This window comes from Crocuta crocuta, unplaced genomic scaffold, assembly GCF_008692635.1.
Source record: "Crocuta crocuta isolate KB4526 unplaced genomic scaffold, BGI_CrCroc_1.0 scaffold124, whole genome shotgun sequence".
In the NCBI taxonomy this organism is placed as follows: Eukaryota; Metazoa; Chordata; class Mammalia; order Carnivora; family Hyaenidae; genus Crocuta; species Crocuta crocuta.
In genome coordinates, this window is record NW_027551573.1 from 6189620 (window position 1) to 6261708 (window position 72089).

Consider the following 72089-nt stretch of genomic DNA (forward strand, 5'->3'; position numbering starts at 1 on the left):
TTAATATTGTAGGAAAAGGTGGGGGGAATATGTCTGTGGATGTGGGCGGGGGGGTATGGACCATTTTTTAACTTTAAAACTATTTGAAAAGCACTTTATTGAGGTATGCTGGACCTACAGGTGACGCCTATTTGATGTATGCACCATGATGGGTTGGGACATAAGTATATGTTGGCGAAACTGCCCCCACACGGGTTTGGTACCCCATGCCTTCGAAACACTAGATAAAGGTCTCCTTTGATTGCTAACAGGTACATCTTTCAGAAATCCTTAGAAAGATGTTTATCCAGAGCAATCTGTGGGCCCATTGTGTGAGTGTGTCTTTAGGAGTCATTTTACAGGGTGGGATTTTGCTTCCGGAGACCACAGCCCCACTCTGGAACCATTCGAACCTTCCGCGTGAATCCGCTTAGTGCTTGGATCCTGGTATGATAGATAAAGTGTAGCGTGTCAGTCCAGCGTCTGTGCACGAACCCAACAAGTTCAGAGCCAGGGGCCCAGAGCGCCCTGGAAGTAAGTGTTGGCGGGTTTACTATGAAGAGGATTCTGTGGATCTTCCATATCCATGTGTGTCTATTTATTTTCTACATGCATCTCTCTGTATTTCTCTTCTCTCTCTCTCTCTCTCTCTCTCCTTGGGGAAGTTATGCCTTTTACTTTATTTTTCTAAAAATTTTTAAAGTTTATTTATTCTGAGAGAGAGCAGGGAAGGAGCAGAGAGAAGGAAACCCAGAATCCTAAGCGGGCTCTGCACTGTCAACACAGAGTCCGACGCGGGGCTCGAACTCCCAAACCATGAGATCATGCCCTGAGCTGAGATCAGGAGTCGGGACGCATATCCGATGGAGCCACCCAGGCGTGCCCCGCCTTTTAGTTTAAATAATTAAGTAGCTCTATTTATATGAGAGAATGGATGTCTACATTTCACCCTTTGGATCCCAAGCCTGTGTGTTATTTTGATGCACTAAAAGGAAGAGACAATACACTGTACAAAAAGACGGGCGTTCTTTTACCACTTCATAAAATTGTGAAAATAATGTAGCTCCAGATAATTAGGCTCACAGAGCCTTTCCATATTGCCAGACTGATAACAGAATGTTTAAAGCAACAAAACATGCCTCCTTATACCATCTGAACCTGAAAATACGTTCTTGGCAAAATCCGAGTTTTACATTTTGATAACAGGTCTCCAGCAGTAAAGAGCTTACGCCTGAAATGCTGATACAGTCTTATTTGCGATGGTATGAATGGGCTATTGTGTTAGGGAATTAAATAAAAATTGCTGTGTTCATAGGATTCCGCTTATTTTTCAAACCTCTTTGCACTTAATGTTACATCGGGAGATTAAATATCACTGTTTTCAACAGCTCTGATGGATACAGATACCGTTTTCAACTCTGTTTGGAGATTTGAAAAATATCCTTTAGTCTTATTATTTATTTATATCCATGCCACACCCCATTCGCTAGAAAATAGAATTCGAGGCCTGGGAATTGGATTCTATTCCCTTTAATTCACATTTTAACCTACTCACACTTGTGACATCTGTTCTTGAAAAGTAAGCTATGAAATCTCAACATGCTGTAAAAAATGTGTCAAGGTGATTTTCTTGGAAACTTTTCCTTCTCCTCTCTCACAAATGCCAGTGCAGTTAAACAACACCCACTAGTGACCGGGACCGGGGGGGGTGGGGGGCGGTGGGGAGCAAAGGTCCGCAGTTGCCTCCCTTCGCTGTTCGTCTTGATGAGAAACAACCCCGTTTTCCAGAATTATCAAGTTAGCTCGGCTCTGTGCTTTATTTTCCGAGGGAAGCAGCCGACTCCATGTCGCACAAAACCCGTCACAGTTCACATTCGGTCCGAGTGAAACTACCCTTTTAATTCATGACCCCAGCATTCCGTACAAATCCCATCCGAGTTTTCAGCAAACCAGCCGGGATTCTTGGTCTGTCTGCATATTAACGTAAAACAATCTCTTTTCTTTCAGTTTGGGAACAATAACTACATGACCATGGCTGAGGCCAACAGTGCTTTCTTTGCAGCCAGTGAGGTAGGCATCTGTCTTCATGTGTCTGTTCATGTTTCGTGTGTTATTTAGATCATTTAAAAGGCTGGAAGGGAAAAAGCAAAGTATCGAATTTATCTCTCTTACGTGGCGCAAGGTAACGACTTCGGAGGAGAAAAACCTTTTGGAAAAGAAAATGACCTGACAAGTCTGTCACTTATCCGGAGGCTGTTACGAACGTTAGTAATTCACACGCATCTCTCGATGAAAAGAAATGTATATGCCAACAAAACTAATGTGTAAGACAGCACATAAAATCTATCTATCCAAATTGGCATCGAAGCAACTAAGTGGTTATTTTGGAAACTAGGGGGTGGAAGGGACTTTTAATAGAAAGTATTTCCACTCCGCAAAGCTCCGGGGATAATTTCATTAAGTTGCCATGGTTTGGGGAATGATGAGGGAGAAGAGTATTATGGTTTCTTTGGTCTTCAGTGGAAGTGATGTGAAGTGAGTGTTTTGTTTCCTTGTTAGATCCCCATAGACTTTTACAGTACCTGGCACATAGTAGGTGTTCAGTAAATATGTAGAGACTGAATGAATGAAAGGGCATGCTCCAGGGCTTGGTCATAGCAGGGCAAACTGGAGGATGGCTCTGGGTTTGTCTACAGTTTTCTGGTACAAATGGAAAAGAAAAAAACAAAACAAAACATCTTCTTGTTGCTGTTTTACTGCATTCCCTCCTCACTGACTTAGGGCTGCTGCCCGAGCTCATTGGCCGCCCTCCCAGAAAAACCTTGCCCTTGATTAGATCAAGAAAATGGTTTCCTCACACATGGCAAACTGGGAGACTTAAGATTCTAGAACAAGAACAAACAGGTGAAATTGGTCCAAGTGGAACATTTCCTATTGCGGTCCCCATAATAAAAAGTCTTCATTTTCCAAATACATTCACATATAGGCAACCGGACTCGCTCGGCCCCAGAGGATGGAAACCGTCATGGCTTTGTAAATGATCTTGGAACAGGGAGGCAAGTGGCATGAAAGAAATGCGGTTGGCAAAATTATTAGGAAAAACAGAGAAGCGAGAATCAAGGATATTCATAGATTAATCATCTCCGCAATGGTCATCGTCTCTCTAACCAGAAAGACCGCCTACACCAGGGATATTGTCTGGCGCTCGCTGCCGTGTTGTCTGTGATAATGAACACAGACCCCCATCTGTAAGGACAACATGATGCGTCATTCTGTAGGATTTTTTCCCTACATTTGAATCAAACATTGATGAAAGCTCTACTGCCAGCAGCTGTTTGGAGACAATTTAATTCCAGCTGTGATAATTCACCGTGTCAGACGCTGGCTGTTATATGTTGATACAACAGTTCTCCAGATTTGCATTTTTATCAAAAGGAACAAATGTTTTGAACATTTCAGTACAGATGGTATTTAACCATGTACATGCTATTTTACCATGTTCAAGGTAAACACTGAAAAGTCAGTATCTGTAAAAAGTAATCATCGGAGGCTCTAAACGATTAACCTGATATCAGTCAGACGGCAGAGTCACAAAAGCCAGTGTCTTTTTTGTTGGTACTGGTGCGGCGCGTGGTTATTTTTATAATCTCAGATTTATCCAGGGTTTGGGGTTACTCTTTTCTCTAAGGAATGCTTAACTATATATGTGCACATATACACACACATACATATACATACAGATATATAATGATCTCTCTTTTAAAAGGAGTTTATTGCATTTTCTTGGTGATTTATTATAATGTCATTTTATTAGGTTATGCTCCAGCAATATACTCAATTCTAACTTAAAATGGAATTTGTTTTTGACTTTTTAAAAGATGTTTTATTTATTTTTGAGAGAGAGGAGAGACAGCGTGAGCAGGGGAGGGTCAGAGAGAGAGGGAAATATAGAATCCGAAGACAGGCTCTAGGCTCTGAGCTGGCTGTCAGCATAGAGCCCAATGCAGGGCCCGAACCCACATACTGTGAGATCATGCCCTGAGCTGAAGTCAGATGCTTAACCGACTGAGCCACCCAGGTGCCCCGAATTTGTTTTTGAAAAAATTATACCGTAGGGACACATTATTCATAAGACAATGTTCCTGAACAAAATATAAAAGTGAAAGCCCCCTTAATTTTGACCGCCTAGCATAAGACATGCTTTACATTAGAGTTTAAGAGCTAATCTTTCGCAGTGATTTCACTGTATGTCTTTTTTCGAACACAAAAATAAAGCCCAAGTAAATGTTAATGCACCACATTACAGCGTGTGCCTAATTTCCCAGTCATTGCGTTAAAAGTAAATTTATTTGGTTTTTTAACATTTTAATGAGTGCAAACTACTTCAGGAAGACTTTAGGTTTGAATGCTGTGAAGTCGAAATCGTGCCTGAAACCAATTCCCTTCCCATAGATATTGCCCCGTAGATAACGCCACAGGGACTGGAAGATTCGGAGTTGGAAATTCACACATTTGCTTTATGTTTTCTGTCTGTGTCCTGATTACCCTGACCATTTTTAAAGTACTTTAAATATTTATTGAAATAATATTTCAAGTGTTAATTACAGTGGTAATGAAAACAGCCAAATGCCACATATCAAGAATGAGTGTTTATCCGTATTGTTAATGTGATATGTTAGATTTCATTAAGCAGTAATGGGGTAGCAAATGAGTCACAAATTACAGTTGCATCTGTTACTAGACCACATTAGTGCCAAAATAACGGCAAATGCAGCCATAGGGTTACATTCATTAGCCAACCACGTTTGTGGCCAACCCGTCCCTTTGTGTTTGAGCGCTTGGGGTACCACGGTAAGAAATTGACGTCTTTGGGGCGTCGGTATTAGAATCAATACGTCAGAGAACCTAATGCTTCATTCTAGGTTTCAGATATGTTTTTATACTATAATGTTTTTGCATATATTGAGTCTGCCAAGAACTTCAAGATGTTCACCTTGTCCGCCATAGATTCCCATAACATGTGACCTCTTTATTTCTGGCGAGATGCCGTTAACAATGGACAGGTTCTATTTGCACAGATTTTTTTTTCCTTTTTTTTTCCTTCAGTTTCTTTTTTTATTTTTTCTGAAGTGATTATTATGTTCTATATCATCATCGATAGTTTGAAGAATGATGGTTTTCCATTCTTAATTAGTTCTCTTAACCAATTACAGCAGATTCAAACGATCTTGCACCAGTTAATTCTTCAAAAAAATACTACGAATAATGAACTAGAACTTTGATCCTCTGAGCTAGAAAAAAGAATATCTAACTCCTTCACCCTACCAAAAAGAGTATCCTAGACCTTGACCGCGCCACCCCCATGAAATCTGAGTTCTATTTTAAGAAAGGTGGTTAGTTTGGTAGACAATGGCAGCCCTAATTTACATCAAAAGGCCTCATTTTAAAACACTGTCTTTAAGGATCTAAGTCGCTCTGACAAAAGTAGTGCATTATTTACTTAGGTCTTGAGAAATAGCACTTGCTTAAGTAAGTGAGCAACAGCAATAGCGTTCCTACGTGTATATCAGTGTATCTCTGTGCTCATTCTGTAGATCATCTTTCGAAGTTGAAGACCCCTAGAAATGTTCCGATAAAAACGTATTAAAGTCATCGTAAAAGAGAATCCCTCTCCTTACAGTTTAGATAAAAGCACCAGGACCTTTTAATATATGCTCTGATAAGCCTTATATAAAATTTTACATTAGGAACCTTAACAATTTCCATAGAAGCGTTCTCTGCGCCTGGGAATATACCAGTAAGGAAAGTAAAACGGCAAAATATTAGGCGTTTGATATGTTGCGGCAGAAAGTAAACATGTGTACTGTTCACTCCTGGATTAATGTTGTGTGTGCGCACCACAAAATCGTCAGCACTTTATGCAGCACGTGGATAATGTAAGCGGTTTGAGCCGCTTCGCTAACATATCAATAAAGTGGCAATTTGTTATATAGCCAAATCTAATGTCGCTGGTGCGCCAAGTAAGAACGAAGACAGATGTTGCTAATTAAGTACGCATTAAAAAACTGTTAATACTGATACTCCATTAAAACCATATGATAATGAGACTTAAATCTTTAATCAGAATGATCAGCAAAACTTTATATATGGAAATCTGTGTTTAAGATGTTTTCATTTGAGAAATAAATGTTTGGCCTAGCTATGCAGTGTTTTCACGCAAAACCTTCCTTTTTCCCCTCCGAGAGAAATAAGAGACTGGAACAGAACGTGAAGACGTCTCTGTTTTGTTTCCTTTTAGCAGACGTTCCATACGCCAAGCCTCGGGGATGAGGAGTTTGAAATCCCGCCTATCACGCCTCCTCCGGAGTCCGACCCTGCCCTGGGCATGCCCGATGTTCTTCTGCCCTTTCAAGGCCTCAGCGATCCGTTGCCTTCCCAGGGAACTGAATTCACCCCCCAGTTTCCCCCTCAAAGCCTGGATCTTCCTTCCATCACCATCTCAAGAAATCTCACGGAACAAGATGGCGTGCTTCATAGCAGCGGGTTGCACATGGTAGGCACTACATTTATTGCTTGAAAGTGTTTTTTGTTTCAGTCGTTTGCACTTCTCACGGTAAAGACCGAGAGTCTATGTTCTGAAACGTGCTTCTTCTGCCCATCTACTGATGGACGTGAGGTTTGTTCTTCCTAATGCCATTTTAGTGCAGGGACCAGAGAGTTATGGGTTGGTTGATGATCACCTAAAGGAGGAGGAGACCCAGCAAGAGCCTTCTTGATTTGAAACGGTTTTCAATGAGTCTGATTCATTGGTTTGGAATTAGCCGATCTCCCCGTGGCTGTGGTTGACCACAGAGATGTCCTTGAGTTAAAAGTTTGCCCAGGAGAGATTTTAGAAACGGAGGCCCTTCTATGCCTTTGTTGGATTATGACATGATGTTTATGATGGTACATGTTCTGCCCCTATGTCAAATGAAATCTCAGACTGTGATACAGAGAAAGGGAAGGCGAATAATTGCTTATACCCAGCAGAGGAAAATAGAGAGTGGGTTAGTGTGTGAAATATACCTAATTGTGTTATTTATTGTCATAAACATGGAAGAAAGCACTCCAGAGAGGCAAGATCACTAATGTAATCATTTCGATTCCATTTTTCTTAGTGTGCAATTATCGTCAGCAATCACCGGAGTAAATCTGCTTAAGTATTTTAAACTATTCTGCTGGGATTGTTGGGTTTTTTTGTTTTTTTTTGTTTTTGTTTTCATTTTTGTTTTTGTCTTCCCATCATAGTTTATAATACGTTTGTGTTGATCTAGGTGAGGTACTAAGCAGACATTTTAAAACAAGATTAATAGTTTAGAGGACTTTTTTTTTTTTTAGCCCTGATAAAATGAAACAGATGTGTTGGTATAACAAAAAGCAAATCCTACTGCTTGTTTACATATTTCTCTGCACATTAGGACCATGCCAGTGATGTTTTTTGGTTTCATTGTGAATTCCCCAGATAGCAACAGTATGTACTGGATTAGCGGTGTAAAGATTCAGCGTGCTCTCTGAAATATAAGATTACTTTCCCAAATAGGATTGACGTGGCATCATTTTCTTTTGCTTGTGATCTCTTGTGTTGGAGCTGAACATCGGGGTGTTTAGGTTTCCTTTTTTGTCAGAAAAGAATGCAGGGGACAGTCGGGAAGTGGTCATTAAGTATTCATAAATGTGCCTCGCCATCACAAATAATTGTTTCCTGTGGACTTCCTTACATTTTTTTTTTTTTTTTGTCCCTTTGACACTGGAAATGGAGGGTTCTGTCCTCTGTTCCTCTACAGCCAGGCTTGCCGTGCTGTTTCTGGAAAGCCATAAAAATAAAAAGGGTGTTTAGTCACCAAGGGAGTTTAGCAGGGCTCACCATTATTCACAGACGCTCAGCGAGGCCGATTTAAGTTGCAAAAATAGTTAAAAGGCCATATAATGCATGCTAAAATGTGTATTTTATTAAATTGGTAAATATTTATTAATAATATAAGAATCTGCCTTTAAATTAAACATCTGATGAATTACCTTGCCTTAAAGCTATAAAACTGTTATTGCTGCTATAAAAAAGTGTAAAGGAGGCATTTTGACTATGAAATTTCATTTCATGGTCAATTGAATTTACTATATTGGAAAGAACTAAAGATGGGATCATAAAATAATTATGATATTCACATACACTTAAAGAACAATGCTTTCACGGACTGGCCTTGGGAGAGAGGACTCAATTTTTAATGCTTCTTTTGTAATGTATTGCTAATCACTAAAGCAGTTGAATTATTTCATTGATTTTTAAAAGTATAAGTACTTTAGCTAAGTGCAGGCTGTTGTCATGGTATTTACATGGACCTCATCACATTTACTGGTGCCTTTCTGAAGTTTTGCTGAACCTGAGTGATATTTATTTTGGCTCGAAACACACTAATCTTGTTGAAAATTCTAGTAGAATTTCACCTTGAAGAAATGTCATGGGATCTTAAATCACAAATGTTGGAAAAAATAAAATGTACTTGGACAGAATTATGATGAATACAATGTGTCGTTGCCTTTGTTCTATGTACTACCTGACATGTTCACCTATAAACTTGAATTCAGAATCGCCAGAGGCATGGTTAAAAATAGGCGATGTCAAGGTTCTTCTATATCTCCCTCCGGGTACCGAGTTGGCTGTCTACATCATAATACTCCACAGCAGCTCCTCAGAGATTTCCCTTTGGAAGGTCACCAGCAAAATAATAAATAATAGTTTCTGCATCACGCATTCGGCTTTTCAGCGTGCGTCGGTTCTTCCACACCTTATGCAAGTAAGAAAGTTTTATTATCCAAATGAATATGGCTGTCTGCTAAGGTTTGCTGTGGTGAATTAAGACTCATAGAAGAAGAAAAGCCAGCTTGTTTATGTTGTATCGAACCAGCTTTTCTTCAGAGCTTCATTGCTTTTCCTTTAGAAAAGACTGACAGTTTTGTCACGTTACTGATTAGCCGCATTTTTGTTGGCAACAAGCACGATGTGTTTATCTTCCTTAAATTTATGCCATTATACTCAAAAAACAGAAAGCAGGAACAAAAAGGAGGGATTAAAAGGAGTCCGATGATTAGCATTCACATTTCCAAATATGCAAATAATGCCCTCATAGTAGGAAGCAAATAGTTGAAAAATTGAACGTCGACGCATTTGTGAGTTCAAAGCACAACCTTGATTTGCTTGTGGCGGATGCGTCTATTTTCCAACAGGATGTGGTCGGCAAGTCAAAACCGACAGCATTATTTCGGTTAAAAAATCTTTACCTCTAAGCGTTATTGTCAGTTCAGATGATCATCTGGAAATTATTTTAATCTACAAAAGATTGCGATTCAAAAAAATCTACAACCTGCGCTCCAAAGGGTTGGTATTTTTTTTTTTTTTTAACACCTCTCTATAATCTGCCCAGCCTGCTGAGTAGCATTGACATCAGTAGTACATCAATTTCAGAAAGTGGATTATTTTTACTCGACAGCTATTGTGACATATTGGGTCAGTCATAAATGAAAGATATTCATGCAAGCATGCAATACTTGTAATGAAGTCTCACTCTGACCTTCTGTATGATTGATTCTGTAATTTAGTTTTCTCAGGCAGTGCCTGAAATGAAATGAAATCATGTTGAACAAGTTTTGAATACCCACAGTGCACTAGGAGAAGAAAAATCTGCAGCCCCAGAGGCTTGAGAGAGAGCAGCTGAACGATTTATCTCTGTGCTATTATAGCCTTTGCCAGCGTTCAACATTTCTTCTTCTTTTTTTTTTTTTTTCTTATTTGGCTTAAGTACTTAATTCTGCAGGTAGCTGTAAATGGGAAAATAAAATGCTGTTCAGATTTAAAATGACAGGACAGGAGTATGTGCAAGGGACTGATAAAATATCTTGAATAGAACTGACCTTTCATGTAGCTGAAAGTTACTGGGGGATTCATCCTCATAATTACCATATAGATTATTTTTATTTCTTTCCTGCAATGAAACATTTCAGAGAGCAGTAGTGCTGATTGAATGAAAATTGAACTTGTTAACATTCTTTTCAGCTTAGCCTGTTGTACATAACAGAAGGTTAGCTTTGATGAATTTCAAAATTCTCTTTGATATCCAAGAAACAGACAGTAAAATAATTGTCTCTAGTCTGATAGTTTGTATGCCCCCCAAAAGAGAATTTATAAAACACACTGATAATTCACATACTTTTTCTTCATACATTATATTTCATGTTTAGAGGACTGACATTTTCTGTTTGATACTGCTTTGGATTTAATTGTGATACTACCTATTTATAGAAAATGCTACTCTGCTTGCTCTGGTAGTATCGAACATAGTGTGATGGAACTAAAAAGGATAGAAGAAAGGGAGGTATATTTGAGCATGACAGTCTCCATACCTGGTAAGGAAAAAGAAAGAGAGGAAAGCCCTACGGAAGAAACGCATGCCGAGGAGAAAATTAAAGCTTTTAAAATATTCATAAGACTCTGAGGTCACACTCTAGACAGATCTCATTTTTGACCAGAGAAATGGGAATGTATCAAAAAACAACACATCCGAAATTACCAAGCTTATTTGCAAAGTTTTGCTTCTGCACGCCATCGTTCGTTGTGGCTCTCATTTCGAAGTTGAATTATTTTTGTTTTTACGAAATGACGTTCATGCCATTTGTATACTTTAAAAAACCTTACATTTCGAGAAATAGCAGACTTTCAATTAATGCATTGTTTTAGCAACGTTGCCTAATGTGTTACAGATAAAACAGTTATTTCATGGGTCATTAATGTGTTTAATGCGTGGAACGTTCTATTAAAACAAGCCCTTATTATTGTTATGAACATGTTCATTGCCATTGTCAATAGAGTCACAGAGCTGTAGTCCACAGGATGGCCTTGCAGTCGCTGGAGGGACCTACAGTCTCATACACATTGAATGATGACTTCATTTAAATTTATTTTTGGTCAAGCGATGGTCCAAAAGGATTCTTATTCTAAGTTAACTTAGAAGAGGCACAACTTACCTACGCCAAACACTCACTTTGAGTGGAACTATTTAAGTCCAGATTGTAAAACTGAAACGGTGTGAACCTCTAACAGACAGTTGCTGAGACCCACTGAGTGCCCTACGTTGTTCTTAACCGTTAGAGATTGATGACACTGTTTATAAAGTTGTTTTCTTGACCACCAGTGTCTCTTCCATGTAATATGAGAACCAGAGTCTGATGACTGTTTTACAGATGTTTATTGCCCAAAGTCACTTTAAAAAATTTTTTAATGTTTTTAATTATTTTTGAGAGAGGGGGAGAGGGAGAGAGAGAGAGCACAAGCCGGGAAAGGGTGGAGAGAGAGGGAGACGCAGAATCCGAAGCAGGCTTTAGCCACCAGCTGTCAGCAGAGAGCCCGATGCGGGGCTCGAACCCACGAACTGTGAGATCATGAGCTGAGCTGAAGTCAGTGCTTAACCGAATAGGCCACGCAGGCGCCCCCAAAGTCACTTTTAATTTAGCTGTTACTGCACCTTGACAGTTGTCTGCCAAAAATGCACAGAGCGCACACGGTTTCATGGGCTGCCTTTCTCTGTCGAGCAAATAGCCTTGTACCATACACAGCTTAAAATAAATACTCTTTCTTCTTGGCCTGTACTTACCGACCCTGAACATGCGAGTGCCGTCTTTAAGGTCTAGTTAACTTTAGGCTCATCTGTTGAAAGAGGGTCATGTCCCAAACTTTCCCGCCAAACCCGCTTAGCTTGTGTGAAATATGACACATGACCACTTGTTTGATTTATAACATTCAAGGAAACGTGGTGTTAGAAAGTTATACTGTCATTTATTTCCCCGCATCTGGGGTTTCGCAGATCTAATCTATGGCCACCTACTATCCTGCGGTATTGCCAGTACCTGCCAGTGGGTCGGCGACAGTAAAGACACCACTTTCCATCCCTCAGATTCCCGAATAAAACTGGCTTGATGGCTCAAACGTTTCTTTCAGAGGGATGAGTTTTAGTCTTGCTGCCGTCCTTTGACTTGTGACACCTGTCGCCCTTTGAAATAGCCTCATTTGCTCGTTCACATCCTGTCCCCTCTTGTGTGTGCAATGTGGGCTGCTGTCAGGCTCGGACCCGGGACAGGGTCTGGGCTGGAATATACTAGGTTCTCAATAAATCTGTTATTTGTTGGCTATATGCGTGAATGAGAGAACAGTGAAAGAATATTCGCTCTTAAGGGCGTACCTTGACCACTAAATAAAAAGTGGAAGAGAGGGAGTTTGAAGTCATAAACAGCCGTAAACAAGGAATTCCTCTTTAAACTTTTCATGTAGACCTGAATAAAATAAGCAGGGAGCCGACTCCTTGGTAAAACAAAGGAGTCGCAGGGTGTATCGCTGAAATACCATTAAGTGTTTTATGGTAAACTCTTGGAAATTTTGTTTTGCTAAGAAACCATTCATTAGCTCTTGGGAAGGCTGTTTTTCACAAAACATTCATGGGTAGGTATGTTTGATTATAACCCTGAGAGTAGCTATTAAGGAAAAATTATCTATTTTGGCGAAGTTCAAGTTTGTGGTGTGAAGGTCTGTAATTAGCATTGGTATGCATTTGTCATACCTGTGTTTGTTTCAGGGTTTGCTGGGGTTAGGAATACACGAGCTCTGCGTGGCAATTGCTCTCTGTTCACTTAGAAACAAAGTTTTAACATCACAAAGGACGTAACTTACGTAATTGAGCATAAAATTACCGGACCTGAATTTCATATTTGTAGTTCTCTGATCTTTAATAATACGAAGCAATTTTTTAGCAAATCTCTTTAAAAAAATTTTTTTTTAATGTTTATGTATTTTTGAGAGAGAGAGACAGAGCATGAGCGGGTAGGAGGCAGAGAGAGAGGGAGACACAGAATCTAATCCGAAGCAGGCTTCAGGCTCTGAGCTGTCAGCACAGAGCCCAGCGCGGGCTTGAACCCATGAACCATGAGATCATGATGTGAGCCGAAGTTGATCGCTCAACCGACTGAGCCACCCAGGCACCCCTACGAAGCAATTTTTATTACTGATAATTGTTTAATTGCTCCATTTCTCAAGAAATACTGACTTAAAAAAACCCACCACGGTGAAAATGCATTTAGTCACACTCACTAATATATTTGGGTTATTTGCTCCCTAATTAGATGCTATCCTCTATTATGAAAACTTGACATTGGATCATTACAGAGAGTATTTATTTGCATGGAAGGTGCTTATCAGATGTTTGGAAGCCCTTTATGATGGAAACCAACTGGACAATAAACTATTTAAAAAAAAAAATCAATCCAGACAGAAATCAGCACCACTGGCATGCGTAAAAAGAAATAAAACAGAGTAATAACATGTGATTTTTAAAACAAGGTATCAGTTTGAAAGCATCGATCTTGCATTTGCACAAGACCCCCAAACCCAATGCTAGAGGATGTGTAGGCATGTACTGTTGAGTGAGCAGCACAGAGATAAGATAATAAATACCAGGCATGGGAGGAAGAAGAGTCCCTATTGATGCACCAAGAAGATGCCATAGAGGGTCCGGTCGGACCCTTGCTACAGGCCTGATAGAATGAGTCAAGACAGATTTTAATATGTAGAGCGGGGAGAGTTTTGTTGGCTGAGCAAGTCTGAGCAAACTGCCTGTTCCCACCTCCACCCCCACCCAGAATCCCCACATATCTTTACATGAAGTATGACAGGGGTAATATCCCATCGTGATAGGGCATTTTTCACTTTGCCAAGCTCCTTCAATCTTGATTAAGTCTTGGTTTGGGGCTTATAAGTCTTTCACACCTCTTTTATCGTTTCTAAGCGAGAGAAAAGCAAGGCTCAGCCTTAGGCATGCCCCATACTTTGACTGTAAAGGTGAGGTTTGCTTTTCTTGCTATTTAGTTGGCAGTCCATTGATCCGGGTGTCCCCAGTTTTTAATTTACGCTAGGGAATCCAGAGTTTCCTTTTGAACCTATATTATTCAGACTATAACGGGTCACTCAAACGGTTAATGTTCAGCAATAGACTGGAGTTCAGGCAATTTAAGAAATTTGGGGACCCCTACCAGAAATCTCCATTCCTTTGTTTCCTGTATAAAAAAAAAAAAAAAAAAAAAAAAAAAAAAAAACAAGAGGCTCTTTTATCAGGTGGAGGGAGGAGCGAGTCTTCGCTGAGCACTCTGGGTACCAAGGCCTACGCAGGCCACGAAGCCTTTGTTGAATTGTACTTCCGGGCAAATAGAAGACAGTGCGCCTCCTATTATTTTGTGACGTCCTTGGCCTGCCCATTCAGAAAGAATCGGGTACGCTTCCAAACGTAGGTTAAAGTGTGAGGATATATATTTCTATTTATGTTGTTTATATTACAGTCAAATTGCCCCCCACCAGTTTCGATGGGTTGCCCATGAGGTGCGATCAGTTACCGTCTGTTGGAATAAATAATCCCCCCAGAAAGATACAATGCGTTTAAATTTATCACGACATCCTTCTACACTGCGAATAAAATCCCAACTTCCTAGCATAGACTATGGGACTTGTCACGTTGTGGCCCTTCCTTGCCTCTCCAGCTTCAATGCCAATCTTGCTTTTCCTGGCCTGGTAACACCGGCCTCTCCTTTCCTTCCTCCGGCGCCAGGCCTTTGCACACGTTCTGCTCTGCCTTGGGTGCTCTTCCCTCTTTTCTAGCTTAGAAGCTTCTCTTCTCCCATTACACCTCAGCCCTGGTGGGTCACCTCCTCAGGAAGCCTTCCCTGATTACCTCTCCTCCCCGCACCATCTGGCTCCTTCCCACCTCCCCAGTCCACCGAATGTCATCTTCATCCTGTCTACGCTGCTCCCATCTGCACTGGCGTCCTTTCCATTTCTCAAGCGGGGGAAGCTCTCTCCCACCCCAGACATCGCACATGCTGTTCCCTCTGCCTGGAACATGATTCCCTCCCCCTCCTTTCCTGGCTCGCCCCTCCTCAGGCTCCAAGTATCCGCTCACATGACCTCACCAAGAGGCCTTTCATTACCGACCCAATCAAACGCAGACCTTATTCTTGTGACAACTTATTTTCTTTAGCCTATTTATTTTCCTCACAGTATTTATCACGATTTCTGTCTTGTTTATGCAAACGTTTTCTATTCTTACAGGCAAGACATAGGCTGCGGACACTCCCTCCATAACCAGGAAGATGGTTCCCATTATATTTGTCTAATGAAGTAGTTCTCCAGTGAGGGGGGTTTTGCCCACCAGGGGACATTCACCAGTGTCTCGAGACATTTTGGCTGTCACAGCCCGACTGGGGAGTGGAGGCTCCTGATATCTAGTGTGCAGGAGCCAGAGATTTATTTCTAAGCCGTCTACAATACACTGGGGCCCCCTCCCCCGACAAAGAATTATCCAGACCACAGTGTCTGGCAGTCCTGCTGAGGTTGGGAAACTCTTATCTCATAACATCAGAGGACAGAGTGAGACCAGGAAGAGAGAATGAGTTTTTCCCAAAAGATGAACTGTTTTAGGAAATGATACAAGTGAATCCTGGGTATAAAGTGTAATTGTGAAAGCTACGAGCCTTCAGCTCGTATATAATCGTGGCAATCTCTAATAACCTATTAGTTTCTTGGCTTTCAGTGATCATTGGTAAGACTTTTAAGACTTAGTTTTAGAGGTACCTGGGCAGCTCAGTCGGTTAGGCGTTAGACTCTTGATTTAGGCTCAGGTCATGATCTCACAGTCCATGAATTCAAGCCCCACCTTGAGCTCTGCACTGACAGTGTGGAGTCTGCTTGGGATTCTCTCTCCGTCCCTCTGCCTCTCTCTTGCTCCCCCTCTCTCTCACTCTCAAAGTAAATTAAAATATTTTTTAAAAATTTAAAGAGACTAATTTTAGTAAGTGAGAGGTAATGATTTTCAAAAAAGCATTAAATTTCTTAGGGCTGTATCTGTGGTTATACATTTCCTTTTTGTGTCGTGACTACCAGGAGAAATAGCAAGCTATTTTTGAGGAGTATATATGAATTATTCTTGCCTACACTTTGTCAGAGTACATTTATTAATCCATTCTAAATCTTGTTTAATTTGGGTAATGCTTAAAAGAATCGCATGCTAGTTTTCTAATTTTTAAGGATCTGAGCATTGGTATATTGTTTTCTCTGGCCTGGCACATAGCAGGTGCTTAATAAATACCTTCAGAGTGAGCTGACATCTTTCTTTTTTTAAGTGGGAATCCTAAGATCAAAGGAAGTATCTTTCAAAGGGTACCTTTTTTTTTTTTTTTTTTTTTTTAAGGAAAATGATGGGAGCTGTTAAGAATCAACAAGTTCTCCAAGGCAGTTGGTAATAATTGGTGGCCCTCAAGGAACTTGAATTTCTAGAGACACTTTCCCCACTAATCTTCTTGTTCCATAGTCCTCATACATAGGAATTTGTTACGGCATAATTGTGGACCATGGCAAATGCTAGCACATTTTGATGCATCAGTTATGTGGTTTGGGGGTTACTTGAAAATGTTTTAGAGGCCCTTGGTGCATTGTGCTGTGGGAGATAAGAAAGATGGCAGGCACCTACATGTTTGGGGATCTGAAGGCTGTGTGGATGGCTCTAAGTTTTGGCAAGGCTTGGTCCCTACCACCAGTGTGTTTCAGGAGTAGTCTTCTCTCTGTCCCCATTGCAGAAAACCCCTGTTCTCTCTCTTTCTCTCTCAAGTGAAATGTTATGAGCACTCTCAATTTATAAAATAAATGAATATATAATGCTTTCATTAAAAGGGGGGTGATGGCTAGTAGCGAGCCTGGGGCCCCACCCCATTCATTTCTTTCTGTCACCGTTTTCCCATCCAGCTTGCTCTGTGACACTGCAGGTAAAATTTAGAAAGAGCCGACGAAGCCAAGAAAACTTAACTTCTTGGCCTTCTGTTTGACCAGGAGATCCAGTTGAAATGCCGTGGATGTGGGATAAGTCAATCAATATCTGTATGTGCTGAATTTCATAGGCATTGGAGCAAAGCAACTTCTCTGTTCATGAGAAAGTTGCGTAAATTAGAGAGCATCATATTTCATGGTCATGCCAGTTAGCTAATTTGTTATTTTACAGTCAGTATTAAGATACTTAATTCAAATGTAATCTGGAAGTTCCTTGTAAATACTTAAAACATCTAGATTTAAATAAGTCTGAAAGGACTTTTAAAATGCTTTCTGAAGGACACATATGGAGAGTGGAATTAAGAATAAGATCGCTTGGGCGCCTGGGTGGCTCAGTTGGTTAAGCGTCCAACTCTTGATTTCTGCTCAGGTCGTGATCAAGATCTAAGTTGGGCTCTTTGCTAACAGTAGGGAGCCTGCTTGGGCTTCTCTCTCTCCTTCTCTCTGCCTCTACCCTGCGCACACTCTCTGTCTCTAAAAATAAAGAAAGAAACATTAAAAAAAAAAAAAAGAATAAGATAACCCAATCGTCAGTAGTTGGTGGGTAGAAGCGACATAAACAAGCAATGGCGGAACCTTAGAAGAGCATGGAAGAGCAGGTAGGCGGCTTGAATTTTTTAGGAGGAATGGCTAAGTGAGTGGTGGAATGCTAATCCAAAGAAAAGAATTAGGACACACTGATACTGTAAAATCCACTTTTGTGATACAGGTCTGCAGAGGGACACCTGCCAGTAGATAGAATGTAATATTTTAGAATATTGTCAGCGAGACCAAGAGGTGTGAGATTGTTCTGGTAAATGTGACACATTTGTCCAGGATTCCACAGCAGTTCAGGAACTCAGGAATTATTAAGAAATGGGATGATTCTACATTTAAGATAAAATCCTAGCACTTGGCCCACTGTTTAAACCACTGTTTAAACCACTCAGACCTTTTTAGCTTTTCCTCACTAGTATGTTTGTTCTGTTTTTTTTCATTCATTTTGTTTTGTGGTTTTATAGATAGAAACGTTTAAGATGCTCTTCTCTTCCCCTTCCAGTTCTTTCTCTTATAATGCAACCATCGTTAAAAGTTTAGATGATACTTTAAAAAGGGGAGGGGGACTATACTCTGTAATTATTTTACAACTTGCTTTTTCAATTTCTGTATCTTGGATATCCCTCTAGGCCAGTGGTTCTCAGGTAGGAGAAATTTTGTCCCTCAAGAGACAATGTCTGGAGATATTTTTGCTGGTCATGACTGGAGGGGAGAATGAGAAGTTGCTTCTGGAATCTAGCAGAGGCTGGTGTTGCTATAAACGTCCTATAATGCAAAGGACAGCCTTACAACAAAGAATTATCTGCTCCAAAATGTCAATAGAGCCAAGATTGGAAACCCTGTCCTAAGTCAATGCACATAAACCTCACTCATTATTTTAAAAAGCTTCATAATACCTGTAGGATGCTAGATCATCATTCATTCAGCTAGTTTCCTATTGATAGTAATGCCTTCTTATTTAGTGATATTTATATATTTAACATTAAGAAACCAAATGCTCCAGTTGGGATATTTACAACTCATTTGTTTCTTTAAAGAGCAAAAGTCAGTCTTCTCAGAAAGACTCAAAAGAGGAGCAGTTAAGAATTTATAAGCTCTTGGGGCGCCTGAGTGGCTCAGTCCGTTGAGCGTCAGACTTCAGCTCAGGTCATGATCTCACGGTTTGTGGGTTCGAGCCTTGCGTCGGGCTCTGTGCTGACAGCTCAGAGCCTGGAGCCTGCTTCTGAATCTGTGTCTCCCTCTCTCTCTGGCCCTCCCCTGCTCTCTCTCTCTCTCTGTCTCTCTCAGAAATAAATAAAACATTAAAAAAAAAAAAAGAATTCAGAGGCTCCTGTATAAAATTAGATTCTGGGTCACTGTGAGTCGAGAGAATTTGGTGTCAGTAAAAATCACAGACTCAGACTAAATGACAAGTCTTAAAGAAGTTGTTTAAAAGCATGTCTTCATTTTTTTTGATTCTTCAGAATTAAGAAAAGCAGCAGCACCAACTAACTCTAAAGCCTTTGAGATGACTGCTCACAGCAGAAGGCTACTTTAGACGTGACTGCAGTAACTTTCAGAGCAGCTGCTTCTGATGAGCTTTACTTCCTCCTTACATATATTTTTAAAAATCCATTAGTATCTTAAATCACGGCGGAGTGAGCAAAAGAAAACAAAGCAGGTTTAAGATGAAGAAAGTGATATCCAGTCCTAAAGGCACTGAATGACTTCCAGATGCCATTGACAATGTAATTCAGAATTGGAATGACCCTCTGGTTAACCACAGAGGGTTTTATAGAAAGGGTGCCCTGAAGCAAGCAGATGTTGGCTCTGTGCCTCCCTAACCCCCGCCCCCCTACTTGTCAAATGCGTTCCCGGAAGGATAAAGTGAAGACCGGATTCTCCTGCCCTTGCAGACCTGGGTCTGGGGGAATGGTACCAGTAGTGTGTGTGTGTGAGAAGGACAGAGACCCAACGGATAAGCTGGAAGAAAGGACTAAACCTCCGCTTCAACCTTTTCTTCCTTGTCCGTTTCCTCAGTAAGAAGCAGAAGTTGGAAGTTTATCCTTCTTTGCCAATAGGCTTTTATTATTATTTTTTAAAGCCATTTGGTGATAGTCCTAGAGTGAAATAGACGAGGCTGGATAAATTGGGCTTTGTGCTTTTGACCCTTCAGCTTTGGGGCAAGAGTCCTTCTAGTGGATGAACGACTGGGGGCTGTCATCCTGGATCAGGTCACACCTGCCTAAGGAACTGCTGACATTCTTGGGGTGTTGGTATGTGAGAGCACTAAGAGCTCCCTTCCTTGTTGTCTGTTGCCTGTTTAGGACCAGAGCCACACGCAAGTGCCCCAGTACCGTCAGGATCACGCCTTGATCATGAGGTCCATCGTCCACATGACTGATGCTGCTCGCTCTGGGATCATGCCTCCCGCTCAGCTCACCACCATCAACCAGTCTCAGCTCAGTGCCCAGTTGGGGTTAAATTTGGGAGGCGCCGGTATGCCTCACACGTCTCCTTCACCTCCAGCGAGCAAATCGGCAACGCCCTCCCCTTCCAGCTCCATCAATGAGGAGGATGCTGATGAATCTAACAGAGTAAGTCTGCCTTAGTGCGTCACCTACCCAGGAATTTACAGGCACCTCATGCTGTGTCTTTGAATTTCATTCATGGTAGTACCTTCCTTCTCTTCGCGGGTTTTGGCTAGCATTTCAATTTATGATGGTTTGATGCCCCCCTGCCCCCCCCGCTTTTACTTACTCATTTTTTGTGAAAAGCGTATTCCACTGGAAATTGGGAGATCTGACTTCTCCTACTGATTATAAAGCGTCAAACATGTCACTTAACTCACGTGGGCATGATTTTCCCAGCCGGCAAAGGGAAGGCTTACAGTAGCTTCCCCAGAAATTTTAAAGTGCTCTGGTTCTAAGTTAACGTCCATGTGGATAAGTTTCACCCGGTTAGTTGGCGAGCGACCATCACATTGGACAGCCTTACTCCGTCGATGATGCTTACCACTTAGTAAGTTCTAATTGTTCCACATTTCTGCTTTTGTCATGGAGAGCGATACTCAAATACGCATGGTTTGAAATAAAAACTTAGTTGCAGGTGGGACTTTTCTGAATGCTTAGAAAGGTATTCTGTTTCATTCAAGTTACTTACCCTAGATACACAGTTACTCCTATTCACTCCTATTCAGTATGTGTTGTGTCCCTACTCTGTGCTTTGCATTTCGCTTGGTTCTGGTGACATAAAGATTTATAAGAGAATTACTACCTCTGGGACTCCCCACTGGGGATGAAAAGCAATGTTTAATACTAGCTCCAGGTGTGATTAGTAGTATAATTGATGTATCTGGTGGGCTAAGATTGTAATCGATTCTGCTTGGGAGAGTGATTTGAGGAAGACTTTATTGAGAAGGTGATGTTTGAATTAGGTCTAAGAGGATACATAAAAGTTTGTGAGGCAGAAGAGAGGGGCCGGCATTCTGGCCGTGGGAGCAGAGGAAGTACATGCCAATTTATGAGTATCATGAACAGTTTGATATGGGGAGGAAAGAACTAGGAATTGAAGAAAGTAGGAGCTGAAATGTGGAAGCAGGTAGTTGAGAGCTGATTAATGATTTGCATAGCGGAATGGCATACGCAACTTTATGCTTTCAAAAGATGGCTTTGGCTGTATACGGAATGCGTTACAAAGGGAGGGACTGGAGGAAAGAAAACGGATCAGAAGATCCTTTTGTTACAAAGTGTTTCCTTTGAGCAAAGGAAGGAACTGACAGGAGGTACCAGCTTAGTGAGACATATAAGAGAGAGGGTCATAAATTTTGGTAATCCACTGGGGTTTGAAGGAATCAAAGATAAATGGGGTTTTAGTATGAGAGTAAGCATGGATATCAGCAAATGAGAGAAACGGCCCAGAGAGAGAAGAGTGTTACTTTTTCTCCCATGGAGAAGATGAGAGTTTGGCACAGTACGGGTTGAATATGAAGCATCCACGTTTGAGCTACAACTCAGTTCACTGGAGGTACAACAGCAGATTTGGGGACCATCAGCACGTAAATATGGAGACATGGAAGTAATCAGGACTTCTCAGAGTGTGTGAGGAGCCCTGAGCATCATTAATTTTTAAGTAGCAAATGGAAGAAGAAGAAGAGCTAGAGAAGGTTGAGAGTGATGACGGAAGAGGGAAGGGAGGTTAGAATATATTGCAGGGATTTAAAGAAGGAGGGTTTGATCTGTCCTGACGTGTTAGCACCTCACTGGACATGTTAGCACTCCACTGGACACAGATTGGGTAAATGGATTACCAGTCTCTGCTCGCACTTAAAAGGACCTCTGTAAGGTGAAGTGAGAAACAATGATTATAAAGAAACTCCAGGGATGGGAATAAGGCACAGCTAAGTTACAACTGGCCATGACACCATTCAAATGGATTCCTTTCATTTCACTCACGTTTCCACTGATCTGATACTCACTTTTGTACCACACTGAAATTGTCATGGCTGAGGAGAACCTTATCTGTGACTCCTAGCTTACTCCATTTTCAGCAAGAGTCTAGGTTTTGTGTAAAGGCAAGGAATCCAATTTGTTCTCCTTTAAGCAACTGAGCCGAGAAAGAAAGATTAAAATTATCATTGATTGTGTCTCTTTTGGGGAAAACCATTTCTCCACCTTTCCCAGCCTTCTTCAGTCAATCACATACAGGTTTCGGTAGGAGAATTAATTCTGGGATTTTTATTTAAACTGTGAGATTCTTCATTTCAAGTTTATTCTTAAAAGGTAACAATGATCAGGGCACATCATGATTATCCAAGGAAGATATCAAAGGCTGTCAACATTTGAATGCTATTTTACAGGAAGTGAGATTGAGCTCTTCTCTGGGAAGAGCTGCCCTGGAAATCGCTTTCACCTTGCCTTTGGTCAGGGCATTGTTGCTGCAAACAGTGCCAAAGTTTCTTCCAGGAAAGGTGTATAGTTATTGGACTCAATTAGAAAAATCTGTGTTATATGCAGATATTTTTTTCCTTGGGGCCAAAGCAGTATTTTTTCACTGAAGGAAAACTTGGCGCCCATTGAAGCTCTAACCGAAAGGCATCTGACTGCCTTACAAGTTCAGATTCATTAACTAGAATTAAGCAAGTCGCAATGATTCTGAGAATTTAGGGGGAAAAAAGATGATTGAAAATTAATGAATTAATTGTGTGAGTCATGAAAGCTGGCATTTTGGAGAAGAGGTGAGATGTGGCTCACCAGCATCTGAAGTGTGTACACTACTTGTATGAAGTACAGATGTTGTTATCACTCAAATAGTGCGTGTGATAGGCCCACCGAAAAGTGGACTTGTGATTCCCCAACACAGCAAGGGTCCAGAGCACTCAGAAACAAGTTACTTACCATTTTTCTCCCTACAAATTTTAGTAATTGGATTAAGTTCCAAATGACTGTCATTCAGAAAATAATGATACTTTTGGAAAATTTGAATTTAGGATTCAAGACTCAAGGCCATTAAAAACCAATCTGTCAGGAACTTGAGCCTATCTCTGCTGATCTTCCCCATGGCTGGCTTTTAAAACCGATTTTGTCAAACATTTCAGCATTCCTGAAGTTAACTGCAAAATGGTCTTCAGTACAGTCATATTATAATGTAGGGGGTTAAAACAGGGGTGATGCATCTCTTCTCCTGCTTCTCTGAGAAGGACATTATATGATTAGATGATGGTAGCAGCAGGTGAGTCTGGAGCTCATTGCTATATAAATATAGGGAGCTATACCCATGGCATGTCTGTGGCTTTGATCTCAGAGGGCTCATATGGTAAGTATGTGTAAAGGACTTACTGTCTCTATGACAATATTCTTCTGGACAGAGTCACTCACTATATGTCATAACTCTTTTCTTATCAGTCTTCTTTATAGCCTAGGTGATTTTAACCATCAGTTATTGCTCTCATACAGGTTTGTTTTCATTTTAGTGAAGAATATCAGTTTCCCCCCAGTTAAGGGAGTTTTGACATTTTTTTAACGTTTCTTGTTACCCTATTCTTCAGAAAGTTTTAATTGCATAAAGAAATAAAGATGACCTTTCTTTTACTATGTGAGCTTAGGGATTGTAGCTAATTTCCACCGGCATTTCTGGTGGAACATTCTGGTAAGATAAAACATTAGCAAAGGAACATTCTGGTAAGATAAAACTTGACGCTTCAAAAAATCGATTCAGACTGATCATATATGGCAGAGGACTCTGGCAAGGGACCTCAGTTTAAAATATCTGAATATGATCTGCATCCTGAATTATTATTTAAAATCCTTCTAAGACCTCTGAAAATGTAAAATATTTTATGTGTACGCATGTAATGCACACACACACACACATATGCACATACTTCATTCATTGCCTGGTATCGTGTTCTGTTTTTCATTACTCATAATTGCTATTTAGAGCATATGTTATGAATGTATTGAAGATACTTCTGGGTCTCATTAATCAATGTTCTAAATGCTAATCTTTGCTGTCCAGTTAACTCTAAGAAAACTTACCCCTCCCCTGCTTTTGCCGGTGATTCATCTGTTGATGAATCTGCTTAACAAAACCTTCAAAGAACTGCGGATCTGGTTCGGTCTTGCCGCCTTCGCTGTGAGGACATTCGAGGCAGTGAATTTTCTTCCTGCTTTGCAGGCCATTGGAGAGAAAAGAGCTGCTCCAGATTCTGGCAAGAAGCCCAAGACTCCAAAGAAAAAGAAAAAGAAAGATCCCAATGAGCCCCAGAAGCCAGTGTCAGCATATGCCCTGTTTTTCAGAGACACACAGGCTGCAATTAAAGGTCAAAACCCCAATGCAACCTTTGGAGAGGTCTCAAAAATCGTTGCATCTATGTGGGACAGCCTTGGAGAGGAGCAGAAGCAGGTGAGGCAACGATCCACCGCGACCATACTCTTAAAAAAGTTAGCAGAGTATTTCTCCCATCTTCTCCGAGTGAATGTTCACCTAATGCGACTGTTTCTCAGGAAGGCCTTTTCTGAGCTGTGGGATTTAGAAACGCAGTTGTGTAAATCTAAGCCACTCTCCCCAGTTACACGGATTCCTCAGGCCCCCTTAAGGGTTTGTGTTCGGAACCCATTCCGTGGAGCAGTGGGGGAAATTCAGGCAATCTCCTGTAAGCGTACACTTTTGATGATCATCTTTTCGCTTTAGATAATGCGGAACTTGCCCCCTTGGCTCAGAAAGGGCACTCCAGAGAGATTAGGACCCTCCCGCTTGCCTTTCCTCTGATCCTGTCTCCGAACCCTTGTGCTGTCCTGTCCTGGTGGGTTTCCAAACTTTGAGGCCGCCTCTGTGAGTCTCATTACTGTCACGGGGCGCTTGAAATTTTCTTCCAAGTTCATTCGAAAGCTTGGCCATTGCATCGGCCAAGAAGTATTGAGAGATGAGCCAAGCCGGTGGGAGATACTTCCTTAGGGCCTCACCCCCAGAGTTTCCCCTTGAGGCTCCTCCCGCACAAATGGAGGGAAGAATGGCTTCCGTACACCTTGTGTGAAACTCCAATGACCATCAATGAGATTTAACTTTACGTGCACTCAGAAGACTTGACCTCTCTTAGTAATAATACAGAATAGCCATTTCAGGAATGAAGAGTGCAAACCCTCTTGTTTTCTTTTACGAATCGTGACCTCATTCCTCCTCGCTGCTTACTCGGGGATGGTGCGGCTATAGATTTTTGCCCGTTTGCGGTGAGCTTATTGTTGTATGCGGTGCACTGATTCTCTGTCCCAGAAATGTAATCCTCAGGGACTGGCAAACCGCTGCATCTTTTAACTCTGGAGAGAAAGGCAGTTGCGCTTTGGTCTCACACACAGCCGTCAGACACTGTTAAGAAAAGGAAGAGCAAATCACGTTTTGTATAGTGGGATTTATTTATGTAACTCGTTGGCCTCACTAATGGAAATTTCCCATCTTTTAACTATTTCTGAGGGTTTTTTTCCTTCAGAAGAAAACTAAGGTAGTTTCATCTTTTCTCTTGTGCCTTCCCACACCGTACCTGTCATTGGTGATGTTTTAATCCCCTTATTTGGTGCAGGTTAGAAATGGGGGAGGGGAGGGAGGAAGACACTGATGGAGAAACTCGTTATTTTCTGTAATTTGAACCATTTGGAGCAAATTTTACTCTTCTTGCTACCCCATCCAGCCCTCCGCTGGTTCTCCTGAAATCTTTTTTTTTTTTTTCATTTGTAATCGTCAAATGAAAATCGTATAATCAAAATTGTGCTCCAGTGAGGACAGGAGGGTTTTGTTTTAATGTGTGTGGGTGTGCGGGTGGGTGTGTGTTCACATTTAAAAACCAAAGCCGCCGAAACCAGCCTTCCATGCGAGTTACAAGTCTTGACCTAATTTGTGCGGCCTGTCTTCTTATGGCTGAGAATGTGTATACTAAAGGCGATGCTAACTGTGTCTTTTAATAGGTTTATAAGAGGAAAACGGAAGCTGCCAAAAAGGAATACTTGAAGGCCCTGGCCGCTTACAGGGCCAGCCTCGTTTCTAAGGTAAACCCGCGCGGGAACGGCCAGCCTCAGAGTTAGCCAGGTTGACACCAGCCCAGAGCGCAGAAAGCCTACAGGCAGCTCCTCTTAGAGTGGGCCAAAAAAAAAAAAAAAAAAAAAGGCATCTTGAACAACTCATCAGCTTATTTGTTTCCATTGGAGATGACCTCAATGATAGCATGAAAAATAGGAGTTCACTTATTTATTTTATTTTTTAATGTTTATTTATTTTTGAGAGGGAGAGAGACAGTGCAAGCGGGGGAGGGGCAGAGAACAAGAGGGAAACACAGGATCCGAAGCTGGCTCCAGGCTCCAAGCCGTCAGCACAGAGCCCTACGTGGGACTTGAGCTCACGAACCACAAGATCATGACCTGAGGCCGAAGTCAAAGGCTTAACTGCCAGAGCCACTCAGGCACGTGCCTCCCCCCACCAACAGTTCATTTAAACTGCTGCATCGAAATTGTTTCCAGAAGATTCACTGACCTCTCTTTATGTATGTTGAGACTATTTAACAAAACACAAATATTCAAGACAAATCTTGAATAGCCTCTCGCTTTTGCTTTTCATCAGGGACTGAGATCCTTGTCAATGTCCATCCCTTGAAACTGGGCGGTATTTTGGTCAGGTGGTTTGGGACATCCTATCACAAATTCTCCAGTGCTTCTATTATTGTCGTAGGAGATGTTGCATTTTTGACCAGACTGTTCCACATCATATAAATAAATAAGCCTCATGACTTTTTAAAATAAAATTATACTCCAAGTACTTAAAAAAAAAAAAGGACGTGTATATGTATTATACATAGAGTAGAAAATGGGCCCTGATGTATTATAAAATGCACCAGCATCCCAAAGCAAATGTCACTCTGGATTATTATTACCTTGATACAAAAGGAGCATGAGCTATTACGTTGCATTTTAACATTTAATTAATTTTGTCTTTAGCCTCTCTAGAATTTTGAGAGGCTTAGGGGAGAATCATTTGAACTGATGTTTTTGCTATTGATGTATTTCGCCTGGTGATCAGGGATTCATTTCCATTGTCGTGCTTGTTGCCAGAAGTACCACACAAGGCTGCAGGGCATGGTGGGTGTTGCTGGCAAAGCCGTTTAAAAAGGATCTAATTCCGGGGTGCCTGAGTGGCCCAGTCAGTTAAGCGCCCAGCTCTTGGGTTTGGCTCAAGTGATGATCTTGAGGTTCGTGAGTTCGAGGGCCATGTCAGGCTGTAGAGCCTGTTTGGGATTCCTCCGTCTGTGCCCCTCCCCTGCATGCTCGCTTTTTCTCTCTCAAAATAAATAAACTTAAAAGAAAAGTTAAGAAGGGCTTAATTCCTTTTTTCTTGTCTTCACCTCAATTGCTGCTTCTTTATATTAAGCTCTACGATGGGCAGCCACTCAAATCAGATCAAGAGGGGTCCCTTGTTTTGCTGTCTGCTGTTAGGACACCTTCCATGTTGTTGGAAGGAGAACACAGACATTCATCAGGTCAATAGTGAAACCTTCATCCGAGACCCTGGAAGACACACATTAAAGGATGTACCAGTTCTGGACTCAGATCGGCATATTGGTAGAACACAGCCAAACGTGTAGGCTACCGATGTTAAGAATGGAGGGATGGTTGGCTAATGAGATAGAGTGGTCCAGCTAGAGGAGCGGTGTACGTGCACTTCCTAAGTGGATCATTTATTCATTCATTTACCCAGAAGCAGGCATAGGTGATCTTTGTGCATTAGAGCATGAATAAGCAACCACACGTGGATTTCAGCCAAGAGGCAGTCTCTCAAAAGGCGTTCAGGAAACAGTAACCACAATTGGGCTCATCGAGTCTATGACTGATGTAGAAGAGACACCGTAAAAGTTATACATTGGGGGACTTGCATCAGGATTCAGAAGTATGTCTGAATAAAATTTAGTAGATTCCCAAAAACCAATAGGATGGAATTTTAAAAGAATAAATCTAAAGTAGTGTGTGTTTGGGGTGTTTGGGTTTTATTTTATTTTTTTGTTTTGTTTTGTTTTGTTTTTCATTAAGTTAGGACAGGCTGAGAGCATCCTTCATTTATATTCAGAGTCCTGGCAGGTAACTAAAATAGTCCGTGAAGTAGAAGTTCAGAATAATTTCAGTCCAAACCCAAAGCTATTAAAATAGCTTCTAATGTGATGATGATTAGACCACATCTGAAGAATTGGTTCCATTTTGGAGCCCACATTTCAAAGGGGCACGGTAACCAATCAACCAACAAAAATTAATAGGAACTTACTATTAAAATATAAGGGAGTAAACCTGGCAGGCCAGCAAGAACTCTTTCCACTCATCCACCCGTTTCTCTTCACCACTAGTGGAGTCTTAAAGGCACATTGGTGTGATTGGCCAGGTGTCTAAATACAGACTTCCCTTGTAGTTTCATCATTAAGACTAGCTGGGTGATTTTTAAATATTAGGGTATATACAAATTGTTTCCCTGTTCATATGTAGAATACTGGGCGTATTCTACCTTATGGGAGATTTCATGGTTTTTTAAAGATGATTAATGAGTCTTTGCAGGCTTCTTCTTACCCTAAGACTTTAGAACATGAACCTCCAGGAGGCACGAAAGCCCACCTAGCTTCTGTAAAAAACCAGAGAGCTGTCCACCGATAGACGGTGTTTCACCCTGATGATGTGTTCAAACACAAGCCATCCACAATGGCTTCTCCTCCACTGAATGACTGTCAACATAAGATCATCACTTATAAGATCCTTCTACTAGTAGATTTTAGAAGTGGGAGTCATAAAAATCTGGAAGTAAACATTCAGTATCATCGAAGAGAGTGGATGCCAGCGTGATGCCTCCAACGTGCTACCACTACCCTCCTCTCTAATTTGGTGAAGAACAAGAGAAGAAAATAGCCAGTAAGAGCAATCAGTTCGATCACGGTTACGTCAGTAAAAGAATTTACTTTGATAGAGACGATTACGTATTTTTAGTGCAAAATATAATAGCAGCGTCTCTCCATGCGGAGCCTCAAATCAGATCAAGTGTTTATCTTACAACAGACAGGTTATGCAGCCACCCAAGTGCTGCATGTTCTCCCCCGATCTAGGACTCCTGCGATAAATTCTGGAAATCTTTGAAAATATCGGGTAAACTCAAACATTTCTTAAGCCATGAAATACTTCCATTGAGTATCTCTAAGGAATTCCGTCACATTACTCCTGTTTTCAAGTGGGCCCTGTCATACACTGTCGGAAAATGCAGGGCTTTGACATTTTCTGGTAGTAGTTTTCTGGAAATAGTAATTGTTAATTAATAAAAAAATAACTAACATTTACTAAATGCATCCCCTGGGCCAAGCGCCATTCTAAACGCTTCACAAACATGAAGTAATTTAATTCTCAGAACCTCTGTGAAGATAAATACCATTAACACCCCATTTTATAGGTAAGGAAACTGAGGAACAGGTGGGTGAATTAACTTGCCCAGGGTCACAGAGCTGCCAAGTAGCAGAGCACCATTTGAACCCTCGGGCAGTCTGTACTCTCTTGTCTTTCAGTATGATTTACAGGGATGAGGGTTAGCTCAGGCTTAACTGCTGGAGACGTGGTGTTCTTGAACGCGTGTATCCGTTATCTTTTGCTACATCGTGCTGTGTAACGCCCAGCCACAAAGCCCAGTGACCTGAAAAGACAAGCATTTATCTCAGAGGGCGGCAGTGAACTGGCTAGTTCTTCCATCTAGGCCAGACTCGTCAGGATCCACCGGTCCTGCTCATTGGTCCGCAGTCCGGGTGGCGGTTGGAGGCAGCTGGGCCTCGGTCACGGACAAGGCGATTGGCCGGCTGGCTTTGGAGTGGAGACTGGGCCATGTGCCCCTTATCACCCACGTGGTGATAGCAGATGCCTAGACAGGGTACAAGGCTAGCCCAATTCAAGGGGGAAGGAATTTGACCCTACTTCTGGGGTAGGGGAGCTAAAAACTCTTAAGACAGGAAAATTGAGTCCAGGGAAGAATGAATAGTGGTGGTCATTTTTTCTTACTCTTAAAAAACAGAGTAGTATTTTAACTACTTGGGGATTTTAGTATCTGGGGGTTTTCTCGCCCCAAATGCAGGCTGCTGCCGAGTCAGCAGAAGCCCAGACCATTCGCTCCGTTCAGCAGACCCTGGCGTCCACCAATCTGACTTCCTCGCTCCTTCTCAACCCCCCGCTGTCGCAGCACGGGACCGTACCGGCCTCACCCCAGACTCTGCACCAGTCGCTCCCCAGGTCCATCGCCCCCAAGCCCGTACCCATGAGACTCCCCATGAACCAGATCGTCACGTCGGTCACCATCGCCGCCAACATGCCCTCGAACATTGGGGCCCCGCTGATCAGTTCCATGGGGACGACCCTGGTGGGCTCGGCGCCCCCCGCCCAGGTGAGCCCTTCCGTGCAAACCCAGCAGCAGCACATGCAGAGGCAGCAGCAGCAGCTGCAGCAGCAGCACCAAATGCAGCAGCAGCTCCAGCAGCAGATGCAGCAGCAGCATTTCCAGCACCACCTGCAGCAGCACCTGCAGCAGCAGCAACACCTGCAGCAGCAGCTGCAGCAGCAGCTGCAGCAGCAGCTCCAGCTGCAGCAGCTGCAGCAGCACATGCAGCACCCGCCTCAGCCCTCTCCTCGGCAGCCCTCCCCAGTCACCTCCCAGATGACGTCCCCCATCCCCGCCATCGGGAGCCCGCAGCCGGCCTCTCAGCAGCACCAGTCACAGATACAGTCCCAGCCACAGACTCCGGTATTGTCACAGGTCAGTATCTTCTGAAGGCGCCCGCGGCAGGTGCACCTGGAGCGGCGCGCGTGCGCGGTGGCGAGTGGCAGAGGAGGGTCAACGGAACGCGGCCCGAAGCTTGTAAGTTGCTGTCGGTTATGCCGAAATGTGTCACAGATCACATGGTCCTCTCAAGTGTCTATTAGATAGGCAATAAGAACACAGTGTAGCCGAGTATCACCTTCTAGCTGACTGTAAATCACTTTGTTTTTAAACAAGAAAAGCTGTGCTCTTTTATGTGATGCCTTTTTTATTTATTCAGGCTATACCTACAATATGTGAATCAAACCGTTTAATGAATCCTGGGACGTACTGAGGACTATAAACTGGCCTCTCTGAGTCACAGAAAACGGCCTTATTTCTCCAGAAGTGAATAAACCGCACTTCCAGGCTATTTGAACTCCCGGAGCCCTAAAAATAAAAAAGCACAGTGGTAATTACCTGACCTAGGAAGATCCAGTTTCATACAAACATTTGTATGACGTGAATAGTTGATGGCATTTTTTTGTCATGAAAAAAAAAATAATAATGTAAATCACAGACTTTTGCCAAAGCTCTTATTTTTTTTCCCTAAATCTCTCCAGAAAAAAAATACAAGTGATTAGATTCAATTATTGACTTATTTCCACTTTTTTAACCCATGGCTTCTCCAACTCAAACCACAGTATACGTTGTAACAATATCTATGGCCACTTGTAGCCCATTACGTTCATTCCAATTAGAAGAAAAGAATGTGAATATTATATTCTGTGTTTTGAGTGACAAGTTTCGAAAAATAAAAACACTGTATTTTTAAAAGGGAAATGCACTTAAATGAAAACAGTTATTACAAAAGTTAAGATTTAAAAAAAATGCAAGAGTTTTTATTATGATGTAATACCGGTAGAATATTTAAAAGGCGCACCACATCTGAATAATCAATGTAAATATTTTCTTTCCAAGTTGTAAGTTTTCATATCATGTGTTGTAAAGTTTTCATAAACGAGGCTTTAACGTAAACACTGGTGTCATAAACCATTCATTGCTACGTTGCTTATTGTGTTTTTATGCTGTTTTATACTTTTTTATGAGTTATGATAGCAGCGATTAAGTTGTTTGTATTTTGCTTAACTAAAACAAAAATGCTTTTATCTTGCTATAGAATAAACACCTTTCAGTAAAAACCGTGGACTGTATTTTGATGCAACGACCAGGAAAATGTTCACTTTTCAAATAAAATGATATGTCAAATGGCACTTCCGGTTCCTTGAATACATGTATGATGGGAAAATACGCCACATACCGACTTGTCTTGAGCCAAAGCATCATATTCTGTTTCCAGTTGGAAATAGGATAGTCACCGCAAAGAATTCGGGTTGCGGGGCCCACCCCCGGGGACCTCTTAAAAAACAGAAAATCTTTTTTTAAGGATCGTTTTGTTACGATGCAAGTGGCAGGTAAGTACGCAGGAGAAAGCAGTGGTCTTCTCTCTGGGCCAGAACTTGCCGGCAGTGTGTTGTTACTGCTGTTAAAAAGGATGGCGGATGGGGCCCCTGGGTGGCTTAGTCGGTTGAGCGTCCGACTTTCACTTGGGTCACGATCTCGCGGTTCGTGGGTTCGNATTTCTTCCCCCCTTTCCTTGCTCTGTAGTGGCTCCTCTTTGAGAACAGTGTGACCGGTATCCCCAGTTGCCTTGCGTGATTAATTACAGCATCTGTCCTGTCAGAAGCTATAATGAAGAGGTCTTGATAAAAATTGCAAATTACCACTGGCAACAGTCTTAAACTGTTTATGATAAAATGAAAATTAAAAACAGCAAGTGTCAACCCTGACCAGAATCCCAATCTGGAAAACACGAGGGTGTGCGTTTGGGTGTCCGTAGCTCCCGTGCGCAAGCCACTCAGACATAACGGACTGTGGGGTCCTCAAAGTTGTTGTATTTTCAAAGAATTATTTACTGTATGTTGTGTGTGGGCTATGAATAATGAATTCAGCTTTCAATATTTCATAGTCCTCTCGTACTCTGTATTATGTACAAATATTGAACAGCAAGAGATTCTAATTATAAATTTATAGATTTCTTGCTGTAGAAAAATTTATGTCTAAATTGAAGCTTTTCATAAGATGTATTAGTTGACAGGTATCAGCGTTCAAACAGCCTTAGAATGATGCCTAATCGCATCTACAAGGAGGCAATTGTGTTCCACAAAGAAATGATCGGCTTGCCTCAGACCCATCAGAAGCAGAGCTGATGGTAAGAGATTTTCTGTGAATTGAAACTAACATTACATAACAATAAGAGCCATTTTATATTCTGTTGTGAAACCTTTAGACAAATGTCTTCAAAATTAATTGCTAAACTACATGTGACAGTAATTGTGTATTAGTTCTGTCATTGTCATTTTGAAAACCCATGAAGTATTGCTTGGAAAAAAATGTCACTAGTGATAAGACTTAATTGCAAGCGAAGTCTGTTTTCAACTGTTTGCGGTTAGAAGCAGGTGTTGTAACATCTATTAAATGATTTTGTAAATCTTGGGTTTTATCACATTTGATTAAATGCTGCTGAGCCACTGACGGTCAATTTCAAGGCAAAAAAAATAGCTTAATTACGACAGTTAAAGAAAATTAATCATCAGGCAAAACTGTATGTTTAAAATGTCAAAAGGCTTGAATCATGAAAACAATTCTCCAGCCTTGTCACCAGATTATTCTCAGGATTCACTAAGGCATATTATGAATCAACTTGTATTTCAATGTATACATGTGACTGGCTCCTATTCCCGAGATGTCAGTAAGGACTTGCTATACTTTGTTTTGTTACAGGGCAGAAATAAATCAGGGTCATGAGAAATAGACACGGGAAATGTGGTATCTGATTAGTGGGATTTCTAAAATGGTCTGTGTTCCCTCTTACGTAGTCTCAAGATGTTAAGGAGGCCCCTCCGCACCCCTGCTCCACCTCTATCACGCACACCTTTTCACTCCCCCTGCCCGGTGCGCGTTGTTTCATTACTGTGGCTGAATGAGTTCCCTTTTTTGCATTAACCTGTACTGCCGTACGATGGAGGAACATAAGGAGTTTTCATTTTTAGCTGACATGGGGTCATCAGTTCCCAACTCGAAGAACAAAAGCTTAAATGCCTTCGTTGCGGCATAATTTCTGCCATTTATTACCACCTGACGGAGGTCCGAAGGCGTTCTAGACAGATGGATTAATATCTCAGGCTTAAGTAGAAGTCCTCTGCTGTGTCCATTCAGACATCTGAATGGTTTCTTTCCCGTAACTCACTTCATGGAGCATTTTTCAGCACTGGACTTCAATCTAACCTTTCCTTCCTCCCCCCCCCTCCCCACCCCCTTTGTTTGGCTTTTGTTTTGCAACAGCTGTTATTATCGTTTTTGGTCAGCTGTGATTGCTGGAGGCAAAATAGGACCAGATGGTGTTTTGCTATGCATGAATGGCGAGTTAGAGGCGTTGAGATTGAATAGGCCAAGTTTGAATGGTGTCTGTACACCACCTGCCTGCCTGGGCTGTGGCACACACATCACAGTAGCACGATCCGCCACCGATCTCCCAGAATCGGATGGGAAAGTGGGGCGCTGGGGTGGATTGTCCCCATATTTATTGATCTTCCATGCAGTCACAGAATAATGCAGTGTACAGTCAATTTGAGTTAATTGGATATGACACAGCATGGGAATGTAATCTATCACTCCAGAATTCTGGTTTGCTTTAAGGATTTCATTGCTCACACAGACACACACATACACACACACACAGTAAGAGCAGAAATTAATGGGCTAAGTAGACATAAGTTTTAAAAAAAACAAGTCTGTCTAAAATTATTGACTTAGAAGTCTGAGGTTGAGGCTTTGAAAGGAGAAGACCTCTCATGATTTGTGTTAGCTAATCATGCAAGGGAGAGGAAAGCCATGATTCTGGTATGTTTGCAGAGCCCTCCTGTTTGTCAGCTATCCATCAAATATTGCAGATTTATAAGAAATGTGCCTTGGGAGGAAAACCACACAGATTCACAACCAGATTAGAATTCTTTTGGAAAATCCTCCTCGATAGGATGGTCTCTCCCCCCCAAATATAGTTAGTTTTGCTGACCATCTGAAGTAAATTTAAGGAGAAACAGTATCCCTGAATTTTACAGTCGGTGAACGGCTCAACCCATGTTGATTAGGATCCTACAGGTGTGAAGGTTATATGTGTGCCAGCGCGTTGGAGGAAAAGCTTAACCACCCACAAAACATGGAGTTAGATATGCAGACAGGCAGCCTCATTTGCCTGCGGCCCTAATTACTTAAATTTACCTCTGCTACGTGCAGAACACTGTGATAGGTCCCAACGGAGATGCGAAAAATAAACAAAGCCTTCTGTTTACTTTGTATATGTTTGAAATCTTCCCTAGTAAAGGTTTAAAAAAATAAACAAATAATAAGCCATCTTCAACATCAGGAGCTTTTTTTTTTTCCTCTCTAATTGTGGTGGAGAAATGTACCCACCAGACAGAATGATGAACAGAGCAAATTAAGCAAATTGTTCTGGGTGATTGTGTTTTGTTTTTGTTTTTTGGGTTTTTTTGGGGGGGTAATCTAAGAAATTGAAAATTTCTTCAGAAAGGGAAGAGATTGTAATTGGTTAGGGGTATTAGGGAAGGCTGCGTGGAATCATTGGTGTTTGAGATGCGCCTTGAAGTTTGGGTGGGATTTCAGTGGGCCGAGGTGGAAGTCCTCCCCTGGTAGAAGAAAGCGATGACTCTAGACAATGGGAAGCAATCTCAAGCTCCATCAACACAGCCACAGGCAACGTAGCAGACTGGATACACCAGGCTTCCGGGGAGGGGAGCAGGAGAAAGTTCTAGAAAGGAATTTAGAAGTTGGATTTGTAGAAGGTCTTGCAAGCCTGGTGAGGGACTTAAGAAGCACTGAAGTTGTCCAAGTGAGGAAGGTATGATGAAGATTGATTAAACGCATGCAGGACTGTATCAACTGACTTTTGAAAAGGGGGCATCCAGTTGGCTATAAAGCAGAATGAGAAAACGGAACAAGATTCCCACGTGAAAATATATCTCAAAATTTTAAATTGTTCGTATACCTAAATAAAGCTATCACTTCATGCTTTCTCACCTCACCCCTCTCCTATCTCCCTGGTGTAAGAATACACCAGTGACAGAGCCAAAGGAAGGCATTTTTGGCGACAACTGTAGACTAAGCCTTATCCCTACATTAGCATCAAGAGGGAGATCATTTTTCTATGCTTCTGCTGTGAAAAGAAAGCTATTTTCACCACTGGTAAAAAGTACCTCTCGGTGCTTGAACTCCAATGTGATGCATGATGAAAAGAAGCCCTTGCTTTGTGGCCGAGTAAAACCTCAGGCAGGAGGCAGCAGGAGGGTGTTGCTTATGGTCTCAATTTAATTTCAAAGAGGAACCTTCACAGATAGAATATGTGAATGCGGCTGTACACTTCTTAGCAGAGGAATAATGCTCTTTTGTAAAACATCTCATTATCCTGAGCATCTGTACAGTGCTCTGCACTTTTCAAAGCCGTTCCCTCACTAGATGGGGCAGGTGTTAACCTTCTGTAACAAATTAGGAAACTGAGGCACAGAGGGACTTGTCACATGTTCTAATCTCTCTGCTTACAAGAGGCACGGTCAGAACTGGAATGGAAATATTCTCATGGTATGTCTGTTATTTCATCTTTTTCTAATGCTTATTTATTTTGAGAGAGAGAGAGAGTGCGCGGGTACACGCATCAGTGGGGGAGGGGCAGAAAGAGACGGAGAGAGAATCCCAAACTGGCTCCACACTCAGTGCAGAGCCCGACGCAGGGCTCACTCCCACAAACCCTGAGACCGTGACCTGAGACGAAATCAAGTTGAGAGCTTAACCAGCTAAGGCACCCAGGTGCCCCCCTTTTTTAATGTTTATTTATTTTGTCGTCTTATAATATTTGTATATGAATGCCATATCTAGGGCATATATTTGTATATGTTATATATCTGTATATATACTACGTAAGTAAATATGTGTGTGAATAGATAGTAGATGTAGATAGAAATCAGATGATAGATAGATAGATAGATGATAGATGACAGAAATCCATCAATACAAAAAAGCATAATTAACCCCTGTTTTCCTCATGGTTGGACAGTCTGTAAACCAGGGTGAATGCCACCTAGCCTGTGTTCTCCATGGAGCGTAATGCCACATGGCAGTGTTTTCAGTGTGAATTCTTTCCAGTCTAATTGTTTCCTCTACCAAGGTATCCCTGGAACTATTTTGTATTTGGCAAACAGCTTTGACTAGTGGTGTTCGAGTGTTAGGGCCGGAGGTACCACAAACGTGCCAAAGCAGACTATCACACTGCATGTGTAAAAAGAGAAAAAAATCAGGTTTTAGGGAAGATGGAGATGGATGAACATCAGGTAGATGTGGATTGTTATGCATTATTTAAGGCATCCAGTGAATCAATATTGAGCATGGGAAATCAATAACTATGTAGGGAGTGCATCCCCTTAGGGATGATGCAGTAGCGACCCTGCCGACTGCTTTGTGAGTTACCACTCCATTTCCAAGACTAACAGCCCCTCCCCCCCCCCGGCTAAGTGGGGTGTGTTCTACCACAGGCCGCCACTTGTTAAAGGAAATAACAGGGGTGAGGACCTCTCTAATCCTTTGTCCCCTAACTGCAAGATTTTATTATTGCCTTAGCTTTAAATGAACATGAACAGAGCTCTAAAGCTACCTTTGCAAACAGTCACTGGCTAAGAATGACTAGTAATGAATGACAATTCTAACATATTCACCCAGAAGACCAGGCATGAGCATTCTGGTGAGTAAATATGACTTTCACTTGCCAGGTGTTTGAGTGACTGATACGGATTCAACAGAGTCACGGTTATTTCGAGAGCCACATCTTAGGTGTATTTTCAGATGTTTGCCCTACTTTTTTCTGTCTGATCAGTTTGCCTCGCATTCAAGGATCTCTCGCTGCCAATAGATTCTTTGTGATAACAAAAAGATTCTTTTTGAGAACAATGCTTGTTATGTGTCATCCCTCTGACATGGAGAGGGAGTCTTGATTTTTCACTTTGTCACAATGAGTGAACCTGATGTCATGTTCTAAACCTGCCTTAATTGGTGATTTGCAAATTTCATACAAGATCTTAGTCCAAATCGTTCAGGCCTCCTGTCTGCTCATTCTTAATCTTCTCCTCTGTAATTGCTATTGAGTATGTGGAATCCCAGGGGACAAATAATAGCATCTGAGGAAATTACCTACATGTGATCTGACCTCGCATGTGCTTTTTTGGATGCCAAATTAAGACATCCATCTTCGGATATTTGGACAGTTAGACCTGCAAGGATGGGCACCATTTTCTCCGTAATAACATTTTTATAAATTGCGTCCAAAGGCTGGCATACCTAGCATGGGACTTCCTAATGATGTTCAGAATATTTTGGCCAATGAACATGAGTACTGATACATAGTTCTTTTCAAAGCAGGACATAATTCCATGGGGGAAATGTGCTATCCTTTTCTACGTAGAAAATAAAATCATTGTTGCCTGTGCTATTTGGAGGTAGAAATTTCTTAGCAAAAAGAAAAAGGATGTTTTCTCACAGTTTAAATCCTAAAATCCTAGCAAGAAAATTGGGACTATTACCAGGAAATTTTTTCGGGATTTAAATGTGCAAAGAAAAGGTGGCAAAGATATTTGCTTCTAGACTATCAAGGGCCCCAAAATGTGCTGCTTGGCCTCAATCGACTACTAGACAAAAGCAACCAATCAAAGCGGATGACTCTTTAGAATGGGTGCAAATTATCCTTTTTGGAGTGGGCTCACTTTCTGTGAAGAAATTTATTTCTAGGTTGTGCCTGAAGTTTGTTTCCTGATGAAGAACACTGCTGTGGACAAAAATAGGTGCTTCATTGATATTTTGAACAAAATAGGAAGGTCAGACTCTTGAGTAGGTTAGGTAGCTTTCCACAGAGGTCTAAATCGTGTGAACCTAACACTGGTCTAAGCTCAGAGTCCCGTTTCTTAAAATTGTTCTCTGGGATTACGGAACATTTTTACGGAGTGAGGGGCCTCTTCAGGGGCAAACCTTCATTTGGGGAATATCTGGAGGAGAAGGCTGGTGCCCCATGACCTCACTAGCACGTAACCAAGGGAAATTCAGGAAGCACCAGTTGGCCAATGTCAAGTGCTTATTACATCACCACCACACATGCCGGGAATGATGGAACTCCGCAGAGCATATTAAGTGTACTCAGTGTTACACAAATACTCTGACAAGTGTCCACCACCTGCAAACAACCTACTTACTCCCAGGTAAGTACCCTGTATGTCAACGACACAGAACACAGCCCAGGAAGGAGGTGATCGTTGGATTCCTGCGGTTTGGGGGCGGGAGGTGCCTTGGGACCCAGGCAACAGCCATGTAACTGCTCGGCCCCAGAACTAATAAGCTGCATTTTGTACGCCTGTATTCTTCGAGCAACTAAGAGTTTTATGTTTGATACAGATGGTGTTTATATGGAGTATACGAGCTCAGCGTGAGAAGTAGTCATAAAACAGACTGGGGTTTGGTATAATTATTCACAATTACTATTGTATAATTGGATGCCGTAACTATTATATAAAAAATATTTTAAGAAGTAGACTCTGCTCCTACTTTCATAATAGTTCTTAACAATAAGAGACATATGCTGTAAACATCGTAACATATTTTATGGTGTTTACAAACTTCCACAAGCTTTGGCAAAGTCGCAAATATAAAAAGGCCAGGTTCTCTTTCTTGGATTCTTAGGAAGATGGGTTGCCCTGGTCACTTCGAGCAACAAGCCCCCCGGGGACTTCAGGAGTTAACTGCGCTAGGCCACTCGAATGGAGAGTTATGGCTAACGGTATTTCAGCATTTTAAAAAAAAAAAAAGGGGGGGGGGGAAATGGATCTGTTCTGCAGAAAGTACCCAGTTCTTCAGGTTTTTTCTTCCCAAGCAGAGTTCTGTTACTTCGCATTGTCACAACTGGCGCATTGACATAATGCTTATTTTAATGTTTCTGGATGGAATTCGTGAATCTGCAGACATGAGATCATTATACACATAAACTCTTATGTCTTCTAATAGGAAGAAAAGATGAGCCTATGTCCCCATCCCCCCCAAGCTACAAAACAGGCACGAAGAAACTTCATTAGCGTCTTCATCGAAACTTCATTTCCTTTTAATTGCATCTACAAAGCAGGTCTGTGTCCATGAGCACAGCGGCTCTTCTCACCGGGAACAGTAGAGCGTGGGAAGTAAATTTCAGAGCGAATGACTTCGGTGATAGTCTTGTTTTCCAATGCATGGGTAAGGACACTGAAATCCGTGCGGTTCTCCAGGTTCCCCCTCACTCCTACTCATGGGGGACATCCATTGCTGAACCTCTGGCCGATTCTAGAGGGTAATGAATGCCCTTTGATGACTGGAGTCTTTATTACAGTAGTATCGGGGGGTTGCAGTGTTCCTGCATTATCGTCAAGAAGTGGGAGGCATCTCTACTGTCTGGACACCTCTCTAATTTCCATGATTCCTGGCGCAGAGGAGTGGGGCCAGGCTGGAGACCCTTACTCGTATAAGCTCACCCCGTTGCTACAAGGGTGGCCCCCTTGAATATCTACCTGCCAGGTGACAACAAGCGTGACGTCTTCTGGCTTAGCAGCCAGGAAGAGTGGGGGTTAGCTCCCTGGTTATGTCGGAGCCCAATACTTAATGCGCCTAGCATGGGCGTGGACTGTTCTCGGTATGGCTTCCAGAAGGACCGCTTCCAGGTGTCCTCCTTGGCCTTGCGGAGGGAGTCGGTGAAGAATGGCTTTGGTACCCGACTGTATTATGCCTGAGGGTGCGGCTCCAGCCTTTCAGGGATTCTCAACTGTCCTGATATTTCCTGTGCTGGGAAGATGGCTAACAATGCTTCTTCTGACTCGGTGAGAATAGCAACCTGTACAATGAACTCCAGGATCAGGTTCTCCTGAAAAAGAGAATAGGAATGCTTAGCAAGTGAGGATGCTTCGGATTTTGCTTCCTCGGACCTGCCCTGGTACACCCTGTTGTTGTTGTTGTTGTTTAATATGGATCATATAAACATGCATGTGTATTTACGTGCTGCTAAGCTTAACCAGTATATCACAACTGTTTCTTTTATTTGACTCTGTGGTATCACTTTTTGCCAACCTGGCTTCATTCCCCCAAGGAGACTTTTAATAAAAGGGGACACTTGTCCTTTCTGATGTTAGCCTCAGAGTTCAGGATTTTATTTCCAACATCCTAGCGTCCATTAATAGCTTATTGTGAAGGTGCTTCCTATCAATTATTCTCATCTTCTCCTATTTACGAATTTCATGATTTTTCTCTGAGCTTTATGAACTAGAGTATCTATTGATTTGACTTCTTATACCTTATCCCATCATCTTATTGGCGTGTTTGGGAGGCGTGATATTAATAATACTATTATTATCATTCATTCATGCATTTGTTCAGCAAATATTTACATGGTGCCTTCTCTCATGGAGTTCTATTCCAATGGGAAATATGGTTTTATTAATTCATTAAGTAATTGGTTACTTACTAAAGTGCACTGGAGAAAAATAAGCAGAGGAATAGGGTTAGGGAGAGTATGAGAGGTTGGTAGAGTACGTACTGTAAGTTTGAATAATCAAAGGAAGCCTTATGAGAGAGTGACAGGGGGCAGGGGGAGGGGCTGTGTGTCCATCTAAGACACAAGCATCCAGGCAGAGACACTAGCAGAATGACCTGTGCACAGAATCCGGGCAGCCAGTGTGGCTGGAAGGGAATGAGCGTGGGAGAGCACGGGTGAAATCCAACTGGGAGGCAGAGGGGCAGGCTCTGGGAGGCAATAGTTCTCAATCATCACAGTGGACCACATTAGTCATTATTTTCCTTCCAGAGTTGTGATCATAATATTGTGGTTATGTTTAAAAAAAAAAAAAAAAAGCATCCTTAACTTTCTGAGCCATGTCCTGAAATATGTATGGATCAGAGGAAATGATGTCTTGGATTTGCTCCAGAATAGTGCAAGATGGAGGAAGTATATGGGGATGTGGAGGGAGCAGCCTTGGGCGTGGGTTGAGAGATGTGCGGTCTGGGTGTTGGGTATGTGGAGGTCAGTGTATCATTTTGTCTACTTCTGCGTATGTTCGAAATTCATCGTAATCCTAAAAGAAAAAACAATCGCATGGGGAGCCTTTAAAAGTAAATAACAGCTCCAGTAATGGGTGTAATTGGTTTGAGGTACAGCATCCACATTGTTTTGTTTTAAGCCTCCCCAGGTTTTGTTAATTTCCTATTCATGCGAGAACCATGGGTGTGAGACCATTATTAGGACATAGGCTTTTACTCTGAGTGAGAAAGGAAGCGAGAATTTTGAACAGGAGAATGACACAGGCTGACTTATACTGAAGAAGATCACTCTGGCTGCTGGGCTGAGAATAAACTATAGGGTGGCATGGCCAGAAGCAAGGAGATTCAGGCGATTATGGACAAACGTAGCAAATAGTGCAGTGAGGGCTGTGATGGAATGTTGGGCACATAGAAAAGTAGACTGAACATATATATTCTCCCTCCATCCCAGCCATTCCTGAGCAAAGAAGGACTTTTCAAAATCTGCTGGGATGCTGTACTATGAGAGGATAACGGTATTTCGGGTCTTGGATGGAATATGGTGAGGGAGAGAGTAAGATGACCCAGGGAAGTGCACACAGCTAGGCAACATCACTTGCCCTTTAAGACTTTTGACTTCCTTGAAGTAATTACATTGCAGCTATGTATCCAATCTCTGCCCTGATTGGCTCTTAATGGGTGGGGCAGGGTTGGGAAGGTTAGAAGGAAACAATGCTTCCGGGGTCCAACACACAGGAACTTAGCATCTCCTAAACCATCTTCCACTCACTTGTGAGCATACAGGAGGCTTTGAAAGTCCAGCCAAACCAACCAAACCAGGCTTTCAGTGACAGTTGTGGTGTGTTTTCCCATATGGAGGAATCTTAGAGAAGAAGCAGGGTATTCCCACTCCCAGCCCCCTTCCAAATATTACTCTGAGACATCTTCTTCAACAAACCTTGTTTAATCTACAACTATACATTGGGTGTGCCTTTTGTAAGGCCTTGTATTGGACTTAGTGGGGAAAAAAATTGCCCGATATGTAAACTTTGCCTTTAGAATTGTCATATGTTCTGGCCCTCTCTTCTTTTTTTCTTAAAATTTTTAACATTTATTCATTTTTGAGAGACAGAGAGAAACAGAGCATGAGTGGGGGAGGGGCAGAGAAAGAAGGAGACACAGAATCCGAAGCAGGCTCCAGGCTCTGAGCTGTCGGCACAGAGCCTGACGTGGGTCTCGAACTCACAGACTGCAAGCTCATCTGAAGTCGGAGGCTTAACTGACTGAACCACCCAGGTACCCCTCTCAATCCCTCTTCTTGAACCAGTCTTTCCACTTTAGTTAATCCACAAATAGGCACTTATTGATTATCTACTTTGTTGTGTACTTTGCTACTGGAAAATACAGTAGCTCATGGAATACAGGGTCTTACATATAAGCATTCATAGTCCCCCAGCACCAAGGAAAGTACTGGATCCACAATGGATGCTTAAAGATGTTGGTTGACTGATTTTTAGACAATTTTCATGTGAAGCCAATAATAAGACCTTATTGATTTTAAATAAAAGAGACCTTAACTTTTAATCAATATTGACTTTATTAGTAAATCTTTAGTTTAAGAATAGTGCATTTCCTAACAGTTATTGCAGGGGATGGCAAACTGACTTTGGCTGATCCAACCCAGCCTCTGGAGCACTGGGATAGTTCCCAAATCCAGCTTAACAAAGAGCACATGAGACGGGGAAGTTGAATTGGTTAGATTTTCCCGTGGCACCTAAGAAGATTGCAAAGTTGACCATGACTCTCAGTGTTGTCTCAAGCTTAAATCCTTTGGCCCAGGCCCATCTGGCTAAGGGAGAAGAAATGCCAAACTTGACATTGAGCCAGCTGATCTCACTTCCAAGAAAACCCAACCTCTGCCTTCTACTACACTGATCTTTCTCTTTGTATCACCTCAACCCTTTTGTGTATCATTCGATACACAAGGCTTAAATCTTCATATCATTTTAAGTAGAAGTAATTCTGTACCTCGTGCATGTAAGAACATCATCTCTTCCTTGAGCGACTAAGCAACGTTTGGTGGAAGAACAATGCTTTCTACTTCTTTAGAAGCCCCACAGCAGGTGCTCGATAGACAGTTTTTAAAGAAATAGAATTAACAAAACGCATTATTGTGCTCAGTCCTGTTTTAATTAGGACTCTCAATTGTGGGAGATTAAAAACCCAAATCAAATTGGCTTAGGGGAAATAAGGGAATTTATCTGCTCATATAACTGAAAAGTCCAGGGACAGAACTGGCTTCAGGCACAGCTGGTGCCAAGAGCACAGACAAGTCATTAGGCTCATTTTCTCTGCCTTCTACTGTGCTATCTTCATCCTCTGGTTCCACTCGTTGAATCCTGGAAGTACTGGCTTATGCTATCCTTTCTGCTGGCACTCCCAGCAGAAAAGAGAATGTAGTCTCTCACCAACCGAGTAAAACCTCATTGTGTTCGGTTGGTTCTGATTGGGTCTTGTGTTCAAGTGTAACCAGTCATGGTGGGCTACGAGAATGTACCGCTCTGATTGGCTAAGGGCAAGTCACCTGTTCATTCCGGGAAGGATGGATTCGGTTCCACTAGAAGTACATGAGGTTAAGAACAGGGACAGGTTGATTCCCTGTGGAAAATTAGAGAACTGTTACCAGAAGAGCGTGTGGATTCTAGGGGGCATTAACAGTGCACGTAACATACTTTCTGCAAAGGAAAGTCCTCTCAGAGAATTACAAAGCATCTAATAGGAGTCTGAGAAAAGGGTAAACTTGCCTTTGGTGTGTGCCGACACGATTAGTTTTGTGGCTTTGCTCTCTGTTGCTCTCAGCCTGCCTTTTAAGCGAGGCCGTTGCCTAGAGTCAACTCTTATAGCCCGTTCCTCAAAGTGAGGCCATGTGACCTGGCTACAGTGTGTATTCCCTACCTGTGGTTTGACGTATATAAAAGAAAGAGAGAAATTCTTCTCTGCAACCCCCACCAAAACATCCAAGCCCACTTGCCTCCTCTCTTCAGTTTCCCTGGGCGACTGTTGAGTAAATGATTGAACATGGGACAACGCTTCTCTTCCCAACAATAGCTCTGCGAACATCCAACACTGTCAGATGCTTTGCTGGCATTTGAAAATACGCCTGCAGCAAAACCATCTATTGAATGTTCGCTGTGACTAAGACCTTGTGGACAAAGAAGGCTGTCTGTGAAGCTGCCATCATTTGGCAAAATCACTCTCTGTGGGGCCTCCTGGGGAAAGAAGAGCAGAAGACATGGTAGGTAATGCCCCAAAGCCAGCCAAGAATGGGGTGCTGGGGACTTCCCAGACTCGTACACTGTCTCGATGCTTTCCATGGAGCACAGCTGGGGTGGACTCCAGTTTGAGGGCATTGCAGGGTGTGGGCCCGGGAGTTGGGAAGAGGCGTTGGCCCTCCGCAGCCTAAGTGATGGCCCAGATGTTGCATTTGTCGCTGAAAGGCTCTGTATCTTGACTTCTTTCCACTTCGTGCACACTCCTGATCCAGACTGGGATTGCCAGTGGGATGTTCCCTCTAATTTTCCAGTACAGCGATGTTTCATAGTTTTAAAAACTGTTGACATAATATTTCAGAACTCTAAGTGGATTGTAAAGATCTGATCATGAATTCTGCACAGCTTTGGCTTATTGTATTGGGAATTGGCACCACTTCGTGGTGATTTCCCTGATCTTTGTGATTTCTCCTCCTCCGATATGTTGGACAGGGTCCTCTGACACAGCCTTCTGGCCATAGCTGATGGACCAGGGACACCTGTCCTTGGGTAAGCCAATCAGATTATCCTTTCCTGGTACCTGCCAATTGGTGGAGAGCCTGAGGGCCAATGGAGTGGAATTAATGTTAACCCTTTGTAGTGTTTCTAAGTCTTTTCTGATAAGTGTGCAGATTCTAGGCTACTCCCTGAAAAATTCTGATTCAGTACATTTGGACTAGAATCAGGAATAGGTCTTAGCAAGCACTCCTAGATGCTTCCTCTCATCATGTTGATTTGGAAAAAAACATGGAAGTCTAGAAATTTCCACTCTGAGTTCTCCATGGTACGTTGGTTCTTCCTTTCCAAGTTCTTACGAGTGTTCAACTCTTTATTCTACAAAAAACACATTCTTTTCGTCTTAAATTGACGAGAGTTAGTTTCTATTGCTTGTAATGAAAGACTAATTTGGAAATGTCTCATATCTTGAGAGAATGGCCTAAGAGCTTTGCATGTTGAAATAAGAAAAGGCAAGGAAGGGGCTACAGATGAATATGGAAGCAGTAGATGAGCTCATTAAATAAAGCCACTAGCTGGTTGAAGAAGATCTCATAATATGGAATGCCCGACATTCAGTTGTTCTGGGAAAGAGAAAAAGAAAACATAGCAAATGGAGGACTTGAACCCTTTGAGCAAATGAACAAATTGTAGCTCTGTAGCTCTTGCTTTTGGAGATTATGTGATCTGTGATCACATATCTTACCTTGCTTTCTAACATTTTATGTTCAGAAAGTGCCAACACTCCAGGCTTTCTTGGTCAATACCCCCTTTGTGTGAGAATTAGGTGTGCATCTCTGGAGGTAACACTGATATATGAGATAAAACTGTGGCTAAATTGAACACCATGATCCCCTGCTTGACAACTGGGTCAAGAATTTGACCAGCCCACCAGTAGGCCAAATGCTTTTTCCTTAGCATTTCCATAGTCAGTGAGTTCTACTTTCATTCAAAGTCTCCTAATTCCCGGGCAGTGGTAGGCTGCTTCTGCCTGCTTAACTGAGATGAGTCTTTGAAATGCACCTGCATGTTCTTACCAAAGGACCAAACTCCAGGGGTCATGTTACTTGGCCAGTTTTTTACTTAGAAATCTCTAGCTCTACTTTAGTCTTAAGCACTAGGAGATTTGCAACTCCATGCTGTCCAAATTAATAGCAGTGGACAAGCAGAGGGCTTCCAAAACAGATATTCTTCGTAAGAAGGAATCTCTTTTGGGGCGCCTGGATAGCTCAGTTGGTTGCACATTCGACTTTGGCTCAGGTCATGATCTCATGGTTTGTGGGTTTGAGCCCCGCATGAGGCTCTGTGCTCTCAGCATGGAGTCCACTTGAGATCCCCTCTGCCCCTCCTCTCTCCCCCACGTGAGCTTGTTCTCTCTCTCTCTTTTTATGAGGGATGTATGTATACATATTTTAGGGTCCCAGAGTAAGGGATAAGTGCAAAAAAAGACATCCATTTCTTGAGTTCTACAATACTAGCATACTTTCTCTTTTCTCTGTCTCTGAGAGCCAAACCTTACAAAGAGCTTTCACCACCTGGTCCCCAATATTTGGCATGTGGATGGGATTCTAAGTCACTCTAGATTTCCCTAAAACTACCGGTTTGGGGCTGTCTGACAGTGTGACTGTCGGCAGCCCAAGATAATTTGATATAGAGTAACAGTGTCCACTATAATATATCAAACCTTTCTTCTTATTTCTCTGTCCTGAACTGCCTTTCTGTCCCCTCTTGCACTGACAGCCTGCTATCATTCCAGCCAGGAGAACACAGCCTGGATATTTGGCAGGTAATTAGTTGGCTATAAATCAGCAAGAGTTGGTCATTTTATTAAATGTGTTCCCATCTTGTTCGCAGTTCCTCACCGGGCCCCATCAGCATCATGGCAGCTTTCATTTACTCATCTAATATTAAATCTCTCAGGTGATGAGGAATTGAGAAAGAGCATTCAAATGGAGCCACGTTTTGTGTTTGCATTTTGGCATTGAACTTCGGGTACCTAGTATCAGCTGTGTGACCCCACTGTCAGGGGGAGCAGTGCCATCTTATTTTAATTTTAGTCCCTACTCTACTCCCCTTAAAAGTGTCATCAACGAAAGTTGCTCACAAAATACCAGAACGGTATTAACACCAGGAATTCTGAAAAGCTTCCAACCTTCTTGATGCCTCCCCTGTATAACGAGACTGCCCTTAGATCCCCGCTTGTGGCTTCCCCCAGTTTTGCTGCTGGTTTGACAAGGTTGATGTGTGCTTTAGAGTTAATGAAGACTTACCTAGGTCTTGTGTGTTAAACAATGATTTCACCTATGGCCCGGGCTTGCCTGAATTTTGGGGTCCATCTTCTACTCTTCCCCCTATTCAAGTGAGTAGAATCTGTAGAGTTGTTTGCCAACCTGGTATCCATGTCTCTTCTTTTGACACCTGAATCCTGGTTCTTCCTTGTCTGTGCAGCATGGGTATTGCCAATTCCATTCTTGGCGCAAAGTTGAACATGTGCACCAGCCCTGGCCAGTTAGAGCATCACATCTCGTGAGCCATGGGAATAGATTTCAAGACAAGCGCGGGACCCAGTCATACCCTAGATCACCAGGGAAGGGAAAGTCTAATTGTTCCTTAGCTCGCCCAGGGGCCAACATAAGCTTATCACAGCAAACTAGGAGAGACACTCCCATCGGTGAAAATAGAATCCAACAGAGGAAGGTGAAGCCAAGAGATGCAAGAATAAAAAATAAAATGCAAGAGTCAGGGCGCCTGGGTGGCTTAACCGCATCCAACTCTTGGTTTCTGCTCAGGTCACCGTCTCATGGTTCCGTGAATTCAAGTCTCGCATCGGGCTCTGCACTGACAGTGCTCTGAGTCTGCTGGGAATTCTCTCTCTCCCTCTCTCTCTGTTCCTCCCCCAGTCTCTCTCTCTCTCTCTCTCTCAAAATAAGAAAATAAAAACTTAAAAAAAAAACAAAAAACCCGAGTCCGGTGACATGAAACAATGATTCTCGCCTTTTCTACATAAGCCGCAGAATAGCGTGAGTCCCAACCAGTACTCTTACCTCTTTTCATCCATTTCATATGCCTGCTTTGCCTTCCTGTTCCCACTCGCTTATATGCAGCTCTGCCAAAATCCATTCACCCTCTCAGATTGAATTCATAAGTCCCTGCTTCCCCAACTGACTTCCTGATATGCACCCTGGTCAAAATGAAACGCTCCCTTCCCTCTTTTCTTTCCCCCTAAAATTCCCTATGGGATTTTGCATGTTCACAATTCACATACACATCTCCATTTACGAGAAGCTGTCTGGCGATACCACGTCCTGAACACTTTCTTTGGGAAAGGATGGTCTTGGAAGGTTGTGAGCACTTTTGCCTTCTTAGGAAACCTGATGAATCCCCAGAACAGCATTGTCCAAATTGATCTGTGGATACTGGTGTGCTTTTTAAGATACTTGAGTAACAGGTGCTCCTCTGTAAACACATCTTACGTGCAAATAAACCCGGGAGCCTAAGTTGCACAAAATTGACAGTTGGTGCTTCTTGGAGCCTTTATCACACTCTTGAACAATACAACATCCCAGGCAGGATATGGGGGGTGTGGATACAAAATGCTATAAGTACCAGTCAGGGTCTAGTCAGGAGACAGAAATCATATAGTAATTCAACCCGGCAGGGTTTAATGTGAAGTAATTATTAACTGGTACCAGAGGACTGGTTACCAAGGAATAGAGAGAACTCTAAAGAATACAGGAAGGAGGGGCACCTGGGTGGCTCAGTCGGTTAAGCGGCCGACATCAGCTCAGGTCACAATCTCACCGTTCATGGGTTTGAGCCCTGCGTCGGGCTCTGTGCTGACAGCCAGCTCAGAGCCTGGAACCTGTTTCAGATTCTGTGTCTCTCTCTCTCTCTGACCCTCCCCTGCTCATGCTCTCTCTCTCTCTCTCTCTCTGTCTCTCAGAAATAAATAAAACATTAAAAAATTAAAAAAAAATAAGAATACAGGAAGTAGTAGATTTGGGAGAGGGCCCCCTCCTCCCCAAGACCGAGATTCATACCTCACTGCAGAGGGTACAGCTCAGCCCACTGGATGAAAGACAAGTTCACTGAGGCTCCACAGCCCAAGGCTGCAAGCGGGAAATCACCCACTGAGATGCCAACAAACCTTTCCTGGAAAGCACCCGGTGGGTAGTCTTGAACTTCTACCTCAGATCTTCTGTCTGAGGGAAAGGACTTGTTATAGTCTTGCTTTGAAAACTGACATGTTTTAATCTTTCTTATTTCAGATGTGCATTGACAACCACCAGTAAATATTTTAAGTTGCCTGAAGGCAGAGAACATGTCTTATTATTTATCTCTCTGGGTCTCACAGTGCCTTGAAGAGTGCCTTGTATATTTTGGCTTCTTGTCCAACTTTACACTGAAGTAGCTGCATTTCTTCAAGGCTCTTTTTACAGTTTACCTTGCATGAATTATATCAGAGATTCAACAGAAATTCTAGCTTAAATGCTATGCATTCTACTGAGACTTCCAAGACTTACCAGCTGGACATTTTATTTCTTATTACCTATGGTTAACTTTTAAAAATATATGTACTTAAATGGCATTGCTATTTGTTTACGTTCCTTAGCCTCCCCGTTCAAGGGTAGTCGTGGGCGTATCTGACTGACTTGACATCTCAGTAGGCTTGACAGTGTCTGAGCGATCACAGCTGAAACCGGGAGAAAATTCCATCACACCGGATTTAAAAATGAAGACATTTACTTCTCTCATGTAATAGAAGTCTGGAGGTCCATGGCTTCATGTTAGCTTAGCTGTTTAACAATTGGTATAAAATCTATAGAATCTATGCCCTCATCCATAGTCTCTTGGTTTTCTTTTTATTTGTTTGTTTGTTTGTTTGTAGGTGGGGCAGAGAGAGAGGGAGAGAGAGAATCCCAAGCAGACTCTGTAGGGCTCAAGCCCAAGACCATGAGATCATGACCTGAGCTGATAACAAGAGTCAGGCCCTTAACCCACTGAGCCATCCAAGCACCCCACACACATATGGTTTTCACACTCAGACTTGTCACTTCAAATTCACAAGATGACTAATATAACCTAAGGGTCAAGTCTTTACACGAGAATATCCATGTAAGGAAAGAACGGAAAACTAATGTCTTTCCTACCAAATGTGCATCACAGAATCATGCCCAACCGCCGGAGAACCTGGGAGAATAGGGAATGGGCATTTGTGGCTCTGTCACGGGAAGTAGGGGGGGGGGGCCGTGACACCTGTTGAAAGGCAACCTATGGTGTACGCTCAAGTGGATGCTCATTAAACATTCGCTGAGCGAATGAATGATTGTTTTTAGTGTGCACTTCTTTTTTATTAAAGTAGAGTTGACCTACGATGTTGAATTCGTTTCAGGTGTACAAAATAGTGGTTTGACAATTCTATATGTTACACAGTGCTTGCCATGATGCATGTAGCTACCATCTGTCACCATACAAAGTTATTAACAATATTATTGACTATGTTCCCTATACTGTACAGGCTCTGCCCTGGTAGTGTGGGACCCAATGGGGTGCATGATCCCACAAACTGTGAGATCCCGACCTGAGCCAAAATCAAGAGTCAGACACTTAACCAACTGAGCCAACCAAGTGTCCCTATTACTATGTTTTGCCTACGATGTTTAGCAGATATATTTACCTTTTTATAGAAATGGTAACAAGGGAGAGGCATAGCACTGTGGAAAGCTTTGGGGAGAAGTACTTTGGGTTATATTATGAAACACAGATAGCTAATGACTCCATTAGAGTGTAAGCTTCACGTAAAGAGCAAGTTTTGCTATTCTATCCACCATTGTTTCCCTTGTGTCTACAACCATAGTGACCACTCAATAAATCTTCGAGTGGATAAAAAAAAGTAAATACCTGGGGCACCTGGGTGGCTCAGTCAGTTAAGCTCCCGACTTCAGCTCAAGTTATGATCTCATGGTTTGTGAGCTTGAGTCCCACGTTGGGCTCTGCGCTGACAGCTCAGAGCCTGGAGCCTGCTTCCGATTCTGTGTCTCCCTCCCCCTCTGTCCCTCCCCTGCTCATGCTCTGTCTCTCGGTCTCTCAAAAATAAATAAACATTAAAAAAAGTTTTTATACCACCTGCCCATCAGAGGCACCCCCCCTCAAGTCATCTAGGAAAGCCGTTCCCCAGAGAGGATTAGTAAGAAGTAGCCTCAAGCAATTATTAAGAGGGAAAAAAAGGCTCAAAACTGCACACAAACATTTGACATAGACTTTATGAATTGCCCCACTCTCCACTATATCCACCATTGATAAGCATTGTTACGTATTCATTGAAGGCAGCAATATGGTATATGTGCATATTAGTCCCTTTGATATTTCTGGGAAAATAAGAAAACGCAGATGATAGAACTCTGTCTAGGGTAGCGAGCAGTTTCTGACTCTGGAACGTGATATACTGAACGTGATATAACTGAAGTTAGAATCTGAACCCTGCCTTCATAAGTTGCTAGGTCTGTGATCTTGCTCAGAGCCTGTTATGTCCTTATCTTTAAAAGGCAGTGATAATCTTTTCTCTGTAAGGAGACTGGACGATAACGGAGATGTAGTGTACCAGGCACAAGGCTTTGCTCATAACGGTTCAGTAGGGCCTTGGTCTCATTATTTTAATGAGATCGAATGTTCCTTCTGCTTTATTAAAACCTCGTATAGCCTAAGACTCCCAATTCCTTACAATGACCTAAAAGGCTTTATATAATCTGGCCTGTGACTAGCTCTCTGTTGTAACTCACTGCCACTCTCTTCTTACTCACTAAAGAGGCCATGTTGGCCTACTTTTTATTCTTCCCATATGCTAAGCTTGTCCCTGCCTCAGGGCCTTTGCACTTACCACTCTGTCTGTATATTGTGCTCTTTGAAAAACTGGCTCCTATTCAGCTAAAATGTCATCTCCGTAGAGGCACCTTCCTTGACCTATCAAATGAAGCCCCCATCCCACATCACTTTCTATTAAATCACTCTGGTTTATTTTCTTCATGCAACTTAGCACTCTCTGAAATGATCCCATTTATTTATTTGTTTGCTTGGTCATTGCCTGTCTCTCTCCACTAAAATATGGGGCTCCCCCAAAACTTAAACTACATTCATTTTAGTTTCTGCTGAAGCCCTAGTTTGTAGACTAGCACCTGGGATATAATAGGCCCAGGAAACATTTGTGGAGTGGATGAATTGCAATTAGTCATTATCTTCTCTTTCTGACTATTTGAACAAGCATAACTAAAACCTTCGTTTATCGTTGAGGTCTGAGCATAATATTGAGAGTTTCACAAGGCCCAGATGATTTAACTGAAAATTAAAGGGCTAGAGATGCTCAGAAAGAGGAAGAGTCTAGAAGAAGAAAAATCCCCAAACTCTTTTTTCCCCCCAAAGTAGTGCAACCGATTTTCAGTGTTTACTTCAGGGTCCCTTCTCGGCATTCATTTCTTTCCCTCCATCATCAATCATTGTCAATTTGAAAAAGTACAATACTTAGGGTCATTTATCTAGACCTATTGGAGTCTAAAATTATGCAGCTTCAGTCAAATATATGTGAATAAAGACTGTCATTTCTGATTAATGACATGTGACTTGAATGTCTCACAGAATCATTTGTGGCATCCAAGCTTTACAGAAAGGTTATTATGTAAGGTCTTCCCCTAATGTTTCTGCCTTCTCCCTCTAAGAATCCTGGAGGATCCAATTTCTCAGTAGGAGGAAAAGCAAATGTTTAATGATTTCAGTTGTAATTGTCACTCAGGTCCTTGGTTTGCTGGACCCGGAGTATTTTTCAAGTTGAAAATTCGCTTCCACTGGATGGTTAGGCAAGCTTATGATGTTGCTATTTTGCAATTTTTGTTGCCAACATAGTCTTCTCTATTATTGAAAAAATAATCCATGTAAGACACTAATCTTATTCAGTTGATGCAGAAAAAAAGAAGAGCAAAAAACATGCCAATTCTTTGTCAATTATACTTTCCATGATTCATCAACTCTCCTCTTGAAGCATAAAATTCCACTTCAGCATAGTCCCAAAAACATGGAAAAGAAAGATTTAGAAAGCAAACTTTGAAAGAGAAAAATCCAGGACTGAGAGAATTAAAAAAAAAAAAAAGAAAGAAAGAAAGAGAAATTTTTCATATGAAGTCACTTTGGGTCTGCCACTCGATGGTATCACCCAGTCTTTCAGACCATTTCCACAAAATCTCTTTGGGAATTCCTTGCTATCACAAAGAGTGTAAGAGGAGCCAGTTCACAACCGCCAGTCACATGCTCCTAAGGTTTGACCAAGGTCAGTGGCTAGGGGCACACATCGAGGGATAGGAATGTTTCTTCCTTGCCCTTGATGTTTCTTTCAAGGCAGAGGTATGTGGCACTCTGGTTTTCTTCCCTTCATCCTTCCCTTGGGGAGTTCTGGTGACCTATTTGATCGTAAATATAAGGGGAATCGCTGAGTATGGTAGACTCCAATCTGGTGTTATTTCTCTTGGGGTGAGCTGTCCACGAGAAACGTGATTTTTCTGCTTCTTTCACTCTGTGGGAAGCCTCTCTGGTCTAGTGCTGACAAGGCCACATACTTAACTCTTTCAGGTGTGGGCCCTGGTATTAGTAAACTCATGTGACTCTCACTCCTGATGAGTCACCTACCTTGGTTCCTATTCTTTTAGTAACTAGGTTTTGGCCTTTACATTTTTTCTCGGTTTCTTCAAATGACATACAAACCAGTGGAGGTTTCGGGGGCGGGGCCTCTATTTTCAAGGACCTCCCTCAGAGACTGATATAGGTGTGTCCTTCTGGGTCACAGCAAAAAATGACAGAAACTCACATTATAGTTGGAAAGTGCAATAGCATCTTGGGACCTTCTTAAGTACCTGCTGCATAATAAGCATCTCTACTTCTTTGTTACTTTCTTTTTTTTGAGAAATGTCATACCATAAAGAAGGAGTTCCTACTATGTGCTAAGCTCCATTTCAGGTCTTGATGTGAATACAAAAGCCCCATGAAACACGGCCTGTGTTTGCAATATTGTACTTTCAGTTAAAAGTCTTTTTTTTTTATATTCTTATTTATCTCTAGGAGAGAGGGAGAGAGACAGTGTGAGCAGCGGAGGGTCAGAGAGAGAGGGAGTCACAGACTCTGAAGCAGGCTCCACGCTCTGAGCTGGCAGTCAGCACCGAGCCCGACGCAGGGCTCGAACCCACGAACTGCGAGATCATGACCTAAGCGAAAGTCGGACGCCTAACCGACTAAGCCACCCAGGGGCCCCAAAAGTCATTTTTAAAAAAGGCATAGTAGGTCATAAACAGATGAATTGCTATGGTTTGGGGTTTTTTTTAGGTTTATTTATTTTAAGAGAGATGGAGGGAGAGGATGACTGGGGGAGGGGCAGAGAGAGGGAGGGAAAGGGAGAATCCCAAAGCAGGCTCTGCGCTGTCAACACAGAACCAGACATGGGGCTCGATCCCATGAAGCATGAAATCACAACCTGAGCCAAAATCAAGAGTTTGTCACACAACCAACTGAGCCAGCCAGGAGCCCGTGTGCTATGTGTTTAGAAGAGAGGAAAAAAGTGAAGACTACGGCAGATGGAGGAAACTTCTTGGAAGAGATGACACTGAGACTTTCAGAATAAATAGAATTAGAAGGATAGGGGAGCCACATTAGCCACGGTTCTCTTGGTTGCAAGTGACAAAATCGAATTCAGATTGGTGTCAGTGACAAAGGGAATGCCTTCGGGGGCAGAGGTAGCACCATGCTGGGGCTTAGCTGGATTTCCAGTGGTAGGCTATCTAGGTAGTTGAGTGATATTCTCTGAGTTTGGTCTTATCTATTCTACCTCTTGATTTATATCTGCTTTACCTTATTTTGGCTTCATTCCCAGGATGGATGTCTCTTTGGTAGCAAGACGTATGCCAGGATTTCCAGATTTAAATCCCATCAGCGATCCAACAAAAACCAAATTCTTTCTGCCAAACGGTTCCCAAAGTCCTAGAATTGAGCCCAATGGACTCTGATTGGGCCATATGTCCATCCCTGAGTTGATCATCGTGGCTGTCTGGTCTTGTTAACCAGAGCTTAAGGGTGTGTGGATGGCAAGTGGGAGGGGTATTTCTTTATTGAAATTTGGGGTGCCATTAGCAAGATGCCTGGAGGAACAGGTGTGAGACAGACAAATGTAAGACATGGCTGTTAAGAGGTAAACCAACAGGTGTATGGAGGAGATGGTGTTCCATCAGTGTTCTATAAGCATGAAAAAATACGGAGGTTGATTATGCAGTGGGAGTTAAAGTAAACCCTGATTAGAAGGACATCACCGGGGTGCCTGGCTGGCTCAGTTGGTTGTGCTAACTCTTGATTTTGGCTCAGGTCATGATCTCACAGTTAGAGAGACTGAGCCCCACATCGGGCTCCGTACTGACAGAGCAGAGCCTCTCTTTCCCTCTCTCTGTCTGCCTCTCGTTCTCTCCCTCTGTCTCTCCAAAATAAATAAATGAACTAAAATGACTAAAAGGACATAATCAGATGGGAAAATACTGTGTTCACAGAAGAAGGGAGAATAAAGACTGATGAGAACATAAAATGATCCTGGAAATGGTCCTTAAATAAAGTTAGAGAAACAGCGTGGACCCCAACATAAAGGGACCAGAGGTTATCTAGAGCTAGATTTCACGCAGTAGGTGAAAGCAACCATCCCTCGAGTGATGTTAAATATCTTCTGTAAACATTGCACACACTACTTGCTCTGTCAGTCTACTAAAAAGACCTTCCTATCTGCTTTTCCTTTTGGAGGGAAAGGCAGTTGACTCACCAGTACGCATTCTCTCGGAATGTCGGTGTAAGCCAGCGAGGGCAAGCCCTTTTCCTTGCCCAGGGACTGGGTCAGAGGTGGGCATGGGATCCAACTCATCTCCTGAGAAGTGAAAAATCTGTTGGAAGAATTTATGAACAAAGCGTTCTCTCTCTCTGGAAAGGAAGAGGCTATTCTTCCCCAGCCTGAGGATGAAGCCCCATTTCAGGATGATGTGAGAACCTATATCATTGATGTCATTGTCAGGCTGGCCAAAATTCTGCAGTATACTCTACTTTGGGCTTTCTGTTGTGTGGCATGATAAATATCTCTATTATCTTAGCCAATTCGAGTTGGGTTTTCTGTTATTTGCAGCAAGAAGCAACCTAAAATAGTTGGGATGAGCACTGGGTGTTATATGGAAACCAACTTGACAATAAACTATTTAAAAACAAAAAAGAAGCAACCTAAGATGCACTTTAAGAAATTATTTTTAAATGTTAATTCATTTTTGAGAGACAGAGAGAGTGCGAGTGGAGGAGGAGCAGAAAGAGAGGGAGACACGGGATCTGAAGCAGGCTCCAAACTCTGAGCTGTCAGCACAGAGCCTGATGCAGAGCTTGAACTCACTGACTGCAAGATCATGATCTGAGCTGACCTCAGATGCTTCACCAACTGAGCCATCCAAGCACCCTTAAGATATACTTTTTATACTGAAAATATAGACATAGAAACCCTAATTATAAGTTATTTCTATATTCCTTTATTTTTTAAAATGTTTATTTATTTTTGAGAGAGAGAGAGACAGAGTGCGATTGGGGGAGAGTCAAAGAGAGAGGGAGACGGAGACATGGAATTGGAAGCAGGATCCAGGCTCTGAGCTGTCAGCACAAAGCCTGATGCGGGGCTCGAACCCTGAAACCATGAGATCATGACCTGAGCGTAAATCAGACACTCAACCGACTGAGCCATCCAGACGCCCCTATTTATTCCTTTATCATCCACACAGTAAACTCTTCATTAAAATACAAAAGAAAGAGTTTCACTATCACGCAAGGATTTTACATATATTGTTACCACAATCTCATGGAGAAAAAAGTCTAGAAGGAAATTGAACAAAATCTTATGAAGTCACTTTTAGGGACACAAGTATGGATGGTGTGAATTTTTTTTCTTTCTGTTTTTTTTCCTCAAATGATATATTAGAAAACTTGTTACTTTTATAAAAATTAGGAGATATAAGTATGTTTCCCCCCACAAGCAACCCAAATTCAATTAATCTGAATTTTGAGTAAGGGACTCTTTTTGACATTTTAATTTTTGAGTAATTCAGAACACTTTAGAGTTCAAATGTGATTAGAAACTATTCTCAGATGTATGAGTCACTTTTCTATCATTGCAAATTGTGTAGTAACGGGAATGGAATTTTTCTTTACTGATGGCAAATGTCTCAGGCTTCGGGTCATTTTTCTGAAGGTCAAGGCCTGCAGATATAGAACGAGCTGGTGGTGGAAATTAAGCTTAATCTATACTGACTGAGTACTGCCCTGGAAATTGCCTTCCTGCCCTGGCCTGTGAGTGAGTCCCTGAGACTCATTTGTACTCTGTTATTTGAATGATTTACTTCATTTTTCTTTTTAAATCAGTTTACTTTCTTTTTAGAAAAAAAAAAAAAAGAATTGGGGCGCCTGGGCGGCTTAGTCGGTTAAGCGTCCGACTTTCGCTTAGGTCATGATCTCGCGGTTCGTGGGTTCGAGCCCCGCGTCGGGCTCTGTGCTGACTGCCAGCTCAGAGCCTGGAGCCCGTTTCAGTCTGTGACTCCCTCTCTCTCTGACCCTCCCCTGCTCACGCTGTCTCTCTCTCTCTCCTAGAAATAAATAAAAAAAAAATTAAAAAAAATTTTTTAAAAAGAAAAAAAAGAATTAAAAAGAAGTTTATATCACCGTCATAGGGTGAAAGCCAGTATCATTTCAGATAAATAGAAACCAACCTATAAGGAAACCCAGATATAGATAATGATACTAATATAAATAAATCTAACGATAGCAATCATGTTCTACCTTGATGCTGTTGAACGCTCAAGGCTCTAAGCTTGGATCCTGATCTGTCTTTATTTAAAAGGGAGATTATCACATGTTAGAGGGATGGTTAGAGAGTCTATTAGTACTAAACGGAATCTTCTTGAGTAGGGAGAAGGGTTGCAAAGGATTAACTTCTTCGCTAAAGAGATTCAGTATGATTTGAAATCGCATTCCAGTGCCATTTAAAATCACATTCTCCGGACCACCCAAAGTGAGTCATCTTCCACTTAATTATTTGTGCGTCACCAGTGCTATCTGCTGCATTCCACGTTTTAGGAAACAATGAGCTACATCAGTGGCTGCATATTAAAAGCCGCCGGGGTGGCGGAGGAGGCGGTTGCACGGGCGCGCACGCGCACGTACGGTTCTCGAACATGCGTGTGCATCAGGTTCACGCGTAGGGCTTGCTGGACTACCCAGCGTCTGACTCACCAGGGGTGGCAGAGAGCCTCACCTTTTGCATTTCTAATAAGATCCCGGATAGCACTGCCAACTGCAGCCCAAGGCCACACTTGGCGGGCCGGGGTCTCAATGACAGAAGCACCTACGTTATGACTAACTTCACACTAGTTTTGCCTCCTCAGTGTTGTTGAACCCAATGCATGTCTGCATGTAGAGTCAGGAGAAGATGGGCAGGGTTGAGATCCAGATAAATTAAGATGCACACATTTTTTAACCTTTCCTTCAGCCAGGGGTACATCAGTTCCTATACGTTGAACTGCAACATGAAGTAAATAGATCCGCTCTGAGAAAAGGTCAGTACCATGTTTTGCTACAATCTAATTTCACTCTATTGCCCTATGCCCTATTACTCACTGTGGTGCAAGAGATACCATGGTGGAAAAGCTTGAATTTAATTGTCTTTCCTCGACTAAAAGCTTCTCGGCTCACGGAATATTCATGAGGGCTAAACAGATGAGCTAAAGAAGGCAAGCCTGTCCAGCCACGGGATCGCAAGCAGCCCACCTCTGAGATTGTTTCTCCCCTAGTTGCTGCTGGTTTTTTGGGGTTTGTTGTTGTTGTTCTACAAAACTTTATTGACGTTACGAGGAACATTTTCCTTGTCCAAGTAGATTTCAGTGTAAAAAAGCATCTGATCTGTTCTGTCCATGACAACATCCTAGTTGTGGTAATATGCTACAGTTTTGTAAGACATTATCATTGAAAAAAACTGGATAAACATGATCTCAAGGGGCGCCTGGGTGGCTCAATGGGTTAAGCATCCAACTTCTGCTCAGGTCATGTGGGTTCAAGCCCCGCTTAGGGCTCTGTGCTGACAGCTCAGAGCCTGGAGCCTGCTTCAGATTCTGTGTCTCCCTCTCTCTCTGCCCCTCCCCACTCACGCTCTGTCCTCTCTCTCTCAAAAATAAATGAACATTAAAAAAATACATGACCTCTCTGGTATTTCTTATAATTGCTTGTTAATCTGCAATTACCTTAAAGTAAAACTTTATTGAAAAAATGCTTATCTAAAGATTGTATTCATTCAGCTTGCCCATGTAGGACCATCCCAAAATGTATTCCTCCAAAGAATGTTCTGTGGTGCCAAATGCTCAGGGATGGAATTTGAGGTACTCAAGGGAGTCTCCATTTCCTTCTTCCTAGTGTTTGGGAGAGGGTTCCTTTCACCTTGGAAAGCAGGCCCCAACTCTGTTTTCTTCCCTCTTCACTCAGTGCGTGCCATTACCAAGCACCAGATCCTAGGACTTACTTTCAGAAAGAAGCTTTAGGGGCACCTGGGTGGCTCAGCCAGTTGGGCNGTCTCTCTCTCTCTCAGAAATAAATAAAACACATCAAAAAAATTAAAAAATTTTTTAAAAAAGAAAGAAAGAAGCTTTGAACCCTTACTGTGGTGCACTAGCTATTTGCCAACCCTTCTGCCGATTACGGAACTGTGTTTAGTTTCTATGACTTAATAATTACTTTAATTTCACTTCATACTGTTCTGAAGAACTCTTTTTGAATGAAGGACACTCAGCGTACTCCTAGTGCTCGCCTGGAACAGACACAGCTAATCAGAATGTGTAGAATTAAATAAAAGAGCAATTATGGGAGGCTGTGATGTGTTATAACAGATGTACCAAACAAGGCTGGATCAACTCATTGCTCGGAAGAGAAATAATTTATTAAGGCAGTTTCAGCACAGATCTTGCAAGAACAAGTGGAAATATTTAACAGGCCAGAGGAGAAGAGAAAAGCTAAAGATTTGAAGCATGGGATTTAATAAAACAGTCCCATAGATTTCATTTATCCCGTGTGCTAATTTCCACTCAGGCGCATCTTCCCTTATTCTTTGGTGTTCAATTCTGTCTTGAATTGCTTGTCTGTGGAAACTGGGTTCCTTCTTGGTTCAAATGACCGGGGAGGAAAGGTCACTAGTGGGAGAGTCCACTGAGAGATTTCTCCAGCCTTAATTGGTCAAAAAGTTCTTCTCCTCTCCCTGTCTTTGGAGGCGGTTCCTGCTGAGCCGAATGGAAGAGCAAGGTGAGAGCACGTGAACGTCTGCTATTAGCGGTAGCCTGGATTTATGACGTCTTGTTTCCCCAGCTGTCCTCAGGGCCCCATCTACTTCTAAGTTATGCCAGCCTCTCAGGGAATGCTTTTCTTAAAATGGTTAAAGCAGCTGGGGTCCTAGAGCTCATTAGCTAAATTAGATTTATTTTGATACCAGTTTGATAGGACTTCACTTTTGCTCTGGATACAAACTCTTGCTAAAGGAGTGAGGAGGGGAAGAAAAGGTAGAAAAGAAATTTTATGTCCTCCGGGGAGGCTTACGGTGAACTAATAAAGACAGGACAAGCCCATGCACTTCCAAGTTTGAGAACAATTCCACTATGTCATTAACTAATTGCTACCAAAAAAAAAATTGTCTAATGGTTCATAAACAGCCTAAAGAGTAGAGTTCATGTGATTCTGTTGGTAGGACCCAAACCTTGACCTGACCTTCGGAAACCCCTGAATGTCAGGTGATTTGCTGTCACTCAACAGAGTTGACTTGGCAAGGAGGGTTTTTAAAGATACCACCTTTTTTTGAACCCTTTCTTCATTTGTCCTTTGTACAATTTGTGTGGTATTTTACCACAGATTATTACGGCCACTTTCTGTTTATTTTGTCTCACGTTCTTTTATCCGTGTATCTATCTATCATCCCATCAAAATTTTTATACAGTTTCTAACTGGGGTGTCTGGCTGGCTCAGTCAGAAGGGCATGTGACTCTTGATCTCAGGGTCATGAGTTTGAGCCACACATTGGGCAGAGAGAATACATACATACATACCTAAACAAACTTTAAAACCAAGTATTAGAGAATTGTAATTTTTATAAAATTTGCAAAAACAGAGATTATTTTTTTCTCCAGTTTGTCCTGAAGCCACAACGAGGCAGCCAGCCTTTTAAGGATGAGTGATATTCCTCTCTCCTGTGTCTCTTACTAGGGTGTTTAGGACAATGTTTTCTTTTTCCATAGAAGCAGTAAGTCCACTGATGAAACATAATGGAATATAACGGCCTTGGCTGTCTAGGTCAGAAGTAGCACACATCTCAAGTATGGATAATGAGCAAAGGCTTCTTCTGTTTATTTTTTCTTCTTTTTAATAGTCAGACTGGCACAGAATGAGGTCAGAGGGGGTGTGAGCGATGTGGCTGTTGTGAGATGAGTCGAGGCACAAGCCATACCAGAATGAACCTGATTTTCTATCCAAAGAGTTGGCCTCTAGACCCCATGAGCCTGTACCCAAGTTGACTCCGGGAAGCCCTTGGTCACTTGGGTTGCCAGGGACCCCCTCCATAAAACAGTCCCGAGAATAATATTTACCCCCATTCCACGCGTGGATTTCGGGGGGGAGCCCAATGAAATAATATGTGAGAAACATACAGAGTCGTTCTGATCCTGTACAAATAAATAGAAATTGTTGTTTATGATCATAAAATGGAGAGAATGGAGCACACATTTAAACCAGCATAAACCAGTTTGATCAAGTCCAGACAGCTTGGCAGTTTCAATAAATCTCATGGCTTTGTAAAGTTTCTATTGTTTACTTGAGAAATCATAACATTTTCCAAAAAAACAAATACAGGCCTCTTTAATTTGGGCTGCCTCATGGAATGAGTACAGATGGTTACCAAATGGGCCGGTGGATTACTGAGAGGCAGCTAGATTAATCGGCCCTTTCATCAGGCTGGGCGATCTTGGCTGGAGAAAAACGGGGTTGTCCTGTACGTGCCCTGTACCTGCGTGTGCCTGTCGAATGCCACAGGCATGAGGGGATCTAGAATCTGCCCTCAGATCTTCTTTCTGCTCCCAACCAAGCTCTCGTGAAAGCGCAGAAAAGGCGAGCCTGGTCGTTGGTGCTTACAGAGCGTTCTGCTGAATTTTGCTTCCGTGTTTTTCCCTTGAAGAACCGCCCTACTCTCTGCTCCGGGCAAGGTCATGTGACCCGAGCCAGGCCATTTGGAATCATTGTACTGGTCTGGCTCTCAGGGACACCTCACTCAAGGCAGGCCATCCAGGGTCAAAGAGACTCCATTCCAGAACTTGTGTCTGAACTATCAGAAGAGAGAGGCCTTCTTTCTGTTGATGCTAGAGGGAGGCAGGATTGGAGCTCCTGGTAGCCAGGCACGTGGGAGAACATGCCTGACAATGGCGCTGGGGCTGAGGAAAGCGAAGCCAAGAGGTAGGGACACCTAACTGACTGTCTTGTTTGACATCTGGATGTAGCCAGCCATTGGCAGCTCCCTCCTTGTTCACAGTGAGAACACAGCCGACACCCATTTCTGAGGCAAGTGAGACAGCAATGAAACAGGGGAGACTGTTATCAGTAACGAGCCTTATCTACTCGGACGTGCTTTATCCTCCTCAGAGAAGACAGCCTCCCCAACTCCACATCGCCCATCCCTCCAAACTGGAGGTTTTCAACAGCTGTTTGCTATTTGCTCTTGAGGTCATTTCATGTCTGAGTTTTGACTTCCTAATGGATTGACTTATCCTAGAGGGCAGGGTCTTTTGGGGACTTGTTTTGTCCCTCATCTGGCATACAGAGCGCCTAAAGAGTACAGGCTCAAGGGGCGCCTGGGGGGCTCAGGGGGTTAAGCGTCTGACTCTTGATTATGGCCCAACTCATGATCTCACCGTTCGTGGGTTCAAGACCCACCTTGGGTTCTACGCTGATGGCACAGAGCCTGCTTGGGATTCTCTGTCTCCTTCCCTTTCTCTGCCCCTCCCCTGCTTGTGCTTTATTTCTCTCTCTCTCTATCAAAATAAATAAAATAAACATTAAATTTTTTTTTAAAAAAGAATACGGGCTCAAGATTTATCTCTGTTGGGACAACTACAGGAATGGAGATATGTATTCAGCTCTCAGAGGACAGTGGTTTCTCCGTGGGGCCTGTGCGTGAGCCAGAGTGGACAGGTTGCTTGGCTATAGCAAAGATTCTTCTGTCTTTGAGGAACTCCTCCTGAGCGTCTTAGGACATCCCTGGCTTGAAGGCAGGGAGCAGGGAAGGCTATGTGTCCCAAAGAGCAGGTCTACTTCCTTCTGCCTTTCCCATCTTGTCAAGGGTTACATCACCTCCTCTGTTTCATAAAATGTAACGTTGTCAAATTGTCGGTGCTGCTCTGGGCGTGCGGAGAGGTGGGTCAGAGAGGACAGGGCCCTTCGACAACCTTGTGCTGTCAGCTCTGGACCAAGACATTCACCCAAGGGTCGTGGGCTCACGATCTTTCAGTTTCTCCCCATTTCTCTTTCCACGGGGCCTTCCATCAGATCATTCAGGCCGACAAGGGGTCAGCAGTTCTGTCATCACCCCATCACCAAAGCCTTCTTTCTCCTCTTCCCATCAACCTCCTACCCTTGAATCGCTTCCTCTTCCTATGGCCAAACAGCAAGAGGTTTGTTTGTAGCCAGTAATCCTCCAGAGGAAGCAACCAAGTTCTAGGTTGCCCCTAGCCAGGCCATTGTGAGCTTCACTGCCATCGTAAAATGGACATTGATTATTAGTTTACAAAGTGCTTTCACATGCATGGCCTTTCTAATGCTTTATAATGCTGTGGGGAGTTTATGAAGGACAGGACCAAGTTTAGAGGAACATTCTCCCCAGGGTGCCAGTCCGTTGAGCATCTGACTCTTGATTTCGGCTCAGGTCATGATCTCATGGTTCTTGGGATTGAGCTCCACTTGATACTCTGCACAGGAGGCATGGAACCTGCTTGGGATTCTGGTTCCTTCTCCATCTGCCCCTCCTCCACTCACACACATACTCTCTCTCAAAAATAAATTTAAAAAAAAAAAAGCAGAAAACATATCTCCTAACTGTGTTTTAAAAACTTTTTAAAATATTTATTTATTTTTGAGAGTCAGGGTAAGAGAGCGAGCAGGGGAGGGACAGAGAGAGGGAGACATAGAATCAGAAGCAGGCTCCAGGCTCAGAGCTGTCAGCACAGAGCCTGATGCGGGGCTCAAACTCATGAACCATGAAATCATGACCTGAGCCAAAGTCAAGATGTTTAACCGACTGAGCCATCCAGGTACCACTTAACTGTGTGGTTGTATAAAATAATTTCTGTTTCCAAAATACCAGCTTTTGGACCAAAAGATGGAGACTAAGCTCAAGCTTCCTCAATCCTTATAACTTTCGTCTTTAGTTTCTCTGGGTGGAAACAGAGCCCCTTCTTACCCTGTTTCTTCTGTGGAACTTTGAGTCATTTGGGCTAGAAATTCAACCCAGTCTCTACTAGGCACACAGATAGGGCCCCAGAATCTCTCTCCGTGCTGATCAACCCCAGCGGTTCCCAGGACCAGAGGAGAAGGCTGTGGTGACGATGGGGCCCCGGAAGTAGGATTCTTCTCTCAACAGATGAGTTGTGATTATTACGAATGATAAAGAGGCTCAGTGCTTTATTATTTTTACTTTTAAAAATTGTGAAGCAAATGTTTCTCTCTGCACCATAACTGATCATTTTAATTTCCTTGCTTTTGCTATAATAAAAATTGACGTTAAAGAATGCCTGAGGCAGGGTAATGAGAAAATGAAATTAGTTTTTCAGGTGACTGATCAAAAGCATTTTATATGTGATAATAAACAGTTTATTTTACTCTTTTGCTTATGACATAATTAATGGCAAAAATATTTTCCTGAAATTCATATTGTCTGCTGAACTCTCCTTCCAAGTTCCAGGAAAATAATATTTTTGTAACTCTCCAGACTGGATGAAAAAAAATAAATAAACTTTACCACTCCCTGCTGAGGAGAGTTTATAATCTTTGTTTAACCCTTTGTGATTTGTGGCTACTCTTGGACCAGTCAGGTCAGGGAAAATGCTTGTCTGCTGTATTTCCTTCCTAGAGTACAGCACTATTTTTCTGTTCAAACTGGAGTCAGCCCTCTTTCTTTCTTGTTTCTTTCTTGTTGGAACACTCTTCCTTAAAACCCGTCAAGCCTGGATTTATGGTCAGGATTAAAAGGTACAGGTGTTTTAAAAGTGTAGACTGATTGCAACGCAGCGAACTGAATTTGAACTTCTTTGATTTTTGACTGAAATATGCGCTGCTTTTCTTCACTAGTAAGATAAGACAATGATGGCTTTGAATGAATGTTGAACTGGGATTTGAAGGCTTCGCTGCTAATCCCAAATACTGCCTTCCCCACATAAAAGTTTGGTATTTCAGCTTCCTCATCTGGGCAACTTCCTAATTCACCTTTTTTTTTTTTAAACATGTTTTTTCTTTAATGTTTATTTACTTATTTTTGAGAGAGAGAGAGAGCACAAGTGAGGAAGGGGCAGACAGAGGGAGATAGAGAATCCCAAGCATGCCGTGCACTGTCAGCTTGGGCCCAATGAGAGGCCTGAACTTACAAAGTGTGAGATTAAGACCTGAGCTGAAATCAAGAGTCAGACACTTAACTAACTGAGCCATCCAGATGCCCGAAATTCACCTTTTTTTTTTTTAAGTTTAATTATTTATTTTGAGAGAGAGAAAGAGAGAGAGAGGAGAAGACAGAGACATAGAGAGAAAATGGGTAGCAGAGGGGCAGAGAGAGAGAGGGAGAGAGAGAATCTCAAGCAGGTTCCACACTGTCATTGCAGAGCCCAACTTAGGGCTCGATCTCACAAACAATGAGATCGTGACTTCAGCTGAAATCAAGAGTCAGACGCTTAACCAACTGAGCCACCCAGAGGCCCCAAATTCACCTTTTTTTTTTTAGTTTAATTATTTATTTTGAGAGAGAGAGAGGAAGGGGCAGACAGAGAAAGAGAGAGAACGGGTGGCAGAGGGACGAGAGAGGGGGAGAGAGAGAATCGGAAGCAGGCTCCACGCTGAGAGCACAGAACCCGACTTGGGGCTCCATCTTGAAAACCATGAGATCATGACCTGAGCTGAAATCAACAGTTGGATGCTCAACCAGCCAAGCCATCAGGCGCCCCCTAAATCACCTTGGTAACAGTAAAAGCACCAATTACGAGGACATTGCTATGTGCCAGGTGCACCAAGGTGTAAATGCAAAGGCATTTCCCAAAGCACCGTTTGTAAGACCAGAAAACTGCAGTCAACCTGTATCCCCTAGCTTTTGCTGCCTAACACCTACTTCAAAATGTAATGGCATAAAACAATGACCATCTTATCTAGCTCACGATTCTGCGTTGGCCAGGTGGCTTTTCTGGTCTCAGCTGACTTGGCTGAGCTCTGTTTGGCTGTCTCACATCTATTGGTGTTTCAGCTTGCAGCCGGAGGGATCAGGATGGCCCCCTCGCACAGCTGGGTGTCAGCAGGCTGAACAGTCAGCTGGGACCACTGGTCTCTGCTCTAGGTCTCTTATCCCCTGAAAGGTTAGCTTGAGTTTGTTCACGTGGTGTTCGCAGGGTTCTAAGTGGGGCAAGAGAGAGAAGGCCGAGGATACAATATTTTTAAGTGTCCATTTGAATCAACATTTGCTATAATTCCATTGGCCGAAACAAGCCACATGGCTTACCCTGAAGTCCATACAGTAGGGCACTACCCAAAGGAAGGGAGACCTTGCAGCCCCTTCAGCAGGAAGCCTACCGCATAACCTAAATAACCATCAACACCAAGAATGATTGACTCAGTTAAGATTCATATTTGCTGTTTACATACAATCTTTGAATATGCTGTTCTTTTTGTTTGGACCCTGGTTTGTTGAGCAGGTCAAATCCTATCTCTAAAGCTCTCACAATGCTATGCGCTTTTCCCTGTAATCCTTCCCACATTTGCAATATTACATTAATTTGCATGACTATCTAACAGGTAACCCCGCTATACTGCAAGTTCAAAAACACAGGGACTGTATCTTTTTTTTTTACTTAATGTTGAATCCTCAGCCTGCCAGAGAGTATGACCTAGAACAGAAAAGTATTTGTTAGGTAATTGCTTTCGATTATCTTTAATTTCTCTCAATATCACGTAGTTGTCACCAAAGAAGGCTTACATATCTCTCAAATTTATTCTGAAGTACTTGATGTTTTCAGTAGATATTTTTATAGTTTTTATTTATTTTTGAGACAGAGACAGAGCACAAGCAGGGGAGGGGCAGAGAGAGAGGCAGACACAGAATCTGAAGCAGGCTCCAGACTCCAAGCTGCCAGCACAAAGCCCCGATGAGGGGCTCAAACCCATGTGTGATCATGACCTGAGCCAAAGTCGGATGCTTAACCGACTGAGCCACCCAGGAGCTCCTTTTTAAAAATTCATCTTTTTCTCTGTTGATGGTAAATGGTACTACAATTGAGTTATGTATCAACCTTGTAAATAAAGACCTTGCCAAATTCACTAATTACTTCTAAGACTTTGTATATTCTTTGGGATTTTTTATGTGAAATTATGTCATCTATGAATAATGTCTATTTTATTTCTTCTTTTTTATTTCTTACCCCTTTTATTTTCTTGACTTATTATAGTCCCCAAGACTCTCCATTACAATGTTCATTAGACGTGATATAGGGCATCCTTATTTTGTTTATGATTTCAGAGGAAAGGATTTGGTAATTCACCATTAGAATGAGGCCTCTTAAGTATTTCTTTTTATTTATTTCTTTTTAAGTTTTTATTTACTTATTTCTGTTGAGAGAGACAGAGCATGAGTAGGGGGAGAGGAGCAGAGAGACAGAGAGAAAGAATCCCTAGCAGGCTCTGTGGTGTCAGCTCAAAGCTCTACCCAGGCTCAAACTCATGAGCTGTGAGATCATAACCTAAGCCAAAATCAAGAAATCAGACACTTAGCTGACTGAGCCATCCAAGTGCCCACTATTTCTTTTTACATTTAACCATTAAAGGGACGCATGGGTGGCTCAATCGATTAAGCATCTTATTTTGGCTCAGGTCATGATCTCATGGTTTATGGGTTCGAGCTTCACGTCAAGCTCTGTACTGACAGCTCAGAGCCTGGAGCCTGGTTTGGATTCCGTGTCTCCCTCTCTCTCTGCCCCTCCCCTGCTTGTGCTCTGTCTCTGTCTCTCTCTCAAAGATAAATAAACATTTTTAAGAAAGTTTTAAATTTAACCATTGAAGAAGCTTTCAAATCTATATCAAAGTAGGAAGAATAGTGTTATAAGCTCCACGTACCATCACCCGGCTATAACAATTGTCAACATCTTACCATTCTTATTTATCTATAATCTCCCGTTTTTATTTCTTTGCTCATAAAATAAGTACATTTGGAATAAGTAAAGTAATGAATGCAATGGAATTCTGCACAACCATTAAATATATAGTAGATCAATCTGTATGGATATAGAAAAATGTCATATGGTAAGTAAAAAGAAATACATATACATACACACATATCCTATGTTTGCATTAAAACTACATATGTATACTCCCTCTATATGTACATGCATAGAACAGAGAAGGATATTCACCAAGCTAGTAACAGAGTTTATGTCTGGAAAGTGAGAAAGGTAATAGGGGATAGATGGTGTTTCTTTTTCTTTATACACTCTTATGTTATTAGAATTTCTCTCAATGAGCACACACTGCTTTTGCCATTGAAGAAAACCAATAAAGGAAAAAAACGTATTCTTAAACAGCTAGTTTGTGAACATTGAGTTAAGAAAGTAATGATCCAGGAGCTAACAAGCTATGCAGAACTAATTTCATTTCTTTCTTCATCTTTTTTAAAAATACTCTTATGAGACTCATAGTTTAAGAGAATGCAATAGCCTAATCTATCTTCACATCCCTTAACCTGGTTTCTTGTGATGCCCTTTTGGACAAGTTCGAGACCTGAAAGCTGAGGACTGTTCGGTCATCCATCAGTGTTTGCTGAGAACCTGTTCTACACCAAGTGCTCTTCTAGGATATGGAGCCTAGCGCTAAACAAGTGAGACAAGATCCCGTCCCCAGCGATCTTCCATTCTAATTGGAGGGACAGTTACTATATAAATGAACAGTTACGCCTCAATACGCCATCTCCTCTGAAGGGATTAAAGTAGAGAATGACTTGGAGAGCAATGAATTGGCTACTGGGTGGTCAAGGAGAGTCTGAAGAAAATTACTCTTAGGCTGAGATCCGAGAGCTAAGAAGATCCATCGAGGTGGAAACCAGGGAAAAAAAGTCTACATTGCAGGTCTATGTGGTGCAAAGGCCATTAAGTAGGTAACGAGCAGAGTGGGCTTGAGGAATGGCATGGAAATCAAGGAAAGTGAGGGTAAGGAACAAAGGGGGGAGTAGAAAAAGGACCCGAGGGCAGGGAAGGAGGCAGGCTTTAGGTTAGGTGAGGCTGTGAAGTCAAGGTAAGGACTTGCATATGGAAAACCATTGAAGGATTTTAGGCAAGGAAGTTCTATAATCGTCTGATTTTTGTTTCTCTGTCATGTTTTGTTTTAATCGTGCTGGTAACACTGTTGAGAATGGATTGGAATGGACCAAACAGAAGAGACACCAGAAGACTGCTATTCTGAGCCAAAAAAAAGGAAGATGTTAGAACAGTTGAATTCGTGATACACGATGGGAGCAGAATCTTCTAGGATTTACTAATGGATTGGATTAGATTAGGCAAAGAGAGGAATCCAGGGTGACTTGTAGTTTTCCTGCCTGAGAAAATGGCAGGGATATGTTTTATTGAAATGGAAAAGACTGGGAAGTTCATGAACATGTTAAGTTTGAGATGCCCCTCGAATGTCCAAGTGGAAATATCAATCAGATAGCTTGATAAACAAATCTGGAAACTCCAAGGGAGGCCAATATTTGCTGTCGATTTGGGACTCTTTGGCAAATAGATGGTATCCAAAGTTGATGATTTCATCGTCTGTTGACAAATCTGTCTCTGAAGGGTATGGATTAATCCAGGACCCTGCCACTGTTCTACCCCTTTCCACACACGCATTTAATAACAGGGAGAGAGAAAACTTGTTCTGATCACATTTGCGGTCAGTAGTCTACCTGGGGGAAAGCAGACTGGATGAGAGAATGGAGATGCAAAAATGGTAATGGGTAGGCATGACTCAAGATGACAGGGATATGCATTCACTTTATTTTGAGTCCCCCAGCTCAAGAGTGGAAGACTGTTAACTGACTAGGTAAGTCCTTCCTGTGGAAAATGACCCTGGTTGCCATAGGTTTAATATGTACCAGTAGTGTGTTAGAGAGATTTACACCCATGACTAGGACCGGAACAAAACTTACGGGCCACTAAGCAAGCTCATGAGAAAAACCTCGTTGACATGTGTCATGTAGGTAGAGACCTAATGAGGCTAAAAGAGGGAGCTGTGCAGGTGTCTGAGAGAAGGGCCTTTCATGTGTCAGGAACAGCAGGTGCAAAGAAGTGGAACCTTGTCACCCTTGATTAGTTCCATACTCCCCGCGCCCAGACGTTGCCAGGTACATAATAAACAATAGGTGTTTCACAAATCTTTAAAGTATTTATTTATTTAACGAAGGAGTGAGAGAGAGCATGAGTGGAGAAGGGGCAGAGAAGAGAATCCCAAGCAGGTTCTATGCTGTCAATGCAGAGCTTGATCTCACAAACCATGAGATCATGACCTGAGCCAAAATCAAGAGTCAGATGCTTAACTGACTGAGCCACCCAGGCACCCCATTAGTAAATGGTTTTTGAATGAAAAAATGCACTTTTACTAACATTCACATGGATCATGATCAATAGGGAAGGGAACTCCCCTCCTCCCCAGTTTTTTTCTTTATCCCTTCCCACACTGAGATTCTCTGAGCCTGGATGATCATTATCATCCAAAATACATTCCTGAGTTCTTAACTGCAAATGAGGCAGTGCTGAAAAATGGGCAAAAAGACCCTCCTACATTGTTGGTGGGAATGTAAACTGGTGCAGCCCCTCTAGAAAACAGTGCGGAGGTTCCTCATAAAATTAACAATAGAGCCAGCAATGGCTGCTGAGCCAGCAATAGCACTGCTAGGAATTTACCCAAGAGATACAGGAGTGCTGATGTACAGGGGGCACATGTACCCCAATGTTCATAGCAGCACTGTCCACAATAGCCAAAAC

At 42.3% G+C, this 72089-nt stretch overlaps 1 protein-coding gene across 1 annotated transcript; it reads left to right on the forward strand.

Annotated features, from left to right (window-relative positions):
• The first annotated feature begins 1989 nt into the window (after nt 1–1989).
• TOX3 (TOX high mobility group box family member 3) lies at nt 1990–30803 on the forward strand. The gene is made up of 6 exons (XM_077751378.1): nt 1990–2049; nt 6281–6532; nt 19768–20037; nt 24116–24343; nt 25897–25977; nt 30065–30803. Exons 1-6 carry the CDS (start codon nt 2005–2007, stop codon nt 30752–30754), a joined length of 1566 nt encoding a protein of 521 aa, XP_077607504.1. The 5' UTR covers nt 1990–2004; the 3' UTR covers nt 30755–30803.
• Nucleotides 30804–72089: the final 41286 nt, after the last annotated feature.

Excerpts from the sequence above, each read along its gene's own strand:
- TOX3 (XM_077751378.1), top strand. The coding sequence starts at position 2,005 with ATGACCATGGCTGAGGCCAACAGTGCTTTCTTTGCAGCCAGTGAG. Across the intron at positions 2,050-6,280 it reads CTTTCTTTGCAGCCAGTGAG|ACGTTCCATACGCCAAGCCT; the intron begins GTAGGCATCTGT and ends TCCTTTTAGCAG. Across the intron at positions 25,978-30,064 it reads GGGCCAGCCTCGTTTCTAAG|GCTGCTGCCGAGTCAGCAGA; the intron begins GTAAACCCGCGC and ends CCCCAAATGCAG.